Source organism: Prunus mume, linkage group LG2, assembly GCF_029339155.1.
Source record: "Prunus mume cultivar Tortuosa linkage group LG2, ASM2933915v1, whole genome shotgun sequence".
Taxonomy (NCBI): Eukaryota; Viridiplantae; Streptophyta; class Magnoliopsida; order Rosales; family Rosaceae; genus Prunus; species Prunus mume.
The window spans coordinates 22,364,711-22,416,504 of record NC_142699.1 but is presented as its reverse complement, the minus strand read 5'-3'; the positions used below and the strand labels follow the sequence as shown (position 1 = coordinate 22,416,504).

The 51,794-nt window shown below is 36.8% G+C and overlaps 4 protein-coding genes and 1 long non-coding RNA gene across 5 annotated transcripts; 3 read left to right on the top strand and 2 right to left on the bottom strand.

Annotated features, from left to right (window-relative positions):
* Positions 1-7,993: 7,993 nt before the first annotated feature.
* LOC103321843 (non-functional NADPH-dependent codeinone reductase 2-like) lies at positions 7,994-9,749 on the top strand. The gene is made up of 4 exons (XM_089047196.1): positions 7,994-8,484; positions 8,613-8,850; positions 8,962-9,141; positions 9,306-9,749. Exons 1-4 carry the CDS (start codon positions 8,150-8,152, stop codon positions 9,528-9,530), a joined length of 978 nt encoding a protein of 325 aa, XP_088903322.1. The 5' UTR covers positions 7,994-8,149; the 3' UTR covers positions 9,531-9,749.
* A 13,970-nt stretch (positions 9,750-23,719) lies between these two features.
* LOC103321916 (uncharacterized) lies at positions 23,720-25,383 on the top strand. The gene has a single exon (XM_089046583.1). The coding sequence runs from the start codon at positions 23,825-23,827 to the stop codon at positions 25,097-25,099; it is 1,275 nt and encodes a 424-aa protein (XP_088902709.1). The 5' UTR covers positions 23,720-23,824; the 3' UTR covers positions 25,100-25,383.
* A 2,430-nt stretch (positions 25,384-27,813) lies between these two features.
* Positions 27,814-29,009, bottom strand: LOC148919841 (uncharacterized). Its single transcript, XR_016123669.1, has 2 exons — positions 28,718-29,009; positions 27,814-28,502 (listed from the first exon to the last, which is right to left on the bottom strand). It is a non-coding gene; the product is annotated as an uncharacterized LOC148919841 (long non-coding RNA).
* A 5,747-nt stretch (positions 29,010-34,756) lies between these two features.
* LOC103321842 (uncharacterized) lies at positions 34,757-35,462 on the top strand. The gene has a single exon (XM_008223686.3). It carries the CDS (start codon positions 34,959-34,961, stop codon positions 35,190-35,192), a length of 234 nt encoding a protein of 77 aa, XP_008221908.1. The 5' UTR covers positions 34,757-34,958; the 3' UTR covers positions 35,193-35,462.
* A 1,697-nt stretch (positions 35,463-37,159) lies between these two features.
* LOC103321841 (Phototropic-responsive NPH3 family protein) lies at positions 37,160-40,418 on the bottom strand. The gene is made up of 4 exons (XM_008223684.3): positions 39,762-40,418; positions 39,589-39,658; positions 38,197-39,462; positions 37,160-37,834 (listed from the first exon to the last, which is right to left on the bottom strand). Exons 1-4 carry the CDS (start codon positions 39,818-39,820, stop codon positions 37,334-37,336), a joined length of 1,896 nt encoding a protein of 631 aa, XP_008221906.2. The 5' UTR covers positions 39,821-40,418; the 3' UTR covers positions 37,160-37,333.
* Between the last annotated feature and the right edge of the window lie 11,376 nt (positions 40,419-51,794).

Here is a 51,794-nt window from a genome sequence, read left to right as displayed (position 1 = left end):
CCTAACTCCAACCACCGTCAAAAGAAAATCTAAAGTGGCTTATGCTTCATTATACATATATAGTTCAAACATCAATCGGGCTTCGGGTCCACCAAAACAAAAAGAATACTAAACCTTATCCGCAAACAACTTCAAGTTTAAGACTCAGTAACCATTAACAATTTTAATGACAAATTTTGATGCAATTCTAGCACAACTCCCACAATTTATTTCGTGATTGCATCTAGGTTAACCTAGGTTGCCTATGTACCCTTACTAAGGGATCAAGCCACACGTAGTTCTTTCTGTAATGATATTATTTGCATACAATCCAAAAATCAATAGAAACCAAGTTTCAAATCAAACCTTACTTAAAGATGCTAATGCCTGTGCAGAGTAGTCTCATTACACATATTGAAGAAAATCCCACCATAAATAACAATATAAAACTCATATCGACTTTCTCCTAATGTTGTTCTCATTATACCTTTGTCTTTACATATACACATTTCCCAGACACGCATGACGAAATCCTCGATGCTTGTGCGGCTAAAACTAAATCCCTAGACACGCACGACGGAATCCTCAATGCTCATGCGGCTGGAACTAAATCCCCAGACATGCATGACAGAATCCTCAATGCCCATGAGGCTAGAACTCAAAACCACTACCCCAAATCCCAAAACACAAGGTCATATAATTATAATAAAAACTCAACCCACAACCAAATTTGCAAAAAAGCAATAAACATTACTCATTTACTTAATAAATATAATAAACTCATATGAACACGTAAGACATTTATAATAATATCCGATATCTAAATAATCCAGGACCAAAATCCAAACATCCCTTGTTCAAATTTCATAAACAAACCAAATATCACCCAAATCCCAAAATCACCAAAGTCCGAGACCCAAATCCATATATTATTATTAAAATAATAATCCCTTGAAAATCACATATTACATTGTAAAAGCCAAAACTATCCCTATAATAAAATCCCATAACCTTATTAACCCAAAATAAACCGATTTCCAATCCAATCACATTTATGCAAGAAATTCCATAATTGAAAAACAAAAATCCACTCACCTTTTCCTTCTCCTAATCTTGTACCCATTATCTATATATGTATAGATCAATATTACACAACCCACACCATCATCATGTACTAGGGGAAAACAATCCCACGCGGGGATCATTTTAACTAGACCACATGGCAGAATCCTCAATACTCATGTGACTAGGAAATGAGTAGTCCAACCAAGGGACTATTGCTCCCCAAACACACACAGTAGAATGCTCAATACATGTGCGGCTGAATATCCCTCATATGCGGGCAGACTGCCGGTCAAGGCCTTCGGTATACCCGGTCAAGGGTGCTTAGTATCCTGACACACCTCTGAAGAGTTACAGTGTGCCTAATATATCAAGTATCAATAATAGGGGAGATACATATCATAGTGCACAACATGTACCGAGGGAAAATAATCCAACATGAGGGTTGTTTAACTAGACCACATGGCAAAATCCTTAATACTCATGTGGCTAGGGAATGAGCAGTCCAACCGGAGGACTATTGGTCCCTAGACATGCACGGTAGAATCCTTAATACACGTGTGGCTAAAACAAGTCTTACACATGCAGAATGCTGGTCAAGACCTACGGCACACCCAGCCGAGGGTGCCCGGGCCATTAACATCTCACACATCAAAAAATACCCCAACCACGTGAGGTTATCATCCATATCGAAACAGGGAATGTGCATATACGGTCCCACTTCCCACTCAACATGCAAACCTTTATACATAATAATGAAAACAACAATAATAGTAATAATAACAATAATCATAATCATAATAATAATACCGATAATAAAAATGACTATATAATATCTGAAATCCTCATGTCACACTAGTCTCATAATCCAATTAGACCATACTTTCCATAATCTAATAAATCAAAAATAGACTACGTTCTCATTCAAATTCATTTATGCACAACATACTATTCAGAAAACTAGTATTCCTAATTCATCAATTTCAAGCCATCGAGCATATATTTAAATATAGACATATAATGAGGCATTTAATTAATTTATTATTCATGCCAAAACAAGGTTATCCAATTCATTCTTGATTCCACACAATTAATCATAATATAACATGCCTGGAAAGTAAAAGCGATTGCATAAAAATTCATAAAAATTTAATAAAACTCTCAAAGCATAATACCATTTTAAAAACAGACCTCCAAGTACACTTACAACTACTAAATGGCCTCAACCGAGCCGACATAGCCCATAATCTAAGTCAGCTGGGCTCGTAGGGCCCACAATATCAATTGTTATAAGACAATTCATATTGGTCCAAAATCATAAGTTAAACTCATCCTAGAAGTCTCGTCATGATCCAAAGGTCGATTTGACCATGATCACGGAATTTAACCAATTGGACCCATGGGGTCCATAACCTCTGATTTCTAGTCCAAAATGTTCTTATAAGTCCAACAAGGTCTACATAACACGTCTCGAGAGTTTGGTCTCGATCAATGGGTCGAATCACTCACAATCGCACGATCAGACGTCGACTTAGTTCTTAACTCTAAAATCATTCATTTGAAGTATCTAGGACTCCGATTCTTGATCAAGCAGTTCCTACACGATCCTAGAGATATGAGGAACGATGTACTTGAAAATGAGGCCAATCAGACAGTCCGAACCAATTGAACCCAGATATTGCCTAATAGGCGTAATATTAATTCAATAGTCAAACGGTATCCAAATGCTAATTTAAGCATACCGTCGTGCTCGGGATGACAAGAGGAGTATTTTGGAACTCAATGAATAACCCAAAAGTGGCTCACGTGCTACCATCCTCCACCAGCAGTGGTGGGTGGCTTGAGTAAATTTCAACGATCGGAAAACCTCCAAATCACCAGCCAATACCTATACCATTAGAACCACCACACCTAGGGGAACATGTTTTGGTCTTAGACCCTGACCAAAAAGTGGCCGGAGCTAGCTAGAAAAGCACCTCACAGTCGAAGAAAAATCTAGGTTTTAGATCGAACTCTAAACACTCCGAATTGATCCTAACCAACCATACCATCAGCTGAGCACTTTGAGTAAATGAAGAATCATACCTGGATCGACTTATTTGGCTGCCGGAGTCATCGAAAACAACGATTGAAAGTTCGAAAAGTCATGGCTCTTTTTGAGCTTCGTCAGCCCCATACATCGTTGGGTTCTGCGGGGAATGGCTCGGATTGTGATCGCCGGTCGTGCCATTCTTTTCCGACCGGTGGTGTGGCCTAGCGTGGCTGGGGACACTGCAATCGTCTTCGAATGTGACGACGTCGAGGTGGAGCGAGACAAAGGAGAAAGTGTGTCAGATGGGAGGGGAGAGAGAGAGAGAGATAGAGAGCTAATCTGTTTTTAAAATCCAACTCTAAAAAATTTACGATTGTGCCACTGCACTTCTGTTGACCATATAAATTAATATTACCTTATTGAAAGCATAAGGAGCAACATTGGAACAAAAATTTATTTTGAAAAATTAAAAATAAAAACATTACATAATAAAATATTTTAAAAGGAATGTAATCCTATGGGGCGCAAAAGTCAAAGGACTTGTATCAAAGTCACCAAATTCGAAAATTAAACCCAACTTCTCAATAAAAATTTGGATCTATATCAACTTTTCTATTCATTTAATTATTTCACAACACGTCCAACACCTTGATTCCTAGTTGATGGGATAACAATTGGTTTGGTATCATTTCAAGCACATCTTCTTCTTCATTCTCATACTTCTCATATCATTTAAAGCTTTCAATGGATAACCGTGGCAAGGCCATCTTTTCATTTATGTTTGATGATGATTTAGATGATGAGGAACATCACCAAAGAGTGATACAAGCCATTGTCCACCGTACTTCACTAGAGAATGAAGCCACCAAATATGGTGGGTCAGTAGTCGGTCATGAGTACAAGAACATTGAAAGTGAAGATCGTCATCATAATCTCATGACTTGGTTCAGGATTGATCAAGTGAGTTGTGGACATTTCAAGTTTAATCCTCATGAAGAAGACAGAGTCATCCAGGTTTCCCAAGCAAAAGGTGCTTACTTTCAAGCTCATTGTTTGACGAAAGTAAACAACTCGTTAGATGGGGACAAAGAGTTTTTACCCAAAGATGAATTTTATCCGGCTATGCACAAGATGCTTCATGAGCAAATTGCATGAGAGAGCAATTTCAAGTTTCATGGTCAAGCTACCTTCCAACCGTTCGTAAAGGAATGGACAGAAACTATCTTTCACAATTTTAGAGATATTTTGCACCAAGCTAGTATTTTTGGTGCAGTGGTCGTTTCCCGTTACTTTTATGATTGTTGCTCTAATGTATGGAGAGCATTTTGCGAGTTATGAGGCCTCTATCCAACACTTTCCATCACGAAAATGGCGAAATGGGCATTTCTTTGTACGACTTGAAAGTTATCTGTGGGTTACCAATTTTGGGTCTCCCATATGACGAGTTCATCCCTCTAAACAAAGAACTGTACCGTGAAGATTTGTATCCTTCAAGTGTTGGTGAACTTTTGAGAATCCATGCACAGTTATACATTTTCCATCAGAAAGGTCAAGTCTACTGCAATCACTGGGTTGAGCATTTTTTTCGAGGAGAAGCTATATATGGTGCTACTGGCAATGGCAAGAATGTAATTCCTAAACAAGTAGCTGAGGCTAGGAAACTTCCTTTGAACATTTCTCATGAAGTTCAACTAACTGCTTTCTTAGCTTTTTAGCTTAGCCGTTTTGTCATGCCTACTAGCAAGGCAATAAGGCATGAGTGCTTTTATATGGCAAGTTTGATGGCTCGTGGGCTCAAGGTTTCACTTGCTCCAGCGGTATTAGGTGTTATTTCCATGCTCTTGGTACAGTTGCTACTCACCCTAAAAGCCCTGGCCTAGCAAACGCATGTCTTCCCATTCACTATGTGCTTGGATGGTTAGGCGAGCATTTTTCTGACTTGACTACACGTCGATGGATTTGCGTCCAAGTAGTTTTTGGGTTTCTCACCCCATGAATTTGTGGCATGCCATACCCAACATAGAAAAGAAAATTGAGATGACAGTATACCTGTAGCAATTTTTTTTCATCTTTTTTGCACCGCTCTAATTTCTCCAACAGTCTTTTTTAATTTGTCGTCAGCTTTCTCCTCTCTTTTTCTTTTTCTGTTGTAGCCTTTTTATAGGCCAACTAGATAAGATTCCTTTAAAAAAACAACACTTTTTGAATTTCAAGTAAGTTCTTATCAGCTTTAGCCTCACCAATTTGAAACATAACAGATATCCCAAAATTTTGGGAACCCATGTTAGTTTGAATTTATCATTTAATTTTTATTTGAAATAAATGATAAGATTTATTTGGCCCTTTTGTTTTTCAACAGTTGTCATTAACAATGTTCTACGGCCCCAAAAAGGACACAATGATTAGTCCAATTGGAGAAATTATAGAATAGTACAGTATCACCACGTCAACTAGTGATACTTCCATTCAAAATTTTCCATGTGTATTATTTTTATAAGAAATTAAACATTTTGTTCCAGCTGTATTTGAAACTCCAATTTTACCCTTTAAATTAAAAATATTAAAAGAAATAGAAGAGAAAATGTTGCAGCAACAATCCCTCTCCCTCAATCTCACTGTCGTGCCGTCGCTCTGCCTCCCATGGCTGCCGCCCCCATCCTCTTATTTCATTCCTTTGTTTCTGTATTTTTGCAATCAGATCACATCCCATCATTGCCCTTCTCCCCAATTGTGCCAAGCAAGCTCCTTTCTTCAACAAACAATACCGTGAAGAAGACCCAAATCCCATTTCAATTTGTTAATCAGGTGCATAGCAATTTGCCCAGTTCTACAATGCAAGCATCAAACCCATAGTAGCAAGTCTTTCAATCACGTTGTATGTGTTAGACATGAAGATATTGTTACGCATTTGGTCACTCTGCCGGCCCTTCGTCTCTCTTCCTGAAACTGCAACTTCTCTTTAACCCATGGAAGCATCTGCAAGATCTCTAATCATTGCAAATGGATCCATATTCAAAGAAAGAGATTTTAATCATTATCAAATTGAAATACTAATTTACTGAGACATTTGAATGAACATCAAGTAATGGAAAGACAGAGAGGGAGGGCCGTCGGATGATGATGTCAGTGCGATGGTGGGGGTTGTTTTCATTTTCTCTATTTTTCTAACAATTTTTTTAATTTTGTTGTGAAGGGTAAAATTGGAGTTGCAAATCCAACTGGAAAAATAGTTTAATTTCTTATAAAAATAATACACATGGCAAATTTTAAATGGAAGTACTGCCAGCTGATGTGGCGATACCGTACTATTCTATAATTTCTCGTCCAATTGAGGATTTGATTGATGAGGAACACCCTCCATTGTATCGGAGCTATAAGTATGCAGAGTTTTTGAAGAATTCTACCAGCAAGAAGGGAAAAGAAGGGTTGGTGAAGGAAGCTTTTGAGTTGCACAATTGATAATGGCCATGAATCAATGAACCTTTTCACAATGTTTATTCTTTGAGCATCGATTTAAAACACTTCTAGAGTTCCATTTGAATTAAGTTGGTCAGTCCTTGTTTCTTCTTCTTTTGTTTTTTGGATCAAATGCAGTTGGAAATACAAATGACTTCATTATGTAGGATGTGCTTATGAAATATGAACCAGAAAATAATCTCTAATGGGCCACAAGTATCACTAAAAAAAAGTGAAATGCTAAATACAGCCTAAATTTACTAATCTACCTCAAATATACAAAACCCTAGCAGAGAAAAAAACCCTCTCTCCTAAAAAACCCTCCTAGAGCCGTTTTCACTTTGAGGGGGGAGGAGGCCCTTGTTCTTCCTCTCCTCTCCCCTCTTTCTCTTCCTCCCTCTCTTCTCCAGAGACAAATGGTTTTCTCTCATAGGCGATTGTGATTTGTTCTGATTTTCCTCCAACCATCATAGGCGATTGCGTCTCAGCGTTGGATCTCTACCTCCGTTTTGACGTCGGATCTCTACCATCATCTTTTTTGCGGTTTCTTTATGTTCGGAATAAGTCACAAAGACTCTGTAGGTTCTCTGTGAGTTTTCACCTCTCCTTTTGTGAGAGCTTTTCACCTCTCATTTATGATAGCTTTTCACCTCTCCTTTGTGAGAGCTTTTTATTTCTCCTTTGTGAGAGTTTTATTTGTATTGTTATGGCTTGGTTTTTTCAAGCTTTGTCTATTTTTGATTATTCTGAGTTTGCAATCTTAGTTAGGATGCCTATGCTAGAGTTTATTCGATCCTGCGTGATCGTTAGTGGAGGCGCACCAGATTGTCTTAATTTTGTTGTTCGATCGCTCCGTTATTATAATCGCCCTTTGTGGCTAGTTTGTTTTGGCCCATTGTGGCTAATAGCTTTTTTGGCTGAATTATGAATGCAATCCTAGAATTTCTCCCAAAAAAAAAAAAAAAAATACAGCCTAAATTTGGTCTCTACACCCGGCATTAAAAAAAAATTAATGCTAGTGATAAAATGTCATCAACTTGGATTTTTTTTACTAGATTTTCAGACTGTAAAGAAAATTCAGCAAAATGTCATGAAATTTAATACACCCTAAATTTGGTCTCTACACCCTGTAGTCATCGACTTTGATTATTTTTTTCCACTAAATTTGATCTCTACACCCTATAGTCATCAACTTTGACTTTTTTCACTAAATTTTCATACTGAAGACAATTTGGCAAAAAAATTTGGATGCAAAGTAGAGACAAGTCTAAAATGTTCAAGTGATCGTTTGTCTTTGTAGCTATTATAATCGACTGTTTTGACTTTTATTAATGATATTTCTATTGTTTTAAAAAAAACGTTTATGTGAATTTAACAACTTTCAAGAAAAACATGGCTTTTTATCATTTCTTAATAAGGGAGTTTGAGAGTTGAATAATGAATAACGGTAGCAGCCTCGTAGGGGAAAGTGCAATTGAACATTCTCTTGTCTAATTAGAACCCAAAAATTGACTGAAATCTAGCAGTTTAAAAGCACCTTCACTTGATGAAAAATTAAAGACCAGACTTGAATACTCTGATAAAAAACTTCAGATAATTTCCAAAGAGAAGGAACTAAAGATGGCAAATCCTGCTTCTTCATCCCAAATCCCAGAGGTGGTGCTTGGCTCCTCCACTGGCCCCAAGAGCATGCCTGTGCTTGCCTTTGGCACAGCAGCTAATAACTTACAGCCTATTCAGTTGAAAACAGCAGTTATTGAGGCCATCAAGCTTGGTTACAGGCACTTTGATACAGCTGCCGTTTATGGCTCAGAGCAGCCTCTGGGTGAAGCTATCAAAGAAGCACTTAAGCTTGGCCTTGTTGCTTCCAGAGACCAACTCTTCATCACTTCAAAGCTTTGGAGCAATGATGCTCACCCTCATCTTGTCATTCCTGCTCTCAAGAAATCACTTGAGTGAGTCTCAAAATCTCACAAACTCACAATCAATTTGGTTTTTCTTTTTTTCTTTTCTTTTCTTTTCTTTCAAGCAATTGGAATTTTTGGGTGAGTGGTTTTGTTTGATCATATAATTTTGTGCGCAGGAATCTTCAATTGGAGTACCTTGACCTGTATCTCATCCACTGGCCCATCAGTGCCAAGCCAGGAAAATTTGTGTTCCCACTAGTTGACGTTATGCCAATGGACTTCAAGGGTGTGTGGGCAGCCATGGAAGAATCTCAGAGACTTGGCCTCACCAAATCAATTGGAGTCAGCAATTTCACTTGCAAAAAGATTGAAACTTTACTCTCTCATGCTACCATTCCTCCCTCGGTCAATCAAGTAAGTCCATTTTCTTTCTATATATACATATATACATGGTTTGGTTTTTTTCCTTTAAAATTTATAAAAATGAACAACCTTTCATTAATTTTGGAGTCTGTGTAAATATAGGTGGAGATGAGCCCATTCTGGCAACAGAAGAAGCTAAGAGACTTCTGCAAGGCCAATGGTATAGTTGTGACTGCCTTCTCTCCTTTGGGTGCCAAGGGAACCAGCTGGGGATCCAATCATGTTATGGAAAGCAAAGTGCTTCAGGATATAGCAGAGGCTCGAGGAAAAACAGTTGCTCAGGTTCTGTCACATTTGTATTGTTTATTTTCTTGAGAATCTTTCTGTCAAATTAATTGCTATATATTATATTCCAGTCAAAATTAGGAGCAAAACCCATTAATTATTTTCAAGTATAAGTAACAAACAATTTGTGACTCAGTGTGTTGGTACTTCAACTTGGGCAGGTTTGTATTAGATGGGTGTGCCAGGCAGGGGCAACTCTTGCTGTTAAGAGCTACAACAAGGAGAGGTTGAAGCAGAATCTGCAGGTGTTTGACTGGGAGTTATCAGAAGATGACCTTCACAAGATCAACCAAATCCCACAGCACAAAATGGTTACCAGGGGAGAACTGGTTTCGGCTGACGGACCATACAAATCCCTTGAAGAATTATGGGATGGAGAGATTTAGGCCCCAAATGAAAACCAACCCTTGTTATGTAACATGTTTGCGTGCATGTGCATCCAAATAAAGCCGCCAGGGCCCATCTCAGGATATTTTCTCTCTTATGTTTCCATCACTATCCGAACTTTTCTTTTTCTTTTTCTTTTATTGTGTTTTATGATCTATTTTCACATACCCCATCATTAGTTTCCTTGGTTTGAATAAAATTATAATACTTGGTAGGAAGGGCGGCCCTCCACTATATATTTTTTTGGTCGTCATAATTATTGAGAAACCAAATAAAAAAGAAAGAGATTTGATGATCATTTTTACCTTCTGGATAATTCAGATTAAGTGGTTTAACAATATCCTACACTAGCCCACCATGCCTGATTTCTTCTTGAAAAAGAACATGGAATTTCGATCATCTTTTGACTAAGACAGAACAACGAAAAATATAGAAAAAATCTGGTTAGTCCACAAGTTGAACTCTGTTTAGAGACTTTACCTATTGGGCTTCCACAGTCCAATCCATCCATCGTATCGGAAACCCATTGGGCCTACATCTTCCATCATTTTGTAGGTATACGTTAACATCGAAATTTTATAATGAGGACGTCATATATGAATTGCCTTTCATTATGCTCCTACTTTGTATTTTGGTTTGAGTGAGGGCCAAAGCCCAACCCTGGCATGACCAATTCCTTCTTGTATTGTTTTCTTTTTTCTTTTCTAAAATAATTTTACTCTACTTTGAACATGTTTAACCAAAGAAAGCAAATCAAAATCGAATCCTATGAATTTAGGTCCCATTATGTTGAATCAATGTTTAATTAATATCTTGAATTATCGATCTGGCCCAAACCCACAGTAGAAGTTGTGGTCCATTTTGCTGTGATCGTACTGTATCATGAATTCTTAAGATTTCCTACTCAACCAATCTTTACCATTACTACGCAAGTGCAAGTGAGTTTTTCCCACCTTCAAATTACTCCTTTTGCCTCATGCCTAATTTTGTTAAATTTATGGGACCACTCTCTTTTTATTTAGTAGTTCTGAACAAAGTTTATTTTATGTCATTGAGTCATAATATATTCAATTTAAAGAATTTTTATGTTTAATGGTTCTTGAACTTTGACTCGATTCGCATTTTGATTTCTCAATTTCTAAAATTGTTCCCATGGTCTTTCAACTTCAATTTCGTCGAGCCAAAGTTCAGGCACCATTGGATCTAAAAACCTCAATTCCAAACAAACAAACAAATTTAACCAAAAAAGGTTAGGCTAGGTTAAGAACCTTATAATAATGCCCTACATGAAAGTATAGCAATACCATATAGGATCTCTTACATTTGATTTGAGCTCGTTGCATTGCTGGAGAAGGAAAATATAACATGCATATCTATCTGTGTAAAGAGGAGGGAAAGGGGACACAATATGTAACTATAGTACTAATCACACAACTTCTAAAAAAAGCACCGCCTCTATAAAGCACGACAAACTTGTAAGCAAGCATTGAGCAGTAAGCTGTAATAAGCACTTTTTAGCACCCACCATGCATAGATGGAAAAGATATATGGTCCATTAGATAGACCATATAGGGGCCTCAGTACAAAAAGCAGCTTCTGTCGTAGTTGTGTATAATCTGGTAACTGGTGATGACATTCATTTCTATGTCCATCAAAAGCAAAAAGCAGCTTCTGTGATTCTGTTGCACGCCTGTCCTCTCTGAGAAGCCATGAGTCTGCACCACTTAACCACTATTATCATTTCATAATTACTAAAGTAAAAGTTAATTAATTGCAATTCAAAAACAATTTAAGAAAAGTCAACCATTGCAGCAGCAACGGGCATGCAGCCGCAATATTAATGAGAGCAATGTAGGGCATGATGAGTGCTCTAGAAACTCTACCATGGCTATGTAATGTGTAGAGGCAGCAACCAAAAGGTGTGTATAAAAATTTGGCTTCTTTTCCAACTATTGGTACATATCAAGTGTCAAGATTCTGGGCAGACACGTGGCACATGATTGGTGGTTTATAAGTTTTGACATGTGATTCTTTCCTTTTGGTTTATAAATTGAGTGGTTTTTTTGTCTTTTTTTTAAAAAAAAATTGGCTTTTTCCAAAAGTGAAATTTTTTTTATGTCTAAAACTTAAAAAACCTTAACTTTTATTATATGGTCTTATAGTAGGCAGACAAATTAAAGGGAACTTGTTGAACAAGTATATGAAGTTGGCTTATTTTTCATAGGATCTTATTTAAAGTCGTGATGATACACCGTAAGTTAAAAGTGATGAGTATAAATATTTCTTTTAAATTAGGTATTAGGTATCTCTCTGATGATTTGTTGTTTAAGTAATGTACTAATCTAATTCTATCAAATAATCTCATCATAAATTTCAGCAAAAACTAAATATCATTGGCTTGATATTTGGATCATCCTCCTCCTTACTTCGATATATATATATATATATATATCAGTGCATGCAGATAATAAAATGCCATGAATATTTGAAGGTCATATAACATAACAGTGGAAGGAGACATGTGTCCGATGGATGTGTGGAAACGATGAGCCATGGGAATTTATCAGGTGAAAAATACCAGAGCAAGTAGGAGTTTCTTTAGGGCTTAGGGATTCTTTCTTCTTCTGCTTCGATTTGTGTGTATGTGTGTGTGAGAATAAAATGTAAATATGAATTTGATGAGAGAAGAAGTGCGGAGGGATTAAATTAGGGGACAAATTGATCAGATTAGGGGACAGATGGATCAGGGATAGTCTGTCAACAACTGTAAGTTTTCAGTATCGCATTTACATGTTCATAGAAAGGTGTAATTGCAAGTTATCATCCCTTATCCCAAAGACTAAAGCCACTGGTTGGTGACACCTACCGACTGGCCCAGCCGGTGTAGCAGTAGGGGTAAATACAGCCACCAGTGTTTAACTAACTCAAAATTATATCCTAAATATATCTTTTAATTTGAACAAACTTCTGTGGTATATTGAATTGACACATTTTTATACTAAGCCACGAATTATTTTCATTGAACAGTGTTAGAGTCACGGTTGTTAAAAATAAGTGAGGTTTATAGGGGACCAAATTAATAAATAATAAATTGGCATATCAGTTGGTGAGAAAATACCATGTGTTTGGCATTATTCACAATGCTAAATGTAGGCGTTGGTAAATGTAGGGGTTGGTGATTCTATTGGTGTATGTAGACCTCAATTCTCTAACACTGAATTGGAATAATGGTCACAAGTTTTACATTTTAAAATCCAAAATCTCGGGAGATATATATTAAATTTATATTTTTTTTAAATATCACACAAGTCATCATCAAATGATACAATTTGTTCTCTTTTTTATAGATGCTCTAATTTTATTCTTGCTTTCTTACAATTTCAACTTATAAATTTCTTTAAACAAGAAGCAAGGTTCATTTTCCTTCACATAGCCTGAAGACTTGTATCTTTACATCTTTAGGTCATCTCTATCCATAGGGCCCTCAAATAATGTAAAATCCATGTCACATCCAGGGATTGGCTCCGCAGTAGAACGATATCATCCGCGCCTCTATACCTCACAATTTTGTTTTAACTCACGAGCAACTTAGTGGGTCACCCATTTTGAGATTGCTCTATCTCCAACTTGCTTAATTTCGAGTTCCTATAATTGCTCCCAAAATGCCTCTAGATGAAGACGGACGTATACATATAAGGCACATTACCCTCTCCGTTGGTCATTGTGGGATGTTACAATCCATCTCTAGCCATGGACAATAAAAAATAAGGCCAAATTTTGAGGGCCCACTACATTTAGCCATTTTGCTGTTTTTCCGTGGCACATGTAGCTTAGCTCTAGACCATGTCAAAAAAATTTGAGGGCCCAACGCATGTGCTATCCAACACGAGGAAGATTCATGCGTGGGCATGCTCACGCGATCAGTTCATGCAACTAGAAATTAATGGACAAATTAAAGGAGCGTCGACGTCAGCTAGCAGTTACCTTTTTTTTTCTTTTAAAGTTTTACATGTTTTAAATTTTTTTTTGAAAATATATATATATATATAATTATTTTAGGAAAAAAAATTCCAGTGTTGTCTTTTAAAGAAAAAAATATATATGTCTATAAATACCATAAAATTTATTCAAAATTTTTTTGGTAGTCTTTAATTTTTAAGTTGTTGTAGTCTTTAATTTTTAAATAGTATTTTAATTAATTTAAACAATACATAGTAGTGGAATGTATGAGGGTTGTATCATAGTTTTTTTTTAAAAAAAATAATAAAATATAGAGGGCCCTAAAATATAGCCATGTGTGACTAGAGATGAAATTTTTTAGCCATACACTATTCTTTAAAAAATTAATATTTTAGAGATGACCTTAAGGGGTCGTTTGGCAAAGTAGACTGTCATGGACTGGACTAAATCTTTGGATTGTCTCGGATTAGCTTGGACTGGCCTAAGTTGGATAAAGCATTGATCTACGTTTGGTGCTGCGTCGGACTAAGAAGCTGGATTATAAAAATAGTGAAAACCTATGTTTGGTGCTGTATCGGACTAAAAAATAATTCTTATAATATTGAAATTTAATTGGGATTTTTTACCTAAAAGATAAATAAATGCTACAAAGAAACCCAATTCAAAGATTTATAACAATATCTAGCAAAAAGAAGAAGAAGATTTAAAACAATAATAAAAAGAAAACAAATAAAATTCTCTTTTTTTTTTATGAAGAGTAAAATTATGATATTTATTTTTTGGCTTCTCAAGATTAATCTTAGTTGGTTGAAACATTGTTAAAGGAGCTAAGCTCGCTCTATATAATTATAGGTTTTTCAGGGACCAAGTAAAACAATAATTAAAAAATTATATATATATATGTATAATTTTTGTATATTTGACTTTTCACTTCAAACTGAGAAATATAATTTGACAAGGTAAAAATTGCTTGGGATAAAGAAAGCATCACATCATGAATTATTAAACTTGTTTCAATATCAAAAAAATATCAAACATTTGCAAATTACTATAGTTTGATTTTCCAAATGCAATATCAATATAATTATTGTAATATTTAAATTTAATTAAAGATTTTTATCTAAAATAAATAAATGTTGCAAAAAAAAACAAAAAAACCCCCATTCAAAGATCTAAAACAATAATTAAAAGAAAACAAATAAAATTATGATAATTTTTTAAAGAGAGGCGTCAGACTCACGTGTTCTATTTACCGAGTGTGCTATTTAGTGAATCACTTTTCAGGCTCACTGTATTAGACAAGCAAGTGAGGCCTTTTTTTCACCATTGGACTATACAGTCTCATTTAAGTTAGTCTTATCTCTTATCAAATAAGAGTTTCGAGTACTATTTAACCTAATCTAGTCTAATAAGGCGAACTAAACATGACCTAATTTCCTTTGTTTTGATTTCCATAAGAGCACTTCCACTCAGGAGGGCTAAGTCTAAGGCAAGGGCAAGCAAGAGCTGCACTATTCACGTGAATAGTATCAGCCTTTGCATTTGTGGTTCCACCCATGAGGGCAAAGTCTAAGGCAAGTCAAGGGCAAGAAAAAAATATATATATGCAACAAAATATAAAATTGTTATGTATTTTATAGGGAAAATGAATAAAATTGTTATATATTTATAGGAAAAACATCCATAATTTTTTGGTATTTTTTTTTTAAAAAAAAATTGAATTTTTTATAATTTTTTATATATTTTTTTGCTCACTGATGTCAAGATAACATCATGACGTCAGCGCCCTCGGGCTGAAGCCCAGACAAAATCTGCCTTTGGGCTTGCCCGGGCTGCAAGTGGTGTGCTGGAGCTGCATTGGGCTTACCAGGGGGGCCTTTTGCCCAGTTTGATAGCAGCGCTGGAGCTGCTCTAAGAATACGAACTCAAATAGGAAAAACAACAGCTACATTTAGCACTCATGACTGAAAATGACCTTAATTTCCTTTGTTTTGATTTCCCCAAGGGATACAATAACGAACTCAAATAGGGAAAACAACAAATAACCCATTAGGTCTCTCTTCGTCACTTCATGTATGTGACTGCATGTCCTCTCATATTTATCTTCAAATCCTTCTGCTCTCTAAGCTTCCACGCGTGCCCACTCTCTCTCTCTCTCTCTCTCTCTCTCTCTCTCTCTCTCTCACTTTGCAGCGACATCTGACATCTGTAAAATGTTCCACCTTTTTGACATTCTGCAGACGTAGGGATCTCATAGGCTGAAGTGTTTCAAAAATATCGTGAAAATTTAAATGCATGTGAAGGATAAACGCATTTTCTGAATTTCCAAACTGCCACTCACTCACAATCCCCATTTTTCCTAATAGAACACAAAAGGAGGAGGAAGAAATGGACAAACAATTAGGTTAGGGTTTCAAGAAAAAGGAGTCTAACAACAAGCAGACAGAACAGACGTGTTGATACCGGTCTCTTCCAAAGATCTCCTCAATATCCAGTTTTATGGCTCCCTAAATACTACTACGAAAATTTCGACCAAAAAAAAAAAAATAGTACTACGAAAGCCATTTTGTATTTCAAGAGAGTTTATTTTCATGTCTTAATTTTATTTTTTTTAAATAGGAAATTTGAAAGCTGAATCACATTTTTATCGTTCATCGTCTGGGCCGTTTTACATCATGCTGTTTTAATTTTCATAATTAGTACTCACAGTTAATTGACAATTACAATGCATGACAAACCAAGATTAGTGTCAACATTCTGCTCTCGTGCAAGGGCTATTCGTCCTACACTCGTGTCATATTATGTTGTGGGTTTTTTTAGAGCATTTGCAATGGTGAGGATTATTTTAATTTTATTTCAATAAATTAAACTTTTGACTTACAATTGCATCTATTGTAATGAACTAAATTGCACAATTGCAAGTGAGATTTGAATACTTTAGTTCAATTTCATGCAATAAAATTGCGTTAATTCAAACCATAGCTATTGAATTGTACCATTACAAATAAAACTATAGTTTTTTTTTTTGGAACAAATAATATATGCCAAAATAAGATTGAAAAGTGGAATAATTGCTTTTTTCATGTGGTAGTTTACGTCTTGGGGCCAATTGACCAACCTTGTTCCTTTGTGCATCCATCACTGATGTTAAAACATTGGTAAGTGAATGAAGTGGCTCATCGTTTGGTTCAGAACACATTGTTTGGAATGGTTTATTCATTTAAAAAGGGTTATATTTGGGGTTGAGTAATGTTATTCTTATCACATTCACATACCACCTTATATGACAGATGAAGTTAGGGGTGACATTTTAAACCGAAAAATCGCAAAAATCAACCAATAATTTACTACAATGAAACCGCAATCGCGGTAAACCGAACCGCACTTGCAGTTGCGGTTGCGGTATTTGATTTTCAAAACTTACGGTTACCGCAAACCGCAAAGTATAGCCGCACGGATGATGATGTTGAATTTTACAAGAAAATGAAACATATGACAACTTGTAAGTAATTAGTTTATTTATGTTAATGTTATTTATGCTTCTTCTTATAATAAAATGTACTAAACTATATTGTTTTATTTGTAGATAACATTGGTGCTCAAACAATACAACGAGGTTCTTCAAATCCACTCACCACCAACATTTGAGTTTGTAACTTTAGTTTGTAACATTTGTACATTGCATTTTCCTTTTAGTTTGTAACCTTAATTAACTTTGAATTAGATTTTTCTTTTTGGTTGTAAGTTTAATTCATTTGCTTTGCATTTTCCTTTTGGTTTTTAACTTTAAAGGATTTGGAATTGGAATGCTTGAGAAGTTTAACTTTAATTGGAATGCTTGGAATTGTAACTTTAATTTTCTTAGGTTGTGAATGCTTGAGAAGTTGAGGAGATTGTGAATTTATATATGCTTGAGAAATTGAGATTGTGTATTTATTTATTTAGGTTGTGAATTTATATTTTTTGAATGCTTGAGAACTTGCGGTTTTAAACCGCTAATTGTAATCGACCGCGTTTTGCGGTTTCAAAATCACCAAACCGCAAATAGTCGGTCGGTTTGCGGTTTGAGTTAAAATTATTACCGAACCGCAACCACCCCTAGATGAAGTTGACAGCTATGTCAATTAAAAAGCGTCAACAAATCATAAAAGAAAAGAAAATGTTAAATTAATTTTAATTAATGTGGTTGTCCACCTCATCTTTCACATAAGATGATATGAGAATGTAGTATACAATTGTGGTAAGCGTAGAATTATTCTTTGGGGTTAGGCCATTTCTAACCTATGAGGTCAAACCCTAAATATCTCAAACTTTAGCCTAATTCCTCTTCCAATCCAAGAAGTAAGGGATTAAAATTTGGAAAAATTCAAATTTGGACCAAATACCAACCCAGTTATTGCCTGGACTAAAATTTTTTTTGGTGGAGCTCACTCGCAGCCCATGTGCACGGAGGACAAATGGGGCCCGTCGTTATTGGCCTTAAGAATATCTCTCGCCACATGTCAGCTACTAGTGATATTGCTGTTAGACAATTCAAACATCTCCTTCATTTTTGTTTTGTTTTTTTAAAAAAAAATTTCAACAGTAACCCAAATCAACGATCCATATTATATCAAAGCTATTTTAACGGTAAAAAGAAAGATCCAACAGCTGAAATTTAAATTTAATAGTTAAAATAATATTTTTAATTAATCTAAATCAGATCAAACCCCAAAACTCACTTCAAACTCTATAAATACCCACCTATTTCTCAAATAATCTACCAAAAGTTATGTATGTGGAATTTCAAGTTTTTTAGGTCAAATTATTTAAAAAATTAAATTATGAAGTTATTTAAAAAGATTAAATGAAGAAAATTTATCCACACAAAAAAAAAAAAAAGACTTAAACCATTTTTAAATAATTTAATAAAGTTGCGGGCTTAAAATTTGAGTATAGAGGGTTAGGGGAAAAACAGTTTGAGTTCGGGTACAACCCAAATAGTTATTTTTAAGAGGGGAAAAATTTGAGTTTAGCCCCAAATCCCCACATGATTAATAAAGCTGAAAATTTCCTTTTAAAATAAAGATTATGTTTGTGAGTAATTGTCATATTAGTGGTATTAACGGAAAAAAAAGGTCCAAACCAAAAAGGATATTAATAGCACGCGTTGCACATTATACTAAATACTGACGCGCAAAACAGGGATCATATTTGTTCAGGTTTTCTAAGCGGAGGAGGAGGTACATGATGAACAAGCATTGTATTGTTATTGTATGTAGATTAGATAGATAGGGTTGCAGAGTTTGCCAGACATTTTTGGGTGTCGACGAGGTAGGGCACTGAAAGTGGTACGAAACAGGCACCCAACCAAGACAAAGGCTCAAGGGGAAAAAAGTAAACAGAATTTATGCAACTCTTGATCAATTCCCCAATGGCTCTGGTTAGGGTTTTGGAATGTTTGCTCATCATACTCATGCATGGTCATCAATCAGGTCATGACTCATGCTCATGGGTAAATATTACGAAACTAATTGCAGGATACAGTCTTTTTGATTGGTGACTAATCTATTTCCCCGAGACATATTTTGTACGTTCTGTAACTCTACTGCTTTTATGTAACAGCCAGTTTCACGACTGTTTTTATAAATACATGTTCTTGATTTAATTAACCATTATGTAATAACTCTCAGGTCATTAACGTTTACCCAAAACCAAAAAGAACTCTAAGAAGAAAAGTAATGGCGCTCTTGCAAATTACTGGTAAGTTGGCTCATTGGTAATTTGCCAGGTTGCATAATTTACAGGTGTGTATGGCTATATGCTATAATAACTCTCCGAACCACACGGACCCCACCTCGGCAGAGAGCTATCTCGGTAGTAAAACCCGTAAAAGCAAATCTGTGTGATCTGCCAAAAAGGAATTGGATGGGGATATGCTCATGTACGAAGCATTAAGTACCAACCCAGATTTTAATGAGAAAGGCAAAGGCGTATCCCCCCATCCATGAGAGAGAGAGAGAGAGAGATCTGTTGCTGTGTTTCTTCTGATATCTCTCCCAGAACCGTTAAAAGCTGTAGCCCATGTCATTCTTTATTTTATTATCAGGGCAAATTGTTTCCTTTTCTGGGAGTGGGAGGGCAGGGCAGGGCAGTGGCAGGGGGTGGTTGGTTGTGTTGTTTTCTTTCTAACCTATTGGAATTTATGCTTCCCAATAATTCTCTGGCATGCATCGATCATTATTGATCCCATTGATATTATGTGCATGTTTTGATGTTTATGTTCATGCCCCCACCCGAATTCAAGTATCAAGAGTGGTGTAAATTTCCATATATGTAACCCATGCATATATTATATTTATATACAAGTTGTTTTCAAATCACGCAACTCTATTCAATTTTCTCTTTAAAAATTAGTTTAATTTAGACCATCGCTTAAGTTAAAAAAAAACGCACATTAGGTTTTAATTTTATTGCGCCCTTCGGAAATATTCTGATGAGCCTTGGCAAGTGGAAATTCTTGTGAATGAAATTTAAGATTTTTAGGAGAATGACCGTTGGCAAGTAAAAGTTCTTGCGTGTATGGAATTAAAAGGAGTAAAAGAATGAGGACAAGATGCGCATGAGAGATCCATCAAGCTCAATGAATTTCAAGACATTCCCTACAACTGCTACAAGTCTACAACCAACCAAACCAACAAATCTTCATTCTTGAGAAGCTCAATGAATTAAACATTAACATTATTATAGTAATATTTTGACATTCCATAGAAGGAAAGGAAGGAAGGAAGGAAGGGAGGGGAGGGCCATAAAGTCTCTGGGCTTCTCATTTCCCATCCAACGACTGCCAAAAAAGCTGGTTACCTCTTGATTCTATTGCCCTCTGAGACTGACAGGCTTCGATCTCCTTGTCGTTAAAATCTTGGCTGCTCATCTCTTTTTCTGGTTTGGCGTCTCCGCCTTAATTGAAACCCTTCACCGTCGTTTACTCGCTCTCAGTCTCTCTCTTTCTCCCTCTGTCTTCTCTCTCTCATTTATATTATTATTCAATAATATTTTTGGGTCGGTCAGTTTTCATATTCATGAATCATGACCACAAGTGCAAATAATAATATATAAATATATAGAAAAATATTTTAATGACGCGCCCTGAAATGACCGTCCAAAGCAAGGGATCCACTCAGATTTTTATGAGCATTGCATGAGATACTGAGATGAATGATCTTTGCTTGTGAAGTGAGATCATATTGACATGAACGTCATTGTAGACATGGATATGTTCATACTGTCATTCCAGTGATATATATTCTTGATGGACAACTTTTTCTTTTTCTTTCTTTCATTAAAATAAAAAGGAACAAATTTTTTTCTTTTTTCTTTTTCATTTCACAAAAATACAGACCGAAAAAGTTTTACCAGCTCTGCACAGTTAGTTGTCACTTACTAAGGGCATATAACTACCTTATGGCATGCTTATTAATTCGTAATTAGATTATGAGAAATTGAATTGAAAAGAAATTGGATTGAGGAGAATTAGATTCTGAATTCCTATTAAAGTTGTATACTAAACCATATGAAATTGAGATATGAGTGGTATTAATTACTAAAATGTCATCGTTTGTTGGGTTAAAGTAGATGACAAATTTTGAATTTTAAAAATTTTATAAGGATATAATGGATTAAAAAAATGAATTCCTAATGCATTAGTTTTTCAGGGATTAGAATACAACCTCCCACCCAAGAATTGAATTCCTTTAAAATTAGGAATTCAATTCCTAATTTTGTGTGGGCCCCACTTATTTCTCAATTCATTGATGTGAAGTAAACGCAGTAATCCTTCATATATGGAATTCAATTCCTGATGAGATTCTCATTTCAATTCCTAATTAGTAAACACACAATTAATACAGTGATTGGTAGCTCAAGGAGGTTTTGAGATTAAAAAATCAAACTTATATATATTTGACTTGTTTTAGATTTAGCCGAGTATGAAATAACTTATTAAAGTCTAAAGAAGTCCAATTATTTATGAATATAATTGTAAGGCATGAATAAAAATACATATTAAATAGGTACACTTTCAATTATGTTGTTGAACATATTTTTCATTTTATAATATGTATTTTTTGGTTGCATTTAATATGTATTTGTTTTATGTTAAAGTTTATTGGAAATTATTATTTAGCCCTGAACTCGAGGTCATAGGTCTAATTCCCCCTTCCCCAAATATCGCTTATATAAAAAGATAAAACTTATTGAAAATTGGTCAATGAAATTATGAACTAGAGTGATTTATATGATTTAATGTATACTTTATTTCTAGAAAAACTGTAGAAACTAGAAGTACAAAAAAAAAAATATATATCACTAGATTTTAGGTATGATTTCGACCTTGCTCACATAAACTTTCTGGAAAAATAAATACTTGCATAAATCTGCATTGTTGAGATCACATATTATAATTTATTCACAAACTTAATATGTAAATTGTGCATGGTTAGGCACACGTTTTTTTTTTCCCCATACCGTCGGAGAATCATTGCTCTCTTAACTAGTTTCATATAGAAGAGCCCCCCTACCTATTATTCACAGTGAACATGGTGACTGTGACGAATGCATTAATCATAATGTAAATTGACTTTGTCATTTTAAATAAGCCATTAATTTCCTTCTTTAGGGTTTTAATTACTTCAATTAGCTACAACGAGGACGGTCCCGAAAGCTGATGCACAAATAGTAAGAATTGGCCCAATGGGTTCTGCGGCTAAGTCCTGAGGTTTAGTTTTGTGTGACAAACGAGTTGTCTAGTGCCCAAAGGTTAGTCCTTCCTTTGCATAATTTCTTTTGGTGATCCAGGATATTAACCAAGGTTTAAGCTTAGGAATTAGGGTAGAGAGGGTTACATTGGGAAGAAGAACTTTGTACAACAAAAATAATTAAGCATATGTGGGTTTTTTTATATTTCCGACTCAAATTAGTACAATTTACAAACAACTTTAGTCTCTATCTCACAACCAACAGACGCTGAAAACCTATGAAAACCCTACGTCAGACAACTCCATGTGACCCCATTGATCTTTGGTTTTCAAACCCTAAACCCATCACTAAGGCAAAACCAGATCGAAGTTGCAAAGATGGAAATTTTTTGGTAGCATGCATGAAAGCAATAAAATATTACAAAAGCCAAAGTGGGAGGAACAAATTCTGAGCGCCGCCAGTGTAATCATTCAGAATGTTAATCACAACAAGGGACAGAGAAGGAGAGTTTCTTCTGCAACTCCCTAGAAAAAAATTTTGATTAAAAAATAAACGAAAAAGCAAAAAGCAGCAGCAGAAGCCAGAAGCTACTTTATGTGCTTGTCGAAAACTCCAGGCTCTTTCATGGTTTCATTGCATGTTGGATGGAGACGTGTAGATGTTTTCGAAGTTCCATTTTGAGAAATGGGAGTTTCATTTGGTGTTTTGTTCTTTTCCCTGTTTTAGCGTTTTACAGTTTTTGAGAGAAAAAGAGAGCGTTGAGTTCACTCCATGCCATTAAAATCTTTACCATCTCCATCAGTCATTTTCTGACTTCCAACTTTTTCTTCATTGCTCTTGGAAATAGACCAAGGCTATTACTCCCCCAATAGTTGCTCTGAGCTGGCACATACTTAGTGAACTTTTTTTTTTTTTTTCGTTTCTAAAATAGAATATTGCTTGTATAAAAAAAAATATTGTTGATTTCCCTTGAAAAAAGAAATTGTGGTTGGTTCTTTTATGTGATTATATCTCCAATAAGCAATAACTATTGGATTCAAGTTTCTGCTCAAAAAGAAATTAAACATTGTCGTGTAGATTTGATACGCTTTGGAATAATTAAAGTGGGTGTCCTCCACTTTTTGTTACAGCAATGTGAATTAGACAGCAAGCTGCACCAATATATTTATTAACCATTATTGTTCAAAGAGTGTAAGATCTAATTAATACACAGAGAGAGAGAGAGAGAGGGAGAGAGAGGGGACAAATGACCAACTTAAAAATAAATAAATAGAGAAACAAAGATTGAGAAGATAATCATGGCCCTCCAAGTGAGGGACCGTTGGGCCAGTAGAAGATCCTAGTCGTTGGAATTTAACTCGAAAATTAAAACACTCCCCTGCCTTTTGTTTTCGAGTTTTGTGTTGCACCATCTCTATAAATTTGCCTCCATCTCCATGCATGAAAAATCAGACTTGAAAAACAGTCAATTTCCAGCTCCTCACTTCTCCTCCTTCCTCAGCTATAAATACGCCCAAACAAACACTCTACCCCACGCTGCAATTTCCACCATCACAAACACGCCAATTTCATTTTTCCTTAGAACTTCAAAAAACAAATGGAAGAGGCATTTAGAAGGCTGAATGGGTTTACCCGCTCCACCGAACCCGACCCCATCTCTGAACCACCAAGGAAGTCAACCACCGCTACCCCAACCAACAAGCGCACGCTGAGAGACACCACGACAGCCGCAGGCACTGGCACCGGCGGCGGCGCAATGAGATACCGAGGCGTACGACGAAGGCCGTGGGGTCGTTACGCGGCCGAGATCCGGGACCCACAGTCCAAAGAGCGGCGTTGGCTCGGCACCTTCGACACGGCCGAGGAAGCCGCCTGCGCTTACGACTGCGCTGCTCGAGCCATGCGCGGGCTCAAGGCTCGGACCAACTTTGTCTACCCGTCTTCCCCTCCTCACACCGCCGTCAACGACCATCTCCTCCCTCCGTTCAGCTTCCACAAGCAGTCTCAGCCGTCCGTGAAGAGCCGCAACGGCTACGGCGCTGGCCACTCTTCGAGTTGGCCGTCTGTAACGCCGTTTACTCAGTACCCAACAACTAATAATAACGACGCTGTTGCCTCTCCTTTGAACATGCTGTTCTTTAGAAACTTCATCAATTCCTCACCAAACCCATCTCCGGTTTATAACCAGTTTCCGTACAATATCAGTGGTTCTTCTTCCTCTTCTTCTTCAGCTGCTTTGGTCAACACTGCCAGCTGTGGTCAACCTCATGAAACCAACATGTCAGCAAGTACTAATTTCAGTTCTACTAGTACTGGCTCATCATCTTCCATGACTGTAGCTACGTCCGTTCCTCTCATGGATATTACTACTTCTTCCACAACACCCACCACCCATGACGATCATTCAGATTTCTTTGCTGTGGAGCCATCTGATTCTGGGTTGTTAGAAGAGGTCATTCAACGCTTCTTCCCAAAACCCACCTCCAAGAAGTCAATGGACCCTCCAAAACCAGCTGACTATGGTCGCCATAATATGAACAGCATTCCTTCAAGTTCCAGCCAGGCCTCTTTTGTGTCTTCAAATCAAGCTCCTCCCTTTGATGGGCCGACAAAGAATCATCCTCATCAGCATGGAGGTGTATGCTATAACTTCGAAGAATTGCTGCCACAACCACAGCAGCTTGGAAACAGTTTCAGTGTTGGAATGGATTATCAACCACAAGTATCACAGACGACGCAGGCCGTACCGTTTTACAATGATCACGTGCCAATCAACGTCCAGCTTGGCGGCCAAGATTACTCCATGGTCGATAATAATATGTTCCAGTACCCTGAGTTCATGGGTGGTTTTGCGGCCAGGGTCCAGAACTGAAGCCTGAGAGACTGATCTCTCGAGTGATGGGCGATGCAAGTTATGCTTTGAAGTTCCATGAGGTAGCTGAAGCTTAGAGCTAGATAGCTAGAAAGAAAGTATGGATCTAACGAGTTTGCATGTATCTTCCTCTGTGACCTTAGGGTTTTTGTTTTCTTAGGAAGAAGAGTAATGGAAACTATTTACTATGGGTTTTGGTCTTGTTTTGTTTAGATTATCAATTATATATACATATGTTAGAACTTGTTGTCATGCAAGTTCTAGCTCGCTCATGTTTGCTTTTATATTGAGTTTTGAATTTATTTATGCGAAGCGATGAGATGCATTTTCTGAGCTGTGATAATTGCTCACTTGGGTTTAGGAACTTACAGTTGACCTTGGAAATCTCATCTTGCAAAGCCATGATTGGACTTTTCGGCTCTTATCTTCATTCCTTGTCTATTTTTAATTGTAAAAAGAAGGGGATGAGTGATTTTGCATTGCATTCGCGTGTATTGAGAAAACAGCTTTTGTCCAAAAAAAAAAAACAGAGAAAACAGCTCTCTCGCAAATTTTAGGGGAGGGGCATAAATGTCATACATAGTAGTTTTGTGAAAACGCTAGTAGGGAGTCCCGACCATCAGGTGGGATTAGAAATTTTGGGGTTGAGCCGAGTCCCGACCACCGCTGCCCAAGTTTCCAGTACTTGCTGCGTTAAAATGGCACAGGAATAAGGTAGCATCATCTAGTTTTTTACTGTACAAGATATATGTGGTCCTCTACCCTTTTGAACTTTGTTTCCTTTTCTGGAACAATTCACCTAACGCACTTACTTTGCCCTCTCCTCCTCTCTCTAGATAATGCCGTCTCAAATGTTCTAAGTACGCATAAATTGACATGTCGCTTGGGTTATGTATCGTTTTTGTTATTAAATTTTGTGCTCAACAAGATCATACTTCTTTCAGGCACACACTATCCTCTAATTGCTCCAGAGGAGATGCGACAGGGGTATCCAATTTTATTGCGACTATATTTTCATAATTGAAGTCTCTCTAATTAATACCTTTGGTTTTATTATTAGTGCATTTATTTACTAGATTCGTCAGTTGACTGGATATACTTATAATTATGTATATTTCGAGAGACAAATACTCTTACCACCGAGCTATGGACGATTGACAGAATTACATAATTATTAACATGTTTTCATATTTTTGCAAATAATTATAAAGTCATTTTATGTAGTCTTAGATTAATGTAGTAAGATATACCAACTAAGAGCATCTCCACCCACAAGGGCAAAGTCTAGGGCAAGGGCAAGCAAGGGCTGTTACTATTCACGTGAATAGTGTCAGCCTTTGCATTTGTGGTTCCACCCACAAGGGCAAAGTCTAGGGCAAGTCTAAGACAATTACTATTCATTGTACTTTATTTTCAATTTTTTTATAGTTTAAACCATTAATTTTGATAATCTTTTGTAATTAAATTTTCGGATAAGATTTTCACCCTCTAAAATTGTGCCACGTCTGATGTAGAACAAATGTCAGATTTTATCGCTTGAGTTAGAAAAAGGACGTAGTGGGAATTTGCAGATTTGTCGTCCGAGCTCCGATTAGGACGCAAAATACCATTTCGGAAAGGGAACGACGCCACGAGTCAAACTCACAGCTATTCTGTGATGTATGATGGATTTTGGCATTTTGAGGTCGTTTGGCCTTCCAAAACGGCATTTAAAGTTTCGTAGTTAATTTTCAGTATTTTAGATTTTAATAAAAATTATTCAAAGAAAATTCCTTTTAAAATTGTGCCTTCTTCGGGGTTGCCGGTTCTCAGAATGACCTCAATGTCCTTGGTCAATCCCGGTGTTCGATGAGGTATGCGAGGTCATTCCCCCAGTCACGTACCAAATCAACAATACCGTTTACTCTAGTGCGTACTACCTTTCCGACGGAATTTATCCTAGGTGGACGACATTCGTGAAAACAGTTCCGAATCCCCAATCCGAGAAGGAAAGAAACTTTGCTTCCTTTCAAGAAGGTTACAGGAAAGACGTGGAGAGGTGTTTCGGTATCTTGCAAGCTCGTTGGGCAATTATTAGAGGTGCTGCTCGGATGCTAGATGAGGAGGTGCTGCGGAGTATTATGATGACTTGCATCATCCTTCACAACATGATTGTGGAGGATGAGTATGACTATGATGCTCAAGAGGTGTTTGAACCCGATCCAATGAACACATCGTTGACAAGAATATATGAAAGGCCGATTGGACCAAATGGACTACCACTGGAGCCCGAACCAATACTTCGGGATGGTCAATTCAACAACCCCATGATTGATCGGTATCAAGAAATGCAATCTTCATATGTTCACGAGATACGTCAACGTGACTTGATCGAGCACTTGTGGGAGATGAAAGGCAATCACAATGGATGAAGTCAAGATTAGTGCTTTGTTTGGAATTATGCCTTGTTTTTAATTATGCTTCATTTTGTGTGTGGTTTTTTTTTTGGAATTAGGCTTTTTATTATTATGCTTTTATGTATGGTTTGTTTTGTGTGTTGTTTGCAATCAATGAAGGTTTTTTTGAATTAATATTTGTTTTGATGCTCAAATGTTTTTAATAAATAGTCATTTAATTTAATGCTTTTTTGATTGAATAAAAAGGGAACAATACAACAAATTAAAGGATAAGGGAACAATACAACAAATGAAAGGAAAATACAACAATACAACAACTTAAAGGATAATACAACAATACAACAACTTAAAGGATAATACAACAATACAACAACTTAAAGGATAATACAACAATACAACAATACAACATATGGCAAAGGTGTTTCAATTGCTTCCTAATGGTTTTCATCATTTAACCAATCCGTATTGCTAGGTCCGTCGTCATTGAAAAGTTTTTTCCTCATGACATCTCTTCTTCGTTGCTTCCAATAAGCCTTTGTTTCGGGAGACATATGGCTCGTATCCATAGCCATGATTTTAATCTCTCTATCCTCTATGTCTTTTTCTTGTGCCATTTGTTGTTGGAGAACAAATGCTTCCTCTCGTGCCTTGTCCATTTCATCTCTTTTCAAGTCTCTCTCCATTCTTAGTGAGGCGCTCTTAGCTATATGCTCCAATAATTGTACACAATCATTGGTCGAAGTGGCCCCTCTCTTGGCCTTTGCCGCCTTTCTCCCAATAGGTCTTGGCGGACGTGGCACAAATGGTGACTCCGTTTCCATTGGGGAGTCCAATGGAGAATCGGTTGATGTTGAATCGTGGAGTGGCGTCTCATTCATCACAACCGGCGGACCGGTGGGAATAATTTTGAATCTCGAACAATCCTTCACAATTTCCCAACATTGGAAATGCACGAAACTTTTTTTGCCTTGCCCCATGGCACCGAACCACATTTGTGCTTGTACCATCTATTAAAAATAAATAATTGGAAGTGCAAGAAACAAAAATTATTATGCAAGAAAATATAAACTATTTTGAAATGCAAAAATAAAATTGATTATGCAAGAAAATATAGACAAATTAAAGGTGCACCAAGAAAAAAGAAATTATGCAAGAAAAACAAATAGAATATGAAAAAAAAGTGACATTGAATTGATTAAAATGGCAATTATAAATATTTTACCTCATCGGTTAAATTTTGACCGCTTTGAATGTTCGCCTTTGCTTTTGTCAAGGCATTTCTCCATTTCCCTAACTCTTTATTAAGAAGTTTCCATCTACTAGACAACGCCATTTCGGTCCGAATAGAACCCGATCTTTGACAAAATTCTCCATGAATTTTGCTCCACATGTGATGAAACTTCATCTCATTACCCGTGATAGGGTCATGACTAATGTTCACCCAAGATTGACACAACGCAATATCTTCATTCGTTGACCACGAGCCTCCGACTTCAATAGAAGATGCCATTTGTTTTTTTATACAAATGGAAAGTAGTAGAAAGAGAGTAAAAAATATTTGAAGGAGAAGAGTTTGTATGGAGAATTGGTGTGGAAGTGAAAAATGTGAGTGGAGATGAACAAAAAAATTGGAAGGAGAAAAGTTTGTATGAAGAATTGGTGTGGAAAGTGAATAATGTGAGTAAAGAGTAAAAAATATGGGATGGAGAAGAAATTGTATGAAGATTTTAGTGTGGAAAGTAAATACAATGGTTAGGTATTTATAGAGAAAAAATACAGAATTTTTGGGTATTTTTTAAAAAAAAATTCAGATTTTTTTCGATTTTTTTCGATTTTTTTTGCAATTTTTTAGCCAAAAACGAGGACCGTCGGATGTCCTGGAAAAATTCAATCGGAGAGTCCCGGCGCGCCACGTGGCACCCGCCCGCTGTCGTTGGTCGACGTTGGCGTCGCCGACGATAATCAAATTTTTACCGTTGGCGCGTGAATTACACGCGCCAACGTAAAAATTTGACTTTGGCGTCGGCGACGCCGACGCCACTAACTCGAGCCGGCCGGCAAGACTTGCCCTTGGGCTTCTCGCTCGTGGGACCCGCCACCGGGCTCCGCCCTGCTGACTCAACTCGGGCTGCGTCGGGCAGCCTTTCCCCCCTGGCCCGAAGAGCGCTGGAGATGCTCTAATGGCAGCGGTCATTCTTGTTCTTTAATGTTGAAAGAGATCTCAAGTTAGAATAATTCAAATATAATATAATAATATTGCCAAATATACTTCACGTGCATAATAGTGTTCCAGAGATCCAACAAGTACTTTAGTTGAAAAGTTAGCTTGGAAATTTTGTATCGGTTGCTGGGTCAAATATGAAATTATGAGATGCATGTGTGCGTAGATATATACACACATGTTTGAAATGAAAATAAGAATTGAGCTATATTAATTAAGGCATAACTGACACGTAAGTACAATGAGAGCTTATTGATTTGTCCTAGGCCTACATGCGTGGGATACCTCACTACTAAAGCATAATTGGAAGAGCCTTACCCCTCAACTAGGGGCTTAATTAAACACTTAAGTATGGTTAATAATTGAGATCAATAGAAGATGGACCAGTATTTAGTAGGAGTGCATGTAGACGGTAGGGCTTATCTGGTGCATGAACAGTGACTTGCTCTGTTCATAGGCTATAAGTACTAGCAAGTATTTATCAATATAACCCTTTCTTTACTAGTAGTTATCAATATAACCCTTTCTTTGAGCTCCGAATGACTCCTTTAATAAAGGACGTTAGCTACATCTTCATTGAAAGCTTTTGGGGAACTACCATTCAACCAAAGCCTCCCGCGGTCTTTGCCTTTCTAATGTTGATGATTTTAACCAATATGGAGGATATTCATTAAGACTATTATAGGAAGCAAAATCGTGCCACTATTCATTTTGTTGTTGCACACCGACTTTTCAATGAAACCGTGAAACATAACATTACAGAACTTTCTATCAACAGAAAAAAAAAGTTTGCTCATACTTCAAAATACTGCTGAAATATTAACAATCTAACAAAATTACCAACACAACCTATGAGTTTGCAAAACTAAGTGAAATCCAGGTTCCTACTAAATAAACGTTTAATTATCTAATTGAGTTATAATAATTCACTAAATATTCAAATGATATTTCTTCAAGGTTGAGATTAAAAAAAATATAGGGAACTTCAAGAGATTGGCAGAGAATACACTTCATTAATAATACATTATTCAAAGCCTAGGTGAGTCCCATAGAGAGAGAGAGAGAGAGAGAGAGAGAGAGAGAGAGAATAAAAAGAAAAATAATAAGAGAGAAGAGAGAAGAAAGAAAGATTCATCGAAATTATGAAGTCCTAGTCTATGTTAGTTAATGTAATATAAGTATTTATTTTAATAATTAATTATATTATATTGCAGTTTGCAGTAAATTGCATTATTTGGATAGGCGGAACCGCATATTGCGGTTGGTTTAGATGCTGTAAAACCTCAGTTGGTATTTGTGATATCCCGTTCCTAAATTAATATTCAATTCTTAAATTATTCAAGTAAAAGACAATTTCTTCAAAATTAACTTTTTGTTTGGGAAATTGAGCCGAACTATTGTGTCGGGCACGTCAATACGAGTTTAGACATGATGTGAGCTCAAATTAGAGTTTGAATGAAGAAGTTATGGTCAACGGAAGTGCAATGACACAATCGTAAATTTGTTGAAGTTGGGTTTTAAAAAATTTGTCTCTCTGTCTCTCTGTCTCTCTCTCTCTCTCAGGCGAGGACACCGCCGCTTTTGACGGCGATTTCGGTGTCGTTTGGCCACCAAACTCGACGCCGTAATTTGCAAAACGCTCCTTCCACCTCCTCTACACGACCCACTAAATTTCCAGACTTGATTTCTAGCTGTGAAGCGACTGGAATGAGAGGAAAAATCATGGCTTTTTCGTCCATGTTTCAAGAGATTTCGGCAACGAAATCCAACGAGAAAGGTATGCTTCTTTATCCATTTTTCCTGTTCTAGCTGTTTTGATAGTTGGTTTGGATCGATTTGGAGCCATGAGTGTTCGATTAGAAACCTAGATTTTGTCCGACTTTGGCAGCATTTTTCGGCCACTTCCCGACCAAATTGGAGGTCGGCCTAGTTATAAAAGTTGCTCCCCTAGTTGCCATGATCAGTAGGTATAGATATTGTTAGGTGATTTGAGAAATTTTAGTCGCCGGAAATTTCTCAAGCCACCCACACGCTGCCGGCACTTGTGATAGCGCGTGGGCCGAGGTTGGGTGGCCCATTTGGTCCTAAAATGTTTCCCATGTCGTGTCGAGCACCACGACATGCTCGGATTAGAATTTGGTTATCGTTTAACGCTTAAACGAATTTACGCATATTAGGCGTTATCAGGGTTTAATATGTTCGGACCATCGGATTTTGACGAAACTCATAGGATATGTTAATTGGATTTTTATGAACCTATAAGAACTGTCAGATTATCAATCGGAGGTCATGGACCCCACAGGGGACTGAGTTGACCAATATAAGAATTTAATCATATATTTAATCTCGGGTCTTATCAGACCATTCAAACTGTTAGAACTGTTGAAAATGGGCCTTGAAACTTTCTTAAGTTAGCACATGTATTTTAAGGTCGGGGGTCAGGGTTTTGATTAAATATTTATGATTGAGTTATTTTATTAATTAAATATTTTAATTGCTTAAATAGGTACTCGGGCTCCACCAAACCCGCATAAGGGACCCTCAAAAGGTCAGGCGAGCTCGGACGCATAATGAGTGGATGTTTGTTTTATAAATGAATTTTATGTAGTTAAAATTTTATTAATTGATCATGAATGAATTATTTATTGTTTTGCTTTCCAAACATACAGTTTGAATTCAAATGTTTTTATTAAATTTTGTTTATGAATAAATGTGAATGGCTTGGAAAGTAGAAAATGAAATGGTAACAGGATTTAAGGATTGAGTGAGAAATAGTATTATAATTTTCCAGGAAAGGTTTTTGAACCACCATAAGTACCCAAAATGTTACCTTCGAATAAACTGTTGCATTCGGCTATAATGATGTTCACAGATATCATAGTTGTCTTCGGTTGAGTCAGCACGTGTTTACAGTTGCCCCACGAGTCCTAGGGATACTCGGACCGTGAGGAGCGAGGAATGCGACTCAGGTTGACCAAGTGTCTCCTGAGTTCTATGAGGAATGCGACTCGAGTTAACTTTGTGTTTCCGAGTTCTGCAAGGAGGTGTCGCTTATGTGACAATTGAAATTAACTGTATAATGTGGGAAATAAATAGAAAAATCATGGAATTGACGGATTTATGAAGGCTACACCATGGTGGAAAGGAATTATTATTTTTCAATGCTTTCAAATGATTTTGATGAATTGGTTGAATGTATGAACGGTTATATGAATATAAATATGCATGCTTGATTTTTGTACTTATATAGAACATGGATTAAATGAATTTTCAAATAGTTTTTAACAGTGGGGTTAGTATGTTGATATTATATTTTGCAAAACTTTCTTTTGTCGACTCACGCTTTTAATGTTTTGGGCCCCCAGGCAGTAATCAAGTATCGGAGTACCACCACCGGGCATTCATCACCTACCACTCATCCACTTCCATTATGTAGGATATCCTTCTGTAACCGTACTATTTTTGTAAATTAAATCAATAAGTAGGCTTTGATATTGCCCTATGATTTCTGTAAGGCCTGAGGCCACACAGATTTGCTTTTGGATTGTGTGTGCTCTAACATTGTGCATGTTGAACGCTTGTGGATATAAGAAATGCATGTTGTACAGGTATAAATTATTGGGAAACTAGAAATTTACAGGAGAGATTCTGCCGATTTTTCGATTGAAGTCAAACCTTAAAAGAATTTTTGAGTTTTAATTTAAAGGGCAATTTGATCAAGTGTGCTCGGCACCTGACAGATGTTGGATAAGCACAGGGTTCAACGCGGATTCTAAAATGGAATTTGGGTCAAATCCTGTTAGTATTTGTGATTTTTCAGTTTTGTGATCTAAAATGCTAGCCCTACAATTTATCTTTGGGTTTGCATCGATTGGTTTGATGTCTTCCCTATTGGTTCGGCTCCTACTTAAGATGATGATATAGTAGGCTGGGCCTTGGCCCGAACTTATTATAAGGTTTGGAGGAGTCGTGAGTCAAAGTTAGTCAAGGCCATGCACTTCACTGGGACTGCAAACTAAAACCTTAACATTGGATTTTTTTTGATATTGGTAAGCTCGTTTTTAGAAGCCCAGTATCCCTTAAATGGAGAAAATTAAACCTGGCTTTGTTGAGCCCAGCATGGAGCTAGGCCTTTCTTGAGTTCAGAAAGCCCCGGTAATGAAGGTTCTTAGAAGAGTGGCCCAAATTAATCTTTGGTTGAGCGTGGGCTACCAGAGTCAGACAAATGGCAATGTGCCCAGATTATATGGGATAAAAAATTAGTTCATTTTGGAAAAATCTGAAGCATTAAAAGAAAATTGATCCCCAACGTTTTTGCATCTTCGCTATATGTTGATGACAATCCAACCAAGAATTGAGAAGAAACTGAGGTATGCCAGTATCCATTAAAGATTCTGTCTTTAATTTTCTAACATGTGGTATTGAGGACTTTCTGTTGTTTCAACTTGTAGGATCAGAGTATTTCTGTGAACCCTCTACTTTTTTTTTTCTTTTTAGGTGCCAAAGCTTGGCATTCATGTGCATGTACAACCTAATTGGGAGAGTTGATAATAAGAATTTGATTGCTTCTACTGGTTTCATATACATATATATATATATATATATATATATATTCTTTAGATTGTGAGAGACCAGTACCTTCCTTATCTTTTTCTCTTTTCAAAGCAGAAAAAGACATGTACCCTTGAGAATGTAGAGCATGATAAATTTGTGGGGTACCCTATAAAGATGTGTTTGATAGGGTACCATGTCTCATGATTCAATGCAATTGCACATTAAAAAAAAAAGAAAAAAAAAAGAAAGAGAGCGGAAGAGATATATACAGAAGGGAAATGAAAGCTATAATGCTCTCTATCTTATGGATGATGATGATGACCATGACGGGTTTTTACAAGTAAGTGGTTGGAGCATTATCAAAAAGTGATGGAGATGTAGTTGGGTGGGACGTTAATGGATTTGATTATCACACCCGTGAGAGAGAGAGAGAGAGAGAGAGAGAGAGAGAGATTGATAGAAAAAGAAAAAGAAAAAGAAACAGACAATAAAGAAATTGCATGCCCTGCCCATCAATGTTTTAAATTTACCCATCATCTTTTGTTATCTTTAAATTATCTCGTCTCTCTTTCTTTCTATCTATCTTAAAAGGAAGTGTTTGAACAATTTTTTGCTTTGCTTGTTCTTCTGAATCTGCTCCTTCTCATCATCCCCATATATTATATTAAGGTGTTGAGTTTAGATTGCAATGGAGAGTGATGAACAAGTAAGCAAGAAGGACATAAAGGTGGAGATTCCAGCAGATGAGACTGAGAAGTACGTGTGTGCCGGGCTCTCACGACAGCTGAGCATGACGAAGAACAATTGCCTCTGCTCCCCCACCACGCATGCAGGCTCATTCAGGTGCAGGCTGCACCGTGCCCCGAGCCTCCAGCGCACTAAAAGCATGGACTGTCGTGGCCCAGCGTCTAAGGCAGGCTAAATACTAAATACTACCACTGCTACTGCTGCTGCTGCTATGTACAACCAAAGCTCAGTAATTTCTAAAGAAAAATAAGTGCGAATTGTTGCTTATATATATATATATATATTATACATATATGTATTTATTATGGCTCTTTGCTGAAGTTTGGAGTTTTCACCTTCTCCTTTTATTCTGCTCTTTGTAACCATTGTTTTTGTATTTAGAGAATTAAAGCATGGCGTTTTATCAAGTGTCTTATAATTTATAAAAAATTATTGATTTCGACAAGCCTTTTGCTTACTGGTTCTGTGATTTCTGCAACAACTACGCTAGCATCAGTAATAATATGGAAGTGTTTCATACTGCACTAAATCTGGCTGAAACAGAGCCAACTTAGTCTATTTCAAGCAGCATCTTCAAGGCGCCATAGCCCTACAAAACCATAATTTGAATGAAGACATCTGAAATTTTTTTTACCTTGTTCAGTTGGAATCAAACCAATAAATAGTTCATGTTGCCCACAAATGGTATGCGTCTCATTTAAATACTTGCATCTGTGTGTGTTAAAACATTTTTCTATGCAATTTATAATTGCTATAATGTATTATCAAATTTTTTTCATCAAGATGGACATCCCAGAGGAGAACTTTTAACTGGAGTTGGATAATGGGCACATGGAATAACCAGAATATCTGAATGATGGTTACAAATAAAATTGAAACAGAATAACAAGAAGCAGTTGCTTCCAAACAATTCTGGAGACTGGGTGGGGGAAACAATGATGATCATGAAGACCACAATGATGTCAAAAGGCCAGAGCAAACATCATCACCACAATTATGCAGCACCAGATCCAATGCTACACATAAACCATGAAAAAAAATAATATTTGAGTCTACTTCTGTAGTCTCTACTAATTTCCCCAAACAGTTGGATGTCTGTTTCAGCATGCAAAGTTTGATCTCAATGATACATGTGTATGCCTGCCTAGGCAAGCAGGCAGTATTTCCAACAATAGCAAAGCCATTCATGTTGCCGCTAATCATTTTTGGATGACACAAATTTCAACACAAGAATCAAAGTCACCTACCGACATATCACTTCATAATTGTTTCTGCAATAGGAAGTCAATTAAGTTGCAGACGCAATTATGTAAAAACAACAAAAGCAAGCAAGCCAATATTTCTTTTCTTTAATTCGGTCTTCACCAAGTTCTCTCTCTCTCTCTCTCTCTCTCTCTCTCTCTCGCTTGGGTTACTGATGATTGATTCACCAGTCAAATGAATAGGTAGCTGGGGAGCCGCTATTTCCTCACAAAATGACATGGTGGGAGGCAAGTCCTTAGCCTTTTGCTAGGTGCCAAAAGTCTTTCGGTTTGGGGTTTTACATGCATTATGGTTAAGTCCATGTAACACAGTACCAGGTAGTTTAATGTCATCTTCAGTTTGAGAAATGCAAAAGCAAGCAGCTGGTGATTTGAGGTGGGTTTATAATTATGTTTGTATAACGTGTCGGCCTGATAATGGGGTATAATTGTTGTACCTAAGACTTTTCATCTAGGTAACAAGTTTTTGTCTCTTCTTGTTGGTTTTTTGACTTCTTTGCTTTAAATCCTGTCATAGTGGGTTGTTTTATAGCATATTGTCCTAACTTTCCAAAAGGTTTCTCTTTGCAAATGAAAAAAAGGAAGAAAAAAAACATAATCTTCTACTATCCAGATTAATTTAATTTGCCAGATGAATAATTGGTTCAAAGGAAAAAAAAAAAATGTACAGAAATTCCAATACTACAGCAGTGCAATATGTCAGGTACATGAACTCCCAAGAATAAAATTTGATTAGCAGGTGAGGATCCAAGGAGGTGCAGCAAGGAGACAAGGACAGGTATTGCAGATTTGTGGACAAAGAACACAAATCTGGTCCCACAATGGTCATCTACAACTAATAGAGATTCACCTAGAGGCTAAAGGATTTTGCACTTGATCATGTCCTGAAAATCTTCTTTCTTATTATAAAAAGATTACATGAACATTAATGCACATTGGGGATTCTTAATTTTGGTTCCTAGTGAGTTACAAGGAATGAGGGAAAAAAGCGTAGTATAATATGTTACTCGTTGGATTAACCAAACCCAAGTGGATCAAATTAAACAAAAACCACTCAATTCTTTTCACTGGTTGTACTTCTGTTGGTGGACCACAACTTACTGAACATTCTTTTGGGTCTTGCAGGAAGCAAGCAAAGAGCTTTGAGCTTTGAACTTCTCCCAATTCCATCTGGGTTCAAATCATTTTCATCCAAATCATCATCTTCGGCGAGCTTCATTCGTAAAGTAGACATCTTGGACCTGGGAGACTTGAGGCCTGAGACACTCCATTGGTCATCTGCTGGCATAAGGCTAGAGGTGCTTAAAGGGGCTGGAGGCCTTGATGGGTCAATGTTATGTGTGGCTAGAAGTGCCCTTATGTTGCTAGGCAGCTCGGTCACTTTGCCACCAGCCATGGCAGCTCGAGCTTGCTCAAAGAACAGAACTTGGACCACTACCCTTAGTGGGAGTAGCTCATTTTGTGCAGCATGCATGCAGGCCTCCATTGAGAGCTTTTTGCAGTCTAGAATTCGACACAGCCTTTTCCTTTCACTCTTGTTGAGGTCTGGATGTGCCTGATATTTAGGCATAACGACTTTAATTAATATACATTGCTCAACATCAACAAGAGTAGTTGGCATATTCTATAATTCACTAATTTCTAAATCTTCATCACAACCTGTTCCAAATTAGAGCATGCACAGAGATTTAATAAAGAAAAATTAAGATTATGTCATTCAAAATGTGGACCACCTAATCCCAATTGGTAACCAGTTGTGAACTTGACAAGATTTTAAGGTCAAGAGAGTTGGTCATCTGCTGATAACGGTGACCCACATTCTGAAATGTGACAGCTGAAATATACTCAGAAATCTAAATACAAAAAAAAAAACATGAACTATGGTAAATTTGAAAACCAGAATTTTGTTCTTATTACCTTGAGATAAATGTCAATTGCCCTGTAGAGATCATCGTGGTCAAGCCTTGCAAACTCTGGTATTGCCTCAGCAATTGCAATGAACTTTGACAGAGACAAATTGACATCCCTGCCAATTTCCTGAAGATACACATCCATAAGCTTTGCCACCTTCAGCTTTGAGCTATGTGCTGCTGAAGATGATCTTCGACTCTCCTGAAACTCAAAATCAATGTTCTCTGCTGACCGAGACCTTCTCCTTTCAAAACCAAGCTTGGACCTTGGAGGGCTAGTTGGGGGGCTCTGCCCCTGCAACAAGAACTGCTCCAAAATGGTCATAACTATGTCTACATCATATCGAGTGTCGGTTTCATATGACACAGAGGGTATTATCAAGTCACTGACGGTTGCATCCTCTAATTGAAGTCCAACTCTTCTAGCCAATTCCATTTTTGAAGAGGAAGAAGCATTAAGAATATTGGCTGCCTTCAAGAGTTTAAGCAGAAAACTAGTAGATGCAGCACCTTTCTCCACTGGAACTAAGCTTACAATTGATTCCAAGATCAACCTATGCTTTGAAGTTAAATCATTGGCAGAGTCTGAATCTGAATCAGATGCTGCTTGTTTATGGTCACATCCATTTTTTGAAATGTTGGGCAACCATTTAGCTGCATAGATTTTCAATGCATCTCCAATCAGATGAGACGGCATTTTCCCACCAGATTTAATAGCTATCATGGTTCTCCAATAGAGGTCTATGCCCAATTCTGCTATGTCTTCAGCCCACCATCCTCTGTTTGCAGGCTTATTATGCCTCAGGCTCTCTGCACCATTGCAGGACATGTCATCTCTACCCCTCCTGGAGTAACTATGCGACAAGCTAACCTTTGAAGGGTGTGTTAGGACTTTGGAAGCAATTGCCTCAATGCATCTGCTTGTGATTCCAAGGTCCTCTGACCACAAAGGAAAAGCCTTTGTGCTTTGCAGAGTGGCAATTGAGTCTCTCCACCCTTGGAGGATGCAAGAGTTGAAGAAAACCTCAAGCTTATAAATAAGGTTGCCCTTCTCAACATCCTCAGTCATCTGTAAGTACTCCGCGGCGCATCGAGAAGCTACAATGTTGTAGGCACTGAGGGTGATTGTGATGCCATAGCAGAATTTTGCACAGAGCTCAAATGCCTCAACCCCACTGGGAAAATCATGGAGCTGGATTATTTGGTGTTGTGAAGCTTCTTGATATTCAGAGCACAGCCTCTGCAGCCGCAAACACTTGGACAAAAGAGGAAACTGCGTGCCATGTGAAAATGAATCAATTTAAAGAAAAACTCATATGCACCATTCAATTGAATTGCATCATATATCAACTTGAACATATCCCATAATCAAAATTTGGGAGAAGTTCATTAAGTTTACCTTGTGAAGCAAATATCTGCTTCCCTTCACTTGAATTATAAGATCACTTGAAACTTCAGAGGAGACTGACCTGAATTCAGCAGGAAAAATAGAAAAATCTGTCAGTACCTTCATCAATGAATACAGGCATATCTAAAAAGTAACTTCATGTTCAATCAGATATGTGCTCTTACCTTACGGCCTCAGTAGTGTAGAAAGTATCTGGCCGAGATCCAAGTTTCATAAACTTCATGATTGATTCTTTCTCCTTATTTGCTTCTTATGTGCACATCAGAAGCTCATTAACATAATTGAATTATATATCCCCAACTTCTTGATGCATAAAACACCAGGAGGCACACAAGCTTCTTCTTCCAGCAGCAAGCAAAAATGGAATAATTTTCCTGGATGAGGAGAGAGGATATCCAAGAACAAGGGAAAACCAAGAGCTCTTGCTGTTGTGGGTGTGATACTAAATGAGTTTTATTTATGTATATATATAATCATCAGAAGTCGTCAAAATGACAAAAACTCAAGAGGATCAAACACACCAAAGCTCAGGTCCTATCAGTCAAATTCTATACCCCATGTGACTTGGACATGCAAACAAAGAATTAAAGTCACTGCAACTACAGCTGCTCTAAAACTAGTAGACACAATCAAATTGTGTTCAAACAAAAAAAATCATTCAACAAAAACTTAGCCCTGAAAGATTGTAAAATTGTGAACTTTGGGTTTTTGTAATAACTTGAATGAAAAATATGGTTTAAGTCCTCTCTCTCTCTCTCTCTCTCTCTCTCTCTCTCTCTCTCTCTAGCATGGCCATGCCATTGCCAGCGTGCAAATCAAAAGGAAACTCCCACGTGCTTCTCTCGAGCCCACTTGTGCCCTTCTCTCTCATGATTGCCACTGCATTTTTTTATTGCAAGCAGTAAGACCCCTCCTCTCCTTCTCTGATTATTTTTGTCAAACACTATTTTATACGCAGTATCGTATGTGTCCTCATTTCCCATTATTAATTTCTAAAAGGGAATATTACAATAATTGAAAAGCTAAAGAGAAAATGTGTTTACACTTTTTATTTAAAAAAAGAAAAGAAAAACCTAAGAATACAATAAAGTAAAAGGGATGCCAAACGCATACAATAGGAATAGGATATGTGTATCGCTATCAAAGATAGGCTTTTGAGCCTTTTAACCATTCTCCACCCTACAGGCTCTACAGTAAGGCTAATGTCAAAACTGCCCTTTTGTTCTGCTGCAATATCGAAACTATTCTTTTTTTCTCATTTATGGCATATGGCCCCATGAGTGGGAAACTTTGAATATTATTGGTGTGACATGAAGAAAAAGATGCATGGATGATGTTAGAATGAGGCAAATGAAGGCTTTTTTCGGTCATAAACTAAACTTCCATTCATGTGAGGCGATAAATAATGCATTATTCTGGCAGTTGAAGGTCTTCTCTTCTTCTTCTTCCACATATTTCATTTTCACATGGTTTTGCGATATTTTCTTTTTGTTCATATGTAACTTCGATGCATGATGATCGTAACAATGAGGACTGACAGCAAAGCAGTAGGCCCCCATATTGTACACATATGACTTCTGATCATATCGTTTTACCAAGTGGCCCCTTCATAGTCGAACTAAATCCAATAGAAAGTAGCACTGGTATTGTTCATCTATAAGGTTTTCTTTCTTCATATATTCATATCTTTTCCATCTATAAGGACAAGAATCGACCTCTTTTCGCGTAGATGTCACGAGTCTATGCGTTTTTTCACAATCATTAGTGGTTGTTTACCTGTAGAAGCCGAAAATCTGTTCCAATTAAAGGGAAAACAAACAAAAAGAAGATAGGTGAACTGTGTTGAAGAGAGATCGATTTTTCAAAACAAAAAAAAAAAAATCCAAGGACTTGTCTACTTAAGTGTTTCACCATATTAGGGCATAATCACGGAGAGAATGAGACCCTTTTTATGTTATGTCTCGATCAATGTCCTCCAGATAACAGAACCTAAGCTTGTAATGGCTCGATCAATGCCCACCGTTTGTTTTTTCTTTTGCCTTTTTTGTTTGGGACGTTTGATATATCCAGGGCAAATGCCAAATCTAGGGCAATTGGCATGCTTGATATTTTACGGCTAAATGGAGGGTAAGCTGTGGAATGAGACTGAGTGGTGTCGAATACAGGTAAAGGTCATTGTGGGCATAAGTTGATGTCCACACCTTACGTGAGAAAGAGGCTACACCACAAATGAAGTAATGGTCCTCGTCATGCTGCCCAACGGGGTGGCCAACCGACAGTATGGGACCCCCCCACGGGCCCACATTCTCCCTATACTTCACTACTTCTTAGTCAGTGGGACCCTTCTAGTAGAAATTTGGGCCATTTACAGTTTGCATATACAATACAAGAGAACTGCAGTTGGCAACCAATTCTAATAGGCCTTTGGCAATATACTTGACCTCAATTTTGTATGTGAATGGAGATAGAAGTTGATTTATTACGGGATGATGCTTCCCTCTTGCCCATAGAGAGGCCTTTCGCCACACTCCTTGCCCATTGATTTTCTTGTATGGTTTCCTCCACAAAAGTTACCAATAATTTCATCACCAACTGTTGGTAATGGTTATGGCGAAATAGTTTTATTTTCAATTTATGTTATTTGAGAAATGTTTATATTGTCAATCTGAATTACATTTAATAAGATAATATACTGATATTATATACTTGGATATGCATTTCCCACGCGTAGGGAACGGTGAGGCTATATCCATGACTTTATCTAAGCTAGGATTCACAAGAAACACAAGGACCCCACAATTTGTATGCATAGAAATCATGTAATCAAAGTGAGAATTGATGAGAAGGGGCACCACAATCCCACTTTGGAAAAAGCTGAAAGAGACTCTGGTCAGTGCACTGGGGGGAGAGGGGAGGGGAGAAGACTGGTCCTTGCTGTAAATGTGAATGATACAATTCGTAGGGTCTCGAACACAACAAGATTGTGGCACTAGAATCATATCTGGCTCAGTTGCATACGTACAAAACTTGAAGCCCCAAAAAAAGATGAATTCAAGTGACAGACAGTGATTACACAAAGCTACGTGACCTTTTTGATCTTTCATTGGCCTAACAAACAAGGATTTCGTACCTCATCGCCATTTCCTTCCAGAGATCTCAAGGCTTTACCAAGATTGGATTGATAGGCTGAGATCAGTTAATGTGTATATGTCAAGTGCAGCTGTGGCCCTGCTTGACTGGTTATAATCAGTATGTCGTCTTGTCAAACTGTATGTCATTTGTTATAGCCCGCACTATAGTGCATGCATGGTTATTTTGTTAAGCCTAGCACTTCTCCAGCTAGCATATATAGGAGTGTGGCCTAATTCGAAATTATTTGTTTATTTGTTTCTCTCAGGGTATTAATTCATGTACATGATTTGCGTGATGATTCTGTCTCTTGCATATATATTTAATCGATCATCTTTTTTCTGTTTTTGAGCTTCAGCTTAATTATTTTTGTTTATATATATATATATATGTGACAGTTGATTTGCAGTTTGTCTGTAAGATCACGTTCATTATAATTCTTCCCCAAGTTGGTATTCTTTTAGGTAACTAATAATGGCAGAGGCTCTCACATCAGAGAAACCCAAAAAAAAGCTAAATTCCAAAATGAAACAGTTAAGCATTTGAGGGATCCCACATGCATGGCTGTGCCAATAAGCAGCTGCAGCCTGCAATTATATGAGTTTTCGTACCAGTAGATTCTGTATCACTAATCTAAGACTGCTGTTCTGGCTCAATAATGAGACGTGAAAGAGGAAAACAGCAAGCACAAAATTTCAAATCAACATTGGTACTTATGGCCTGTCGTCACTGATTTTTGGGGTTTGAGGAAAAAAACTTACTTGCAACGAGAAATAACACTATTTTGTTATTTCTGATTAATAATACTATTATAATACGTGAAAGTGTTTTATAGCAGGGAGTAGAAAAAAATGTTATCTCATTGCATGAAAGTGTTTTTCCTTCTTAAGATCTAGAGTTTATGCCCTAAAGAAAAAAATAAAGTGGACCAAGAGATGTACTGACGAACTTAAAGAAAACGAGGAGAATTTTCATGGGTTATAGTGTTCCCTTAATCCTCCAATGCTTTTTCATGGGTTATAATTAAAAACTGAAGGGTAGGGCCTAAGAATAATATAAAGTGCTTTGTTAAACATTTTGTCTTTGTTGCATTACAAATGTCAATTGGCACATTGTTCTACAAGGCCAAAACTAATCATGGTTTGCTTTGAACTATCTGTCAGAGGATCTACAAGATCATCATCAAAGTAAATGGAGGGTCAATGTGAGAAGATAGAGAAGGTCTAAAAGGGTAAAATGCATGATAAATTAGGGCTATTTTTATTATTACATGCATGTAATGAAAGTATCCAAACACCATCACCATGCATATATACTTAAGAGTTTGGTGTGTGATTTTCAGTATTATTAGGTGGTTTAATTAGCCTTTAGAGACAAGTAATGGCGGAAATGAGAGGGGGGATTAGTCAAAATCAAGAGCTTAAAAGCTTGAAAATCACAGTTGTAGTTGGTAAATGATGAGGGACATCTCGCTTCCCTAAGATACCCACCCTCCTCCATTTGTCAAAGATTCGCGTGCAAAGCATGTATGGGCAGGATGAGTGTGACATGACAAATGGTGTTTTTAGCTTTAGCATTTTATTGACCACGCAGAAAATAAAAACAAGAACAAAAGCTTCTGTTTATATGCATGAATAATTAGTACTAATCCAAAATCATAAGACATAAGCATGCTTTTTCTCAAGGCTTTGCTCATTGACATGAAAGATATGCATCATCACATCGATCCCATTTTTACAATTTCACACTCAAAAGACCCAATTAAAAATAAATTAATTCATTTACTTTTTCGCATAGTTGTTACTTGGATCGAATAAATGTCTTTTCGTTTGACTAATAATTTCTTTTGTTGTATATAGGGGTACAAAGATTTAGGAGTTGTTTGCCCTAAGCCATTCATAGATCGACAAAATTCCAATCAGCTAAAGCAGATTAGTAAAGCAGCAACCTACTTGTTTAGGCTCCTTGATAACCTAATCAATTGGAAATGACCCAATTACTGTAATGTACAACCGGGAAGTTAAATGAAACAATGACGAAAACTCCTAAAAGAGAAATTGATCAAAGGCATTGGCGAGATTTAAATTAATTTGAGATGTTTAATTCAACAAATGAAATCATCACAACATAATATAACAACGTCAACTTTTAGAGAAAATCTTGATTTTTTAAAAGTGAGAAGGAACTCATTCATCAAAACAAATGGGATCTTCACACCCGTCAAATTTCAAAACAAAGAAAGTTAAAAAGAACGTGAATGAAGACTAACAACCAAATTTCTTTTTCATTGTTTATAGTTTATATAAGGGCACTGAAAAATCCTGGTGGATTTGTCTTACCCATTTTTGTCCTGATGCCGTTCAGCTCTGTCGCCTTGAAATCATGTATCTTCCTTTTTCAGACACACCGGAGAAATGTTGATGTTTTGTTTAGTATAAAATCTTTTTGCCTCGTAGGTGCATTATCATTGCTATAATCTCCGGTCATACCTCAATCTACTTTTGCCCATTTGTTTGGCCCAACATTCCGTCGTCCTTAATTACGTAGGTAAATTAGCAGGGCTCTAATAGAGAAAGGTACAAAAAGACACTGTTGTGTGATGTGTTGCACACAATTTTGACATCACTTTCGGCTTGAAGACTACTTTTGTTGAGGCTGCATCGTTCGTAACAGGTCATGGATGAAGTTAAGTCCACGTCAAAAATGTGCAACACAATTGAGATAAAATCTCACACTATAGCACCGATAACTTTTGCGATAAAACTATTTCCTTATGTCGACTATACTGTACATTATATGACATGTTTGGTCAAATTACTAGTTAAAGGAGAAGTCGTATGAGAAAAAACAAAGGGAAAAAAGAGAGCAATGAATACAAGCATAGATTTTAAGCTCAAATTGGATTCCACAACCCTAATTTTACATATCTTTTAGCAGTGTGTTCCACCAAATGGCTGAAAGGAGGGAAAAGAGAGTCCAACTTGGTAAGGATTAATATCAACTTTATTAAAGGTATTGGATTAACATAATCTGAACATTTCGGGGTGGGTTAAGATAAACTTGATCTTGATGATGAGATCAAGCATACGTGTCATTCCATCTGTCTTTCCAGTCGAAAGCGATCAATTATTGCATCATTCATGGGAAACAATAACATCTCCATTAATAAAATGTGGAAAGCTGAAGAAGAAAATAGCCAAAATAAAAACTCGAGGTGGGGAGTTTTGAAGTTGGCAGAAATCTGAGGGCGTATTTGATTTTGAAATAAACTGTTTTTAAACATAAAGTTGGCATATAAAAATGATATTCGAGAGCAGAGGACACAGAAAAAGATAATGGTAATGATTGAGGCGCCATCCATGACCATGGCATAGCGAAGCAATGAACACCAAATAGCAAGTCTTTGGTCAATTTGAGTAAAAAAGGAAGAGAGAAAAGAAGGGTTTGGAATTGCAGTTGAGGGGATGGCAACCTGTTGCTGATATGAGTATTCTTCCTTTCTTTCTTTGATTTAAGGTTTAGGCTTTTGAGCAACTTCTCCTATCTCATTATTGAGAGTGGACCTTGTGGCCAAAATTGCATACGGAGTAGTGATTAGGTCACCCAAGAGGAATGTGCTTGATCAATTCTATTGGACCACCATTTGTGTACGGGCAGGTGTATGTAATAAGTGTAAAGTACTGTGCCTCCACACTCCCATACGGCACAAAGTCGAAGATTAAGATAGTCTCTAATGACCCACATCAGCTGGGCTTAGCCCCAAGTATGCAAACCATATAGGAGAGTAACAAATTTCACTGGCTTCACTTGGTTAAAAAGAATGTCAGCCTTCTTTCATTACTTGAAAAACAGTTTGTCTAGTCTAGATCAAACATCCATGATTTTTGTTCGATCAGAAGCTGGATGCAAAACTTTAATAATATTTATTGAATCTTGACACTACACACTTACACAGCACAAGACTACAAGAAGAAGAGACTGCGTGTAAAGCAATAACCAGAATTGGGCTCCATTTTACAGTAGAGAAAACGCTGTAGATGCCCCGGATGAACACAGAAAGCCCCCATTGAGCATGCATTTTTACACAAATGCGGACAAGACTGAGAATGACAGAACCAAGACCGATGCGCATTATTTACACATCAAACACCATCCAAACATGTGAAGGCTGTCTCTCTCTCTCTCTCTCTCTCAATATTGTCACCATTCGCTTTTAAGGAACCGGGCGGCCAGTTGGTAAGGGAACATTGACAAAACCCTCACACCAAATCAGTTCGATTTGCACACGTGCGACCTTGCACGTACTTGTCCCCCTTGTCTAGGACTGCCACGTGTGTGTGACAACATCCTCCAACTGTGTCACATGGGACCTGGGCCAGCGGTTTTAACTGCTGTCTTAAACTCTTGAGTCTCATCGAACCAAATCTTATTGGGCTTCTTTTTTGGTGGTATGTTTTGAGATAACTGGGCTACTCTTGTTCATATCTAGCTTGAAAAGTTATGGGCTTGGTTGATTTCTCTGTCGTATTTTCACGTTAAAAGTACTTGTGTCATGAGACTTGACTGATTATTGTACCGATGCCCACTAGGGCAAAGAGACAAAACGCATGGTTCCAAAGGAAAGGCCATGACCCTAACAACGTGGAGACCTGACTTCTCGGGTGTGGAGCTTGCAGAGGATTCAAAGATGACGTTGTCGTTATGTGTTATTCAAATGGAGAGGGGTCCTAGCACTTTATAGTATATCGTAAGAGAAATGCTAGTAATATTCTCTCTAACATTCTCCTTTTGATTTTTTTCTTTTTTTGCTTGACATGTGTCATTCTCCTTATATTTAAAATAATGTCATTAATATATTATACAAGCTAACTTTTACTTTTTAAGTTTACACTTATTAAATGTATTCAATTTATCCAAAAAAAATCACAACTTTCTTACAATCTTATTTATTTTTTTCTAACGTCAATTTTTTTTTATAAAGAAAATATCTGATTTTAAGAGGAAATGTCCCTTTTTTTCCTCTTTTTTTTTTTATTTATAAACACAAGGGTTTAGATATTTTTATTTTTATTTTAAAAAGGTCCTTTGTGTTTTAAAAAAAAACAGAGATTTCCTCTTTTTAAAAAAAAGCAAACATTTTCTTTTAAAAAATAATTGACGTTTAAAAAAAAATTAATAAGTTAGTAAGAAAGTTGTGAATTTTTTTTGGATAAATTGAATACATTTAATAAAATTAAACTTGGAAAGCAAAAGTTAACTTGTATAATATATTAAGAGTTCTACTAAACGAACCCTAAAATTAACTGAGTACACCTTACTACCAAACTATTTATTGAATTACTAATTTACCGTAATATAAAATGACCAAAAAGAATATATTAAATTGTGAAACAAATATACTTTTAATAAATACACCATACTCACCATATTTAACCTTTATCAAAGGAAAGCGAAAAACTCTACTTCTTGTTACCCATCATGGTTTGATTTCAACATATGCTTTGGAGACTTTGGTGAAGTTACAAATGTTCAGATACCTTGTCAATGTGTGAATGGACCACATGAAAACGTTGTGAAGGTGGCATCCCCACCAATGTTCTCCGAAGATGACAATTCCCCAAATGGAATTGGTGTTTTAGAATACCGTCTTATGGGGATATGCAAAAGATATTGCCATACCTCCAAATTTCAAGGTCTCGCAATTTCACATGATGCTCAAAATCTTCCCCTTCCAATGGCGAAGTGAGTATAGAACCTTTAGGTAAAGCCCATCATGCACCTCATATGTATTTCTCTCACTCATCAACTGGAAATGGGGACATTAGAAATGGAAATCAAGATCAGCAACTGCCATAAAGCTTTGGTTCGACAGATAATTGGGTTGGTAACTAGGATGAGAATCAGTTGGGTTGTAATCAGGAGGTTTTGTCTTCTGTTGGATATAAGCACCATCTTTCATGGTTGATTTCTATTGTGGTTCCTCTGAAGACTTCCATCCTCATTATTCTGGTTATGCAATGTCAAGTAGTATTGCTGGAAGTCCGAAACCTTCCAACTTTTAGATAGATCTCGGTGGGGATCACGATAGTCACTTGTATAGTCTAAATTATGGCCGTTGGTGCTACTATTATGAGCTAAGAGCATGTCCAGCGCAATGAAATAACCTGGGCAAAAGGCCCCCCAAAGCCCCAGACTCCAGCGACAAGCTGCGGCCGGGCAAGCCACTGGTCCCACCACCGGCAGCCCAAGGGCAGTTCTGCCTGGGCTTCACCGAGTTTAGACGTCATCGCTGATGTCATGCTTGGCGTCGCTGGAAATTCAAATTTTTTTTGTTGTGCCACGTGTCGCGCAGGGGACACTCCGATCGTTTTTTCCAGAAATCCGACGGTCCTCATTTTTTGGCTTAAAAATTGCAAAAATTCGAAAAATTCTGAATTTTTTTTTTAAAAATACCAAAAAATTATGTATTTTTTCCCTATAAAATACCCAACTATTTTATTTCCTTTCCACACCAAATCTTCATACAATTCTTCTTTATCCAATATTTTTTAGTCTCCACTCACATTATTCACTTTCCACACCAAATCTTCATTCAATTCTTCTACATCCAATATTTTTTTATCCAAAAATTTAATTACAAAAGATTATCAAAATTAATGGTTTAAAGCATAAAAAAATAGGAAATGAAGTACAATGAATAGTATTTGCCTTTGACTTGCCCTAGACCTTGCCCTCATGGGTGGAGTTGCAAATGGCAAGGCTGACACTATTCATGTGAATAGTGGCAGCCCTTGCTTGCCCTTGCCCTAGACCTTGCCCTCATGGGTGGAGATGCTCTAAATGCAACAATTCCTCCCATGGCGCACCTCCAGTGCATTCATAGTTTCAGAGCAAAAAGCCATGGGATGTAATTGGACAATTTTGGTGGTGTGGTGTATTAGGATGTAGCAGGGGTATTTCAGTACTTAAATAGGGTGTACTTAGTTAATTCTACATTTTAATTTAAATATTAGGGTATACTTAGATCATAGGGTGTACTCAGATAATTTTAAGGTTCGTTTAGCAACACTCTATATTAATGACGTTGTTTTAAGTGTAAGTAGAATGACACATGTCAAGCAAAAAAGGGAAAAGGTCCAAAAGAGAATGTTAGAGAGAATGTTGCTAGCATTCCCCACTAGAAAATACAATCAAAAGTTAAGGGTCTACTCAAAGTAGTTCGAAACTTGTATAACTCACTATAATCCGTTGAAAATGGTGTCTCCCCTTCTCAGTCACGTTATAGGTCGGGATGCCTGACTTTGTGTAAAACACATTTTTCGGGATGATGGTAAGAAAGTTGTGAAATTTTTTTGGATAAATTGAATACAGTTAATAAGGGTAAACTTGGAAAGCAAAAGTTAACTTGTATAATATATTAATGACATTGTTTTAAGTGTAAGGAGAATGACATATGTCAAGTAAAAAAGAGAGAAGGTTCAAAGGAGAAGGTTAGAGATGAGGTTGCTAGCATTCTCCACCAGAAAAAACAATCAAAAGTTAAGGGTATACTCAAAGTGGTTCGAAACTTGTATAACTCACTATAATCCGTTAAAAATGGTGTCTCCCCTTCTCAATCATGTTTTCTTTTTATATAGGTCAGGGATGCCTGATTTTGTGTACAACACATTTTTCGGGATGATGGTAAGAAAGCTGTGAAATTTTTTTGGATAAATTGAATACATTTAATAAGGGTAAACTTGGAAAGCAAAAGTTAACTTGTATAATATATTAATGACATTGTTTTAAGTGTAAGGAGAATGACACATGTCAAGCAAAAAAAGGAGAAGGTCCAAAGGAAAAAGGTTAGAGAGAAGGTTTCTAGCATTCCCCTATGATAAATACCATAACGTTAATGGGAGGCCTTATTGTTTGACTTTTAAATGTGTAAAGCCGGAGGAAACCTACATTTCCCGAGTTTATACATTCTTTGTTTTTATCTCTCTAGTCACGTGACTATATTATAGGGTTTATCTATCCTTTCAATCAAGTAATTTTTTTTTTTAATATCGTAACAAGATGTGACAAGAAGATCAATCCCTGAGGAGCAACCGTCCTTGTCAAAATAACAAACCATGCATCTAAATGAATTTGTTCTTTAAAAAGAGGAAAGAAAAGAAGAAAACCCTACGATTAAATATAGGATACAGATTGGATAGAGAAAAGCACAGTACTATTTTTCACTTGTTATTCTCATATGCGACAGGTGTTAGGTGCTCGATTCTTGATTCTTGGAGATGCTTTGTTTGTGGTATGAGCTAGAAAAAGAAGGCACTTGATATTCCCAATGGAGGATTAACATCGAATTATCAATCATTAAGTACCCATCAGCATGCAAAGATACTGCCTTGCTGGGCATCTAATTAAATTACTTTTTAGTTGTAGCCTTTTCTTTTATTATTATAGCTCAAATTATGTTTACCTTCCTAATAAAGATAAGACGCAGGAATAATATGAACAAATTAAAAAAGAATATAAAGCACATGCGATGTTACTGGAAAGCCAAGCAAAGCAGCTGTTGGGTATCTTTGTGTCCATTAATTCTCCTGTATTGTTTCTCCTTAATTTTGATTAGAGACTTTAGACCAACTTTCCATTAAAGGAAATGCAAAATTATTTTTTTTTTAATTTTTTTATATATTCCAAATCAACAAACCACATGAAAGTTAATCACACACGAATAGGGTTTCTTTTTCTTTGTGTTTCTCGTCAACCAAACTTAGCTTAACTGTAGCCCGTCCGAAACGAACCAAGAAAAAGAAACTGTGGGTTGACTCACCAAAAAATAAGAAAACAAAATTTAGCTCGCAATAGGCAATTCTTAAATTTTAGAAATTTTGCAAAGTACTCATTATGTAGTGGTTTGGAGTAATTATTCATCACGCAAAGTTCTAAATTTGAGTTATAACATCTGTGTATTGAATGTAAATTTAGTATATTATCGTTACTCTCAATAAAAACAGATCATAAAAAACAGAAATTTTTTCATAAGAGAAGAGACGTGCAAAAGGCAGAAAAAAAAAACAATA

What these genes read in the sequence shown, in the direction of transcription:
- LOC103321843 (XM_089047196.1), top strand. Translation starts at nt 8,150, where the DNA reads ATGGCAAATCCTGCTTCTTCATCCCAAATCCCAGAGGTGGTGCTTGGC. An exon ending in GCTCTCAAGAAATCACTTGA is followed by an intron (nt 8,485 to 8,612) that starts GTGAGTCTCAAA and finishes TTTTGTGCGCAG; the next exon opens with GAATCTTCAATTGGAGTACC. An exon ending in TTCCTCCCTCGGTCAATCAA is followed by an intron (nt 8,851 to 8,961) that starts GTAAGTCCATTT and finishes GTGTAAATATAG; the next exon opens with GTGGAGATGAGCCCATTCTG.
- LOC103321916 (XM_089046583.1), top strand. Translation starts at nt 23,825, where the DNA reads ATGGAAGAGGCATTTAGAAGGCTGAATGGGTTTACCCGCTCCACCGAA.
- LOC103321842 (XM_008223686.3), top strand. Translation starts at nt 34,959, where the DNA reads ATGGAGAGTGATGAACAAGTAAGCAAGAAGGACATAAAGGTGGAGATT.
- LOC103321841 (XM_008223684.3), bottom strand. Translation starts at nt 39,820, where the DNA reads ATGAAGTTTATGAAACTTGGATCTCGGCCAGATACTTTCTACACTACT. An exon ending in TACACTACTGAGGCCGTAAG is followed by an intron (nt 39,659 to 39,761) that starts GTAAGAGCACAT and finishes TGCTGAATTCAG; the next exon opens with GTCAGTCTCCTCTGAAGTTT. An exon ending in GCAGATATTTGCTTCACAAG is followed by an intron (nt 39,463 to 39,588) that starts GTAAACTTAATG and finishes CATGGCACGCAG; the next exon opens with TTTCCTCTTTTGTCCAAGTG.